Consider the following 72089-nt stretch of genomic DNA (forward strand, 5'->3'; position numbering starts at 1 on the left):
GAGAATAATTGATAGACTATTTCTTCTTTACTTTTATTAGCGGTACTGTGAAAGGTGTCTGTAATATTTAGCTTTCGTGGCTACCAGCGTGGCCGCAAATTTACAAAAATCATTGCTGTGATCAGCTGGTGATGCTTGTAATTGAACAAAAAATACTTTAGGAAGACTGAGGTTCTGTCCTATCCAGTCTTGTGGCATAACCTAAAACTACGAGGACAATTGCAAGCATCGTGCATGAAATGTTTTTGATGTTTTGTGTAATTTACAAAACAGTCATTCTTTTACATGCCGATGCGAAACATAAAATAGTGCATTCCGCCGACCTGGCTCAAGTTCGCGTTTTAAAAGAAAAGAAAAATAGTTACACTTACGAACGCTAAAACGTTTCAGCCATTGGCGATAGTAAAATGCTTTAGGCTTACGTGCGATTTCACTGATTGACTGACTGGATAAAACATTAGTGATGTCTTTAAAACGACGCACATAGCCCTTGCGCTGCTTTTACTAAGCTGAAACTGTGGCAACTTAGTTCACTGGGCAGGCGGTAGAGGTGTATCGAGACTCTTGTTGCACGTGCCGCGGCTGCTTCCAGGCCGAATAATTCAACTGGCTCGAAAGGTAACCTCGTGCCGAGAAGTGAAGTGCTATCACGCGGAGCCATCTGCGGTGGCCTCCGGCAATCGAGCAGTTGAACGGAGACGGAAAGAGTGTGACGCAGCGTGTGGTGAATCGACAATTGACGGTGGTGACCCTAATTCCTGGTTTGATATCGTGCCAGTGCGCCCTGTCGTTGAAGTCATCTTTGTCCTTTTTCCACTCGTTTAAAGCATTGCGAACAAATCAGTGAACTTTCCTTTATTCTGCAGTAACAGTGAGACCCGCCCTTAGGCGCCATGGTATGCACAGTCACTGTTGGGAATAACCAGGCGTGCTCATTTAATGCGCTGAACGCAACACTATGCCTGTCTCGCTACAATATAAACTGCGGCAGCGGGTTTTCTGGGAAATACAGACGGGTGAAAAGAAACAAGAACGTGAAAGAAGGCAGCTATCCTCCTTTGCAGGGATTTCTTGCTCACTTTTTTTCCTTGTCTTTGCTGAGGCCTACAACATCGATAGTGCCCACAGCGGATATTACTCGCCCTGAAAATGACTAGGGCCATCTGCCGCATTCAATCGATTGTGCCGTTGAAGTAAAGAAGCTCTTTTGATCTCAAGAGGCAAACAGTTTCCTTTCATAGAAAACGTTGCGTCAATGTTCATCGTATTGAGAACCTTGAAAGTGGATAAAAACACACCAGTTTTGATTATTGCTCTAGCTTTCCATCAAGGCATAATACGTTATATATAAACTCGGTTATTATAACAATACTCTTCGCATTATCTCAGCGGTCTTCTTTCTTGCAGGCCTATTATGGGCCCTAGCAGGAGGGGCAAAAGTGTGCTAGTAAAAGCTAGAAATTTACACACAGTGCAGTGAAAAGAAAAATAAATAGTAGAAGGACAGTGTCTACTTATTGCAGCATAGCTGAAAAATAGTAAAAGCTTCACCATCTGCAAAAACTGTGAGGAAGCAATATAGAATATTTACGCAACAAAGGAACATTACTAAAGGAACATTACTATAGACGCACAACATTATCAAAGCAATATTGACACAAAAAAGAAGCATTAATAATAGAACATCAATTCTAGATACTTTCGATTGCTTTTATACTATGCACTTATGATATTGGCAGCGAGTTCTATTCGTCCATTATACGCGGAAAAAAATGAGAACTTGAATAGGTTAGTTTTGGTGCTGTGTGAAGTTAGTGATTTATTATGTCGATGCCTTGTAGTTCGTGACGCTAATGCTGTCGTGTAGGGCTCAGTTGAAGTAGCAAGTGGTGATTCTTCAAACAAAACATAAATTTTAATCGGTGAATTTTTCTTTGTAAAACGCAGCCTTTTAGACTGCGTCTTATCAATTACTATTAATCTCATGCTAACACCTTACCCAAGCTGCCCATCACAGTTACCTCCCGGACCATTCTTTTGCAAAACTAAGTCACAATACCCAAATATAGTTTCCGTACAAAATGTGACAGAGTAGCCCGTCTATCCTTCCTCATCTATAAATGTGTTTAAAAAGTTGTTAACGATTTAGAGCGCGGGGTACTCTGCTATGGGAGAGCATGAAGCCGTGCCGTGCACATGCACTGCTCATGCAATAAATGTGACACTGTCGCGTCTGGTGTCTATGAAAACGTAGGATGATTAAGTTCATGCCCACCTGTCTTTAGAACCTGTATCAGCTCATTTTGTTGTCCCTCTTTGATTTCCTTTTCGCAATGTAAATTTATATTCGTTGATGAAATAACAGCTTTTTAACAGATTTTGTGTAGCTTAAATTTCATCTGAATTTTTTATATTTCTTTTTTTCTGCCTTGCAATCAAGCATCACATTAAATGTTATGGCATGTGTTTTTATGCTTCGTGTTTATAATCACGTGTTCGCGAAATTCAATTTTTCACACGTGCATCCGGTGCTTATAAAAGCCAGTGGCATGCATGGTTTAGCCTGCATGCATCTCTCCTAATGTGAGTTGGATATCTTCATCTCATTGATACGCACGTGTATCTAAACTGCTATAATGCTATACGTGTTTTGTTGATGGCCCGATGACAAATTTCACTTCGAGCGCGTGTCTACTACAATATGTTTGGCCCAGACCCATATTGACCTTGTTGTTTTCCATATATATATATATATATATATATATATATATATAAGGGAAAGAAGTGTATTCCTAAGGGCTCGTTTTTCCGTGTTTTTAACACAATAATAATGAGATATAACAGACAGTAATGCCAAGGAATGTACAGGGGAAGTTATTAACATTAATGGAATGTAAATAAGAAGAAAGAAAAGTGGATGAAAAAATTACCAACTGTAAGCAGGAACCGAACCTACGACCTTCGAATTACAGTTGGTAATTACAGTTGGTAATTTTTTCATCCACTTTTCTTTCTTCTTATTTACATTCCATTAATGTTAATAACTTCCCCTGTACATTCCTTGGCATTACTGTCTGTTATATCTATATATATATATATATATATATATATATATATATATATATGGATATATATATATATATATATATATATATATTGTAAGCATATATTGAAGTGGACATAAATTAATTGATTGATTGATATGTAGGGTTTAACGTCCCAAAACCACTATATGATTATGAGAGACGCCGTAGTGGAGGGCTCCGGAAATTTACACCACCTGGGGTTCTTTAATGTGCACCCAAATCTGAGCACACGGGCCTACAACATTTCCGCCTCCATCAGGAAATGCAGCCGCCGCTGCCGGGATTTGAACCCGCGCCCTGCGGGTCAGCAGCCGAGTACCTTAGCCACTAGACCACCGCGGCGGGGCGGACATAAATTAAGATGACGTCCAATATTCATTGGACATCATCTTCTTCATCTGTCAATAACCATAATCAGTCTTCATTCCGTTCCTCTTCATCATCGGCGCCATCTTGCTGTTGCTCGAATAAAGCGTCAGCTTCACCGTGGTATTTCAAGTGGTGGAAGGTGCTTTAAGATCTCTTCGACCTCTCTCCATCCTGACTGTGCAAGGTGTGCGGATTTTGGCTTTGGTGGACAAAGGAGCAACTATTTCAGTTATGCGTGCCGGCTTTTGTTCACGATTGCGGAAAGTGAATACACCCTACCTTTTGGATCATCTATGATTGGGGCCAATGGAGCAATAATTAGACCATCGGCCCAATGTACAGCGGGTGTCTTCATTGATGGTATTCGTCATCACATCACCCTCGTTGTCTTAATTTCATGTGCTCATGAACTAATTTTTGGTTGGGACTTTCTCTCATCAGCATCTGCATTAATTTCTTGCCGTCAACGTGTAGTCGAGATGACCGAGACTGATCACTGCAGCGAACGCGTCGACGAAAAACCATTGAGTTTTTTCACCGCTTCCGATACCATACTGCTCCCGGGTCAGGAGCAACTCATCACCATCACTTCTCCGAATATAGTCAATGGTGACGTCCTTATCACCCCTTCCAGCCACTGTCTAGCTCGCGGCGTTGTAGTCCCCTCCAGCCTGGTGCGGTTCAAAGACAGTGCTGCGATAATCCTTGGCCTGAGCCCTACTCCGGAGCCTGTCCTCCTACACCAAGGTTCTGCAGTGTCGTGTTACGTGGATACCCAACCGGTATCTTTGGTCTCTCTTGACGCCTTAACAGCTCAGCCACAACAGGCCCAGTCTGGTACTTACTCCTCATTTGCTCCCGGCATAAATCCTGACCTTTCTGCTTCTCAAAGTGAGGTGCTGCTGAATTTGCAAACAAAGCACCAGGCCTCCTTCAACGCCAATGCTTCGGCACTAAGACAGACCACATTTGCGCATCGTCGCATCGACACTGAAGGTCAGACTGTTGTACGCCGTCATCCCTACCGAGTCTCCTTGGCCAAGCGCAAAATCATCGAGGAGAACATGACCAATATGCTAAAAAGAAACTTCATTCGACCCTCTACCAGTTCTTGGTCATCAGCCGTTGTGTTGGTACAAAAGAAGGATGGATCGGTACGATTTTGTGTTGATTACCGCGCGCTCAGCAAGATTATCTGATAGGGTGTATATCCGATGCCCCGTATAGATAATGCGCTTGACTCGTCGCAAAGCGCCCAATACTTCTCCACCTTCGGTCCGGGTGTTGGAAAATACCAATGGACGAAGCAGACAAAAAAAAAGACCGCCTTTTCTACGCTGGACGGTCTTTACGAGTTTAACGCAATGTCATTCGGCCTATGTAATGCTCCTGCCACATTTGAAAGGATGATCGACACTGTTCTTCGTGGCCTCAAGTGGAAAACTTGTGTATGCTACCTTGATGATATCGTCGTATTTTCTTCCACTTTGCTAATCATCTGCAAGGCCTAGATTAAGTGCTCACATGCCTCTCTAATGCTGGACTTCAACTAAACACAAAAAAGTGCCATTTCGGCAACACAGCTATAAAAGATCTAGGACATCTCATTAGTAAAGATAGCATCCAGCCCGATCTGGACAAAGTTTCCGCAGTCCTCAACTTTCCGCGACCCTTTCGTTTCAAAAAACTACGCAGTTTCCTTGGACTCGCATCGTACTTTCGCCGCTTCATTCGCAATTTTGCCACTATAGCCGCTCCTCTCCACAAGCTCCTTGCTAGTACCGGTTCCTTCACTTTAAATGATCAATGCGAAGCCTTATTACAAGAACTCAAGCAGGCACTGACATCCCCACCGGTGCTTTGTTATTTCGATGACAAGGCACCTACGATATTACACACTGACGCTAGTGGACAAGGAATAGGCGCCGTACTCCTCCAGCATGACCATGCCTTTCGCGAGAAAGTTGTCGCGTATGCAAGCCGCACTCTGACCTCTGTAGAGAAGAGGTACTCGATAACCGAGCAAGAGTGCTTGGCTGTTGTCTGGTCCATCCAAACTTTTCGTCCATATCTACATGGTCGACATTTTACTGTTGTCACAGTCCATCATGCTCTTTGCTGGTTGTCCACAATCAAAAACTTGTCAGGACGACTTGGCTGCTGAATTCTCCGATTACAATCATATGACTTTGACGTCGTCTACAAGACTGGAAGACAACACCAAGACTCTGACGCTTTGTCACGATGCCCTTTGCCGCAGTCTTCGGCGCACGTCACATCCCCTTGTCAAATTGGCTATAAGGAGGACGCCTCGTGGATATCATCCATTTTTTTCCTACTTTCATCTACCCGTCCGTCAGTACTTACCACTCACCAGCGAGCCAATTCTTATTGCACTGACATCATCGGTCGGCTTACCGGTGCTTCATCTTCCCCAAATGCCAGGCTCCGGAAACAACTACGACTATTCAATTTGGAGGACGATGTGCTATATCAATACATTTTCCACCCGGAAGGCATCCGATGGGTTCCAGTCGTACCACGCGCACTACGCACTGAAGTTCTGCGCGCTTTCCTCGACGACCCGATGTCAGTACTCTTGGGTTACTTCAAAACATGCGAGCGCATCCGCAGTCGATTCTTCTGGCCAGATTTTTCCACGACGGTAGCTAAATATATTGCCTCATGCGCACTTTGCCAACACCGCAAGCGGCCCACTACTGCTCCATTCGGGACCCTACAACCACTTCCTTGTCCATCAGAGCCGTTCTCTGTCGTTGGAATTGACCTCTTTGGGCCCCTCATAACTACATCACACGGTAAGAGATGGATCGCCACCACGGTTGATCACTTGACCCGGTACGCTGAGACGGCCTCGATCACTTCAGGAACTGCTTCAGAAGTGGCAACTTTATCTTGAATGCTATTTACCTACGTCACGGAGCCCCTCGTGTTCTTTTAAGCAACCGGGGCAAGGCATTTCTAGCAAGCACGCTCAGTGAAGTTCTTCAAGCATCAAAAACAGTTGATAAAACAACATCTAGCTGTCGTCCACAAACCGATGGCTTAACGGAAAGATTTAATCGCACGCTGTGTGACATGCTGTCCATGTATATCCGACCGGACCACCTCACTTGGGATGCCATGCTTCGCTTTGTCACGTATGCATATAATACGTCAGTTCAATGAACCACAGGCTATTCTCCATTTTTCCTAGTATACGGACGCCAACCGACATCACCACTCGACGTTTCATTCTTTTCTGGCCCCGTCAACTCTTCACCATTCGATTGCGATCAGGTTCTCTCCCGTGTTGCTCAATGCCGTCGTCTTGCCCGTGTAAACACCGAAGCTAGCCCAGAATATTGCAAACAGAGTTACGATGCCACTCACCGCGTCGTTCTCTACCGCCCTGGCGACGATGTACTTCTGTTGACTCCAGCGCGAACGCGACTTGTGCAAGAAGCTTGAGTTACGCCATATTGGTCCCTAAGAAGTTGTCGAACAGACCTCACCGGTGAACTACCGTTTCACACCTGTTCATGCTCCCACTGAACAATGTTGCCGCGGGACGGAGATTGTGCACGTTTCGCGTCTCAAGCCCTATCGTGTGCGTTCCACAGCGTAATTCGCGACCAGGCTGGCCGCTTCCGTCGACGGGAGAAGTTAGTGTAAGAATTTATTCGACGTCATCTTCCTCATCTGTCAATAACCATAATCATGATGTCTTAGTTCCGTTCCTCTTCATCATCGGCGCCGTCTTGCTGTTGCTTGAATAAAGCGTCAGCTGAACCGTGGTATTTCAATATATATATGGTTGTGTGTGTGTGTGTGTGTGCGTTTGTAGAGTTGAAAGTAATATTCCTGGCTAGCAGTTTGAATATTAAAAAAATCTCGCAGTGAAACAAAAGAACAACCTTTGTTCCACGACACATACACACGTACTGTTAGGAAGGTGAGTTTTTCTCCGTGTCCTACCGCGATGCCAACGTGGTCATCGTTGGTCGAAGCCAGACTTTTCGTCCCAGAGCAGAACAAGGGGCAAACACTTTGTAAAACAAAACTGGTTGCAATGTTTAAGCAGAAAATAGCAGGTATAGCAGGTTGTAGGGACCAAGCCAGCCAGCACGACCAAGTAAACTGGGGCAAATCCCTCAAATATGGTGCCGATACGGCCTTCAATATCATTTTAGTCTCTTCTCCAACACTGATTTCTGGTGCGTCAAGGAGGTGGGGGGAGAGCAATCTTCGCCGGAACTGTGAGTTGCGCGCCTCCATTTCGTGCCTCTCTTTCCATAGAAAGTGGCACCTGCGGAGGAGACTTAGCCAGAACTTTACCTCCGTTTTCGTGGGTAGAAGCGCTCCCGCACGAGGACCATGCCTCTGGCACAACAGTCAATACACCGTCGTGGTTCATCAGAATGGGTCGAGGGGAAGGACCGAAACAGCTATAGTGAAACAGTTCAGGGGAAGTGGCAGAGACATGCGGACGGAGTTGATATTTCTTGAAACCTAACAAAAGGTGGTGCCAGTACAGTACAGTACAAGCAAACAACAAAAAATAACAAATAATAAAAGCTCTGTTTACGGCTCAAAAAAATGAGCATAACAACACAAAAATGAACAAGTGTCAATAGTTAATGATTACTGAGCAAAAAGGGGGATATCCATTCGCTTCGACATAAAAATGAAATGTGGTCATGGACCGCGGATGTCGAATATAACTGCGTGTTTTTTGTTGAACATGTTATTTTATAGAAGAACCTCAAAAGTTGTTTTCGTTCTTGCCCACCCGTGAGGATGAGATTTGGTGTGTCTATTGAAGTCGACTGTTCTCCTCCGAGGCTTCGCAAAGGCTGGCGGCAATCCTAACCGCTCGCCAAGTCAAGGAAGCGGCTTCCCGGTGTACGCTATTATGAACAGAGGGAAGATGCCCCGCCGCGGTGGCCTAGTGGCTATGGAACGCGGCTGCTGACCCACAGGTCACGGGATCAAATCCCGGCTGCGGCGGCTGGATTTTCGATAAAGGCGGAAATGTTGAAGGCCCGTGTGCTCAGATTTGGGTGCACGTTGAAGAACCGGAGCCCTCCACTACGGCGTCTCTTATAATCAAAGGGTGGTTTCGGGACCTTAAACCCCACATATCACTCAATCAGATCTAAGATGGGTAGCAGCATGCGTGAGTACATGAGACATTGTCTCGCACAATATATATATATATATATATATATATATATATATATATATATATATAAACATTGCCGTTAATATATACATGTCTGTATCAAGCATAGTAAGTATACGGTAACCACAACTGATATATAAACGTCATTGATGAAAATGCGTGTGAACAGCTCAAGAAATTCGCTGATGCAAATGATACAATGACGATGCTAAAAGTACACACGTGTAATAAAAAAGGAAAACCAGGAAGGTAGAAGCATTAATATGGAAAGTCAAAAACATTTCACACTTCAATGAACAATAGAACTACACTTATTTTCAATTGGTCGATCAGAGAGACAAAGGTCAATAAAACTGCTCCGCACGGACGTCTGTTTTGACTTTTCCGTGAAAATCGCACCGGACCCAGAAGTCCTTTGTTCCATTGTATATATATATATATATATATATATATATATATATATATCTATATATATATATATATATATATATATATATATATATATATATATATATATATATATATATATATATATATATATCTTGAGCAAATGCTTTCTTCGAGGTGAGCTCGAACTGGCCCACGCTGATGTTGAGACGATATATACAGATGAGGAACTTATACAAATGATGATGAAGCGTCTTTTTTCAAGAAGAAGACGGCTTGGCATGGGAGGGAGTACGAACTTCCCCGTTAGCTTGGGTCCATGGTGTCGCTACGCAACAAACGCCTACTTGCGAAGACGCCCCTGCGGGGACGAGCGCGGCATAGTGTCTTGTTGTTACATGACACGCATATCATGATTTTCATGTTGTTAGGGTCTGCCGCTTGTGTTCGCCATGCATTCATGTCATGCCATACCAGTTTTGCAACATGCCATGTGAATGAAACCACTGCAAAAGCTGCAGGACCAATAAAGGTAAATTATGACGTCCATGACATCTATGTCATGATTTTCCTGTTATGGCTAGTCAAATATGTTGTTCATACAGTCATGTTATGCCATACCAAGTTTGGTGTACCATTATCGAAAGGGCCAGGAGAGCGAAATGGCGTAGGTGGCTGATAGATGGATAGATAGATAATTGGATAGATAGACAGATAGACTGACAGATAGATAGATAGATAGATAGATAGAAGATAGATAGAAGATAGATAGATAGATAGATAGATAGATAGATAGATAGATAGATAGATAGATAGATAGATAGATAGATAGATAGATAGATAGATAGATAGACAGATAGATAGATAGATAGATAGATAGATAGATAGATAGATAGATAGATAGAGACAGATGATAGATAGATATATATATAAATATTGTAGTGGGGAACTCGCAAGGCAATGACTAGTGGGACCATCTCTGAGTGCGAAGCGCGAGCGGGAGCACGGGCTGTAGACGCTGGACTGCCCGAGCATTCGTTTCCGTACCGGCTGTCTGCCTATTACCTGGCGTCGCTATTAAACCCCCTTACAAAGTGGTGGAAGTGTGCTGGGTACGCAAACCTGGAACTTCGAAGCCGGAAGCTGCCCACTGCATCAGCAATGCCTGATCAGACGACCGAGCAAGGCACCACCCAGCAAAGCACGGCCCAATCTCAAGTGGTCATCGTGCCTACCACCCTGCGCCAACGAGATCCGCCCTTCTTCAGCGGCACCGAGGACCAAGATGTGGAGGACTGGTTGCAGTTGTTTGAAAAGGTGAGCACCGCCAACAAGTGGGATGACCCCTCGAAATTGGAGTATGTCCCATTTTATCTCAAAGACGTCGCCAGCCTGTGGTTCACAAACCACCGTACTGAATTTATCACTTGGGCCGGTTTCAAGACCACCCTCGCAGCTGTGTTCGATCGCCCCGCAGTGCGCAAGCTGCGTGCTGAGCAGCGCCTACGCGGACGTGCACAAAGACAGGGCGAAAACTTCACTAGCTATATTGAAGATGTAATCGATTTATGCCGGCGCTTCAACCCTGAGATGACCGAACATGACAAGATCAGGCATATCTTGAAAGGCATAGAAGATGATGCCTATCAAATGTTGCTGGCAAAGGGCCCAAGTACCGTATCCGAACTTGTGACCTTATGCCAGAGCTTGGAAGAGATTCGGAAACAACGTGCAGCAGTTCGGAGGTCGACGACTGCAGACGACTCTCTCGCTGCCCTGGCCGTCGGTGGTGACAGCTCCCTGCTGGAGCAGATAAAAGAATATATACGCGAAGAGGTCGCACGACAGCTTTCGTGTCTCTCGTATCTGCCGACCACCGAAGCACGAACGAACCGCCTAACGCCGACAATCAGACAGGCTATTCAGGAGCAGACCTCCGAGGCGTGGCCATTACCTACGCCTGCCTCTCCACCAACGCCTGTTGCCACGCCACTGACTTATGCGGCCGTCGTGGCAATGCCTCCATCTCGTCAGCCAATGTATACGCCACAACCTGTGCGACCGTCCACCGCGCCGTTTCCAGCTACACAGCAACACGCCGGAAATCCTTGGCGCACTGCTGTAACCGGCCCATATGTTACTTTTGCGGAATTCCAGGTCACGTTGCACGTCTATGTCGTCGGCGCTTCACAGTTAACGCACCAAGATATCCTGACTATTCGTTTCGGCCTCCATACCACGCGCCTCACGTACCACCCGAAGTTCACGAACGCAATGCGCAAATTGCTTCCGGCGCCCGAACATTCGCTTCTAGACGTTCTACTTCCCGCTCGCCTTCATCTTCACCAAGTCGTCGTTCTGTATCGCCTATGCGTCGAAGACCCACCCCCATTGAGACGGAAAACTAACTGCCGCAGCTCCAAATGCACGAGCTGCGTCATCGTCTAATCGTTTAAGTCCTCGCCTGTCTCCCGCCAATCTTATCGATGTAATCGTCGAAGGTGTACGAACACTCGCACTCATCAATACCGGTGCCGCGATATCCGTGATTAGTCAAACACTCTGCCGCTCTCTTCGTAAAGTGACGATGCTTTCTCCCGTGGTTTCCCTTAGTACTGCGAGCGCCCAACAAATTGAGCCCGTCGCGGCATGTACGGCAAAAGTGGTTATTCGAGACGTGTTGTACATCATTGAATTTCACGTGTTGGCTTCATGTTCCCACGATCTCATCCTAGGATGGGATTTTTTATCACGTCATCACACGTCGTGGACTGCGCTCGGGCCGAAGTGGAGCTGTTACCGTTTTGTGATGCGCCTTCTGTTGATGCGGCCGTATCTAGTGTGGCTAACCTTGTCGTCGCGACGGACATAGACCTTCCTCCTTTCAGCGCCCAGTTTGTCCCTGCCCGCTGTGCTTCACTTTCTGACGCTACCGTCCTATTCACGCCATCAGACATCTTCGGTAGCCGCCACCACACATCGCTGCCATTCGCCGTTCTTCAGCTTTGTCAAGACATTACCGGGATATTTATTTCCAATCCCAACTCGAGCCCCCTCAGTTTGTGCCGCAACGAGACGCTCGGCCACATTCAGCTTATCGATGAAGGTACTATCGTGCCTGCCGATTTCTTCGGCACCAAGCCGAATATGGAGCTGAACGCGTTGGTTCCTCACTTTGCCTCGAACAGCGTGTCTACCGATGCATTTCACCGTTCTATTGACAGCCATCTCGCCCCGGCTCAGCGAGAGCAGCTTGTTACCCTGCTGCACGAATTCAAGCGTTCGTTTGACTTTCCCCAAGCGGTGCTAGGAAGAACGAACACCGTTGTGCACACAATTGACACAGGAAAGAGTACTTCTTTGTGCCAGCGCCCTTATCGTGTGTCACCAGCGGAGCGTCGGGTAATTGCACAACAAGTAGACGACATGCTACAGCGTGGAGTCATCAAGCCTTCTTGTAGTCCTTGGTCTTCCCCAGTTGTACTCGTCAAAAAAAAAAGGATGGTTCAATCCGGTTCTGCGTAGACTACAGGCGCCTAAACAACATTACGAGGAAAGATGTTTACCCTCTTCCCCGCATAGACAACGCTCTCGATTGTCTCCAAGGTGCAGAATTCTTTTCCTCGCTTGACCTTCGCTCGGGTTATTGGCAGGTCCCAATGGCTGAGTCTGATCGTCCAAAAACGGCGTTTGTCACACCGGATGGCCTCCATAAATTTACCGTGATGCCATTCGGACTCGGCAATGCGCCTGCCACATTCGAGCGAATGATGGACAGCATTTTACGCGGTCTCAAATGGAACATTTGCTTGTGCTATCTTGATGACGTAGTGGTTTTTTCACCCGATTTCACTTCGCATCTCACTCGTCTGCGTAAGATTCTACAGTGCCTTACAAATGCCAGGCTTCAGCTTAACCTGAAGAAGTGTCACTTCGGGGCTAAACAACTCACCATACTTGGTCATGTCGTCTCGAAAGCCGGCATTCTTCCCGACCCTGACAAGCTTCGTGCTGTTGCCGAATTTCCTAAGCCGACTACTGTTAAAGAACTACGGAGCTTTGTGGGTCTGTGCTCCTATTTTCGTCGCTTTGTCCGGAACTTTGCCTCCATCATCGCTCCACTCACCAAACTCCTTGCTGGCCCTGCAGATCTTTCGAATTGGACAGCAGCCTGTGACGAATCCTTCGCAACCCTGCGCCAACTCCTTACCTCACCACCCGTACTGCGCCATTACGACCCTACTGCGCCAACCGAAGTACACACGGATGCAAGTGGCGTCGGCCTTGGTGCAGTACTCGCGCAACGCAAGCCAGGTTTTACGGAGTATGTGGTCGCCTATGCCAGCCGCGCCCTCACTAAGGCAGAAGCCAACTATTCTGTCACGGAAAAAGAGTGCCTCGCGATTGTGTGGGCGTTAAACAAGTTTCGAACCCTATTTGTACGGCCAAACTTCTGATGTGGTAACTGACCATCACGCACTCTGTTGGCTGGCTTCGCTGAAAGATCCTTCCGGCCGCCTCGGACATTGGACACTACGCCTCCAGAAATTCGACATACGCGTCGTCTACCGATCGGGGCGAAAGCACTCTGATGCAGATGCGCTTTCACGATCACCCGTGAAGTCTGATGATACGGATATATCAGCCCTGGACCTTCCCCTCTCTGCCGTCAGCGTCACAGACATGCCATCCGAACAGCGGAAGAACCCTTGGATCGCCTCACTCTTGAATATGCTGTCTGACGCATCAACTTCCGGTTACCCGCGTGCTCTTCGCCGCCAAGCAGCGCATTTCACCATACGGGATGGCCTGTTATACCGTCGCAACTATCAAGTGGCTGGTCGTAAATGGCTGCTACTCATACCCAGCCATATGCGGTCTGATATCTGCAAATATTTTCATGCTGAACCGCAACACGCACACGCCGGTGCGCTAGAGACGTATGAGCGGATCCGCCAACGTTACTACTGGCGGGGTATGTACACGTTTGTACGCAAACACATTCGCCCATGTTCCCAGTGTCAGCAGCGCAAGACATTCCCTCATTCACCCGGTCCACTGCAGCCTTTGCCATGTCCTGCACGCCCATTTAACCGTGTTGGGATTGACATATACGGCCCGCTACCGTGCTCTGTTGGTGGTAATCGATGGGTGATTGTGGCTGCCGACCATCTGACAAGGTACGCCGAAACGGCAGCGCTACCTTCGGCTGGCGCTCGTGACGTTGCAACCTTCATCTTGCAACGGTTTGTTCTTCGTCATGGTGCACCACGGGAGCTCCTGAGTTACAGAGGACGCGTATTTTTGTCCGAAGTTCTGCAGCAGCTCCTACATTCATGCCGTACAGTACACCGCACATCAACAGCCTACCACCCTCAGACGAACGGCCTAACGGAACGTTTCAACAGAACCCTCAGAGACATGCTCGCTATGTATATTGATTCCGACCACTCCAACTGGGACGTTGTTCTTCCTTTCGTGACGTACGCCTACAATACGGCGATTCAATCAACAACAGGCTTTTCTCCATTTTTTATTTTATATGGTCATGACCCATGCAACACACTCGACACAATTCTGCCATACAATCCTGATGCCTCCGAGTTCAGCCCAGTTTCTGAAATGGCCGAACGTGCCGAAGAGTGTGGTCAACTTGCACGGTCCTTCACAGCCGATAACCAAGCCCTCAAAAAAGATCGCCACGACCATGATCTTGTTCAGAATACCTTCCCCGTCGGTTCTCTCGTGTGGCTCCGACTGCCTTTCCACTCTCCTGGACTGACTCCCAAGTTTGCACCAAAGTATACGGGCCCTTACCGCGTCATACAGCACCCTTCTTCTGTCACCTATGTGTTTGAACCGCTCAAGCCGTCCACGGACAAGCGCCGCCTTGGTCGTGAGACGGTCCACGTCAGTCGCCTCAAGCCCTGTTACGACCCTCCTGTTCTCTCGTCACCTTGAGTCGCCAGGATGGCTCGTCTTCGTCGCCGGGGCATTGTAGTGGGGAATTCGCAAGGCAATGACTAGTGGGATAATCGCTGAGTGCGAAGCGCGAGCGGGAGCACGGGCTGTAGACGTTGGACAGCCCGAGCATTTGTTTCCGTACCGGCTGTCTGCCTATTACCTGGCGTCGCTATTAAACCCCCTTACAATATAGATAGATAGATAGATAGATAGATAGATATATAGATAGATAGATAGATAGATAGATAGATAGATAGATAGATAGATAGATAGATAGATAGATAGATAGATAGATAGATAGATAGATAGATAGACAGACAGACAGACAGACAGACAGATAGATAGATATATAGATAGATAGATAGATAGATAGATAGATAGATAGATAGATAGATAGATAGATAGATAGATAGATAGATAGTTAGATAGATAGATAGATAGATAGATAAATAGATAGATAGACACACAGACAGATAGATAGATAGATGATAGATAGATAGATGATAGATAGATAGATAGATAGATAGATAGATAGATAGATAGATAGATAGATAGATAGATAGATAGATAGATAGATAGATAGATAGATAGATAGATAGATAGATAGATAGATACGCTTAAAGTCGCCGACGTTCGCTAAGAAATGCTTCGCATTCAAAACGGCGTCCCTGTTTGTGTCGTTGAGGTGGACGTAGTTCGGCAGCAGTGCACAAGAAAGGTGAACATCTGACACTCAACTTAGTGCTTTTGCAGATTTCCTTGCTAAGTCTGCCTATCGAGCCTCGTGAAAAGAATGCCGTTTCTTAGAGCGAATAAGCAAGACACGCCGGCCTTGGTCATCGGTTCGGTGTTTCTGCGCAATTGTTTCGGCTCATGAGCCCAAGTTGTCAGCGGACACGGAGGGAGTGACGGCGAACAGTAGTAAATACGGCAGACTCTTAAGGCTCGCTTAGTTCGGCAGCAGTCGTCTCTGCGTGTGCAGAGATGACTGCTGCATCAATCATCTGCGTGTGCAGGTGAGTCTAGTCTAATTTGTTTCTCTGGCATAGGAGTGCCTATCTGCCGAACATAGCGTCTTTGCTATTGTTGTGCATGACATTTTGGAAGTGGCAAATGACCGCTCTGGATGAAAAAGTGCCGATTCTAAAGAGTTGCGTGACTTGATCAAAACTACAAACTCAATTTCCGGATAGAAATGAGAGAACTGAAAGAGAGAGTGTCATCTTGTTCTGATGTGTGCAATGGTGGTAAAGATGTTGCAGAGGATATAAAAAAATTAGGGTAGAAGATAAGCAAACTGCTTACAGAAAGCAGGGAACTAAAGGCAGAGATTGAGCGTCTGTCGAAGAAGTGTAACGACCTTGAGCAGTATCAGCGTTCAAGTGAGCTGTAAATAAAAGGCGTGCCACTTGGTAGTGATGCCTTCAGCATTCTTCAAAAGATAGGGGAAAGCGTTTGCAAGACTTTTACACGTCAATATTTCCCTTTGTGAGTGACTTCGCACGCAAGAACACACAATTCAGAGCAGTGTCGCTCGGTTCGTTAGGCGTGGAAAGAGGCATTAATTTCTGCCGAAATGCAGAAAAAGAAGATTAGAGACTTCGTTGCATGGTCTTAGCCCAGGGGCTGCTATTTTGCTAATTAACACGTAACTCTAAAGAACAAGGCGCTGCTTTCAGCCACCATTTAAAGGACAATGTAAAAAAAATGGCAGCATATCCAAGGAGTGAATGATGGAGAGTGGGGGGAAGCATTCGTCCGTGCATTCGTTCTTGCTTCCGTCCGTCCATGCGTCAGTCTGTGTGACCGTCCATGCGTTCATCCGGCCGGCCGTGAGTGCGTCTGTTCATGCGTCTGTTCGTGTGTCCGCTCTGGGTTCTTCCATGCATCCACCCCATCATCCGTTCATGCGTCCATCCATGCATCTGTCTGTTTGTCCGTTCATCCTTCTATTGAATGCTCCAAGTACCACCATCTCAGATCTTTTCATCATATATTCCCCATATAGAAGCACCGCCATTCAGCGGAGATTTTAAGGACTAAACGAGAGGTGGCACACGCACACTTTCTAACGGCTTGCGCTTCGGGTCTTTTTCCCACCTTTAACCACCTCGAGTTCATGGTATATGTGTTTAGAAAAAGTTTCGGCATCCTTATCTATACGAGCACACACCGAAGGCAACGAGCATCGTCAACTGCAAACCTGTATTGCGATATGGTTTTGATTATAAAACCATTGCTTTAGAAAACACCTGGCGTCTTTCGTTAAGCAGCTGGCGTCTTTTCGTTTTGCTTTAAAAACATCTGGCGTCTTTTCGTTTTGCTTTTAGAAAACATCTGGCGTCTTTCGTTGGTTTTTTTCATCAATCAACGGCTTTTTGAACATTAATCACGGAGGTAAACAATGGCTGCTACTGGGAACGGGAGACAGCAGAAGTCGGCTTTTAGCTAACACTTACACTTCTACTTCTACTAACGTTTCCTACTGGAACATGCCAATGGCTGCTAATGGGGAATGAGAGACAGAAGAATTTGGCTTTTAGTTTACGCAAACGCTGCGATTTTTTTTTATGGTTCAACAACGCACAGGAGAAATCTCTCACTGGCACCTCCTTAAAGGTCAAAGCGTAAGACATGTTACGTACTAAGAGGGACGAACGGGTGCCGCTTTAAGGAGCTTCGCCCCTAAAACAATGGAAGTTTATCTAGACATTTGGTGTCCCCGTAAGAATGAATGTTCTGCTGTGAATAATGCCATGGAATATTCCGAACTGCCAAGAGGACACAAAAAAAATGGCAGCATATCCACGGAGTGAATGATGGATAGTGGAGCGAAGCATCCATTCGTCCATTTGTTCTTGCTTGCGTCCATCCATGCGTGTGTCTGTGTCGCCACCCATGCGTCAATCCGCCCGTCCGTGCGTGCATCTGTTCGTGCGTCCGCACATTCATCTGTGCCTCCGTCCCTGCTTCGTCCATGCGTCCGTCTATGCGTCCATCCGTCCGTGCAGCCATCCGTGCGTTTGTCCGTGCATCTGTCTGTGTATCAGTTTGTCTACCTATTCAACACTCCAAGTACCACCATCTCGCATTATTTTATCATATATTCCTCATATAGAAGCACCGCCATCCAGCGGACATTCCAAAGACTGAACGAGAGGAGGCACACGCACACTTTCTTACTGCTTGCGCTTCTTGTCTACTTCCCACCTTTAACCACCTCGAGTTTTTGGTATATACTAGTTCACTGTATTCATGGCACTGCGGCACAACGCTCGCTAAACATTTTTAAAACCTAGGAGGTTACGCCAAGCGAGTATAACGTAGCAACCCTTTCTTGTCTTCTGTGCGTTGTTGAACAATAAAAAATTCGCAGTGCGTGCGTTAACTAAAAGCCGAATTCTCCTGTCTCTCATTTCATCTTAGCAGTCATTGGCATGTACATTGAGCACTATCTTATATTGTTCAACAACACAGAGAAGAAATCTCTCACCGGCACCACCTTGGAGGTCAAAATGTTATACTTGTTCCACACTACTACAATGGCTACGAGGGATGAACGGGTGCCCCTATGAAGAGCTTCGCCCCTAAAAAATTGGCTGACATTGTTGAGTTTATCTTGCACGTACCAGTTATGTTTTTTGTTGTTCCCTGTGAGCGTTTTCGGTTAAAGTCATGTGTACTAATATGTTCTTGATTTAAAATTGTGTTGCCCACAAAATAACAACTTACTTTCTTCTTTACATGGGAAAGCAAAGAGTATTAGAAATGAAATAGATGACACAAGCGTTTATATAGATACCGTGGCAGTAAACTTTCATGCGCTTGTGTTCACTGAAACACAGTTAACCGATGATGGTAATGTATTAAATTTTTCTGATTATTGGTCTGAGCATCTGTGCCGCGTGGACAGAAAAGTAGGTGGAGTCACAATTCATTTAAAAGAAACATATACCTATGAAAAAACTGGAACGTTCGGTAATCATAGCATAAATGTCTCGCTATAAAGGCTGACAAAATTGTTGCGACTGTCGTTTGTAGGCCACCTCGAGACCACAAAACACGCTTTTAGAATTTTTTGACTCACTTTTATCCTCCCGATTACTTCACAAGACCTCTTATGACAGTGAACGCTGTTATGAGATCTGTACTCGGGTCACGTTCAGTCGTCCGCCGCCGCCGCCGGTGTCCGTAACCACATCGTGGGAAATTAGAAAAAAAACCAAGCACCAAATACACAGTGGGGCTGTAGACCCGGGTCTGCTGAGTGCCAGCCCTGTATTCTACCACTGAGCTACGCTGGTGCTCGTGACTTAATGGCAAAGTTGCCTTAGGAAGGCTTGATGTCGGGAAAGCAATCGGGTTATTATGACCTAATAGTGTTTTAAAACAGCTAAAGAACAACCAGTTGTCACACAATGCAAATAGCGTTACGTGTGGTCTATCCAATGCTCTAATTCATTACTAAAATTTGTTCTTGTTCCCCTATTAACTGTCGTGCATACCCACTTCAGCCACAATTTCTCATCGTTGTCAGCCACTGCATGAACGATTGGCTCGAAATTCCTTGCAAGTGGTTAGCGGATACCACGCTTTTCAGAAGAATGACGAAAAGTAGCATAATGAATGCCGGCCTACTACCGAAAAGTTTATTATTATTGCCCTAGTGGGTATCAAGCAAGTGTGCTTGCAGTTAGTTACCCACTGAGTGTTTTGAAAAGGCTCTGAAAGGCCGCTCTTCTAGCTTTCTCTGTGACTGCTGTGCCTTTCACGCAGGCCTGGCGTTTTTCATCATATTGTATAATAATAAGAATCTTGCTGCAAAGGATCCGGCTGCCGCAGATCTTGAGATGCTGATTTCTGCGTTAGGTTGCGGAATTCATATATGTTACGCTACCAGAGTGACCAGGAATAGTGCAACGTTACTCGACATACACATTACAAATCAGAACACACTTGAGACCATAAGCTGTATTGTGTCAAGAGATCTTAGTGATCACTTTCCAGTGTTTTGTTTCATACCCTTGTTAATGAAACTTCAAAAGCAACATAAGCAAGACTTCATCCAACGCAACATAAACACTGAAAAAAAGTTATTTTTACAGTTCGTCAAAGCAGTAGATTGGAGTCTAATATATAGGATAAAAAATACTGATGAGGCATATAATGAGTTTTATGCATGTATTACGTCGCTAATAAAACACGGCATTTTCTAGAGAAGAAGTGTCTCATTGAAAGAGAAAAATTGCTGGAAACCTTGCATCGACTAGTTGCTTTCTAAAGGTATTCGAATAAAACGTGGCCTTTTTAGAAATTCTTAAGCCCACGACAACTCGAAGTATTCTCAGAGTATAAAAAATACTGCAACGCACTTACATCAAACTTAGAAAAATCTAAACTAGAATATTATGAGCAAAAATTTTAGAACACATTCTATAATCCTAGAACGGTCTTGGAGAAAGAAACCAAGATATGATATTCAGAAATGCAAAAGAGAAATGCGGTGCTACGTGGTGAGAACATAGACAATGCCATAAATCGCCATTTCTTATATGTGGGCGCGTACAGTGGATGTTCTGAAAACGAAGTTGACTCGCCCCTCGAAGAAACTATAGCAATGCAGAATTCAATCTTCATGCTTCTTACTGACAGTGCTGAAATAGCTACCCTAATAAGAATTCTGAAAAACAATGTGGTCCAAGGTATAGACAAAACTGCCACAGCTCAACTGAAGTTATGTGCGCTAGTGTGCGTGGTGCTTGTTTACATGAAAACTTTTGTACTGACAACAAGCGTGTTTCCGACACAGTTAAAAGTTCCAAGGGTAACGACAGCTTATGAAAGAGGTAGCATTATTATTATGTCAAACTATAGGCCTGATTTAGTACTTTTAGCTTATTCAAAGGGTTGATTGATTGATTTGTGGGGTTTAACGTCCCAAAACCACTATATGATTATGAGAGACGCCGTAGTGGAGGGCTCCGGAAATTTCGACCACCTGGGGTTCTTTAACGTGCACCCAAGTCTCAGTACATGGGCCCAAAACATTTCCGCCTCCTTCGGAAATGCAGCCGCCACAGTTATTCAAAGGGTCATTCTGCGCTAACCGTCCCAGCCATTTTGGCGACCACGACAAATGTATCCCCAAAACATTGTGCTGAATTATTGCATTGAAAACAGTGAAGGGATAGAATATTTCAGAAATGAAAAGTTTTTGGTCACGTGGCTGCTTTTTAATCTTGCCGGAAATGTAGTTTGGGTCTTCTTTGTGGAAAAATTTCTTCTAAATGTACCACTCCATTTTTTATGCCAAATTTAGTCTACATGTTAAACATAAGTTCTTGTGTAGGCTGTTTGGAGCTCAATAATATTAGCGCGCATTTTATGGCACATTCGCTTCCATGGATTAAGCCCAAATATACTATGTTTGTATTTTTTTGCAATACTGCACTTTGTATGAAAAGCTGAGTAGTCAGTACTTACTCCAAAGAAGTTATGTTTTGAGGAAAAACTATTTTTAGACCTCTCAAGCAGCTACAATTTACGAGAAAAAACCACACGTTTTGCAAAATTGTCAATTTTGTACATATTGAGACGCTCTTTGCACCATGTGGTGGCCCAAATAAAAATCACCTTTATACTGATATTGAAAGCAATATCCCGAATCATATAATTACATTATTCGTTATAAGGAAGAACATTTTTAACTTCACTTTGACGCCAATGGGAAATTTTGAGGTGGCAGCTGTCGAATGACCAAACTGGAAAATAGGCGCCTTTGAGAGTAACCGAACAGGAGTGTCTCACTGTTGTATGGGCGGTTTGAAAATTTCTCCCATATCTCTACGGCCACCGTTTCACAGTCGTCACTAACCACACCGCATTGTGTTGGCTTTTGTTGCTAAAGAACTTATCGGGCCACCTTGATCACTGGGTGCTTCCTTTGCAGGAGCACGATTTCGATGTCGCCTACAGGCTTGGTAAAAAGCACCAAGATGTCGATGCTCTCTTTGTCTCTTTGCCCTCCTTCCAGCCGTGATAGCCGACTATCGCCACTTTCCACCGCGACTGCTTCACCCACCGCAGATCTCAGTTGGCTAGGATCCGGCAGCTCATATATACCTTCAAGTCGCGTGATTGTGTTGACCCGTACTGCCGCTCTATAGCACACATGGAAGGTACTTCAACTCCTTCCATGCATGCTGCATCATTCAAAGCACGACTGGAGTAAGCGATGACAGGTTAAGGCGCGCTGTTGTCACGCTGCAGTAAAAGGGCACCGAGACGATGACCGCTACCATCAGAGTGGAGAATGGTGCGTGCACCTGGATCGAAGCGGTAGAGCACCGGGTTGGATATCAGGGCTTTCTTGAACGCGAGGAAACCATTTTCACAACCTTTGGATCAGATGAGTGCTGCGTTACTTGTAAGCAGTTGATGGACTGGAGACGCAAGCTTATCAAAGTCACGTATGAAGCGCCGGAAGTTGGATGTCAAGCCGAGAAAACTGCGCAGGTGTTTTTCACGCAATGAACGAGAGAACTCGAACACGGCAGCAAGATTTTCAGGATAGAGTCGAATACTTTCTTTGCTGACTAAGTGCCCTCGAACCTTGATAATATTGCTTGCGAAGGTGCATTTTTTCGTACAGAGCTTCAAAATAGCTTTTGCAAGGCAGGCTAGGACATCTTGGAGACGTTGCAGGTGTTGCGAAAACGTAGAAAAAATTACCATGACATCGTCGAGATAGCCTTAAGAGGTTTTCCACTTCAGGCCACGCAGGAAGCCGTTGATCATGCGTTCGAAGCTAGCGGGTGCGTTACAAAGTCCGAAAGGCATTACATGAAATTAATACGGCCCATATGGGGTGCATAAACCGGTCTTCTTATGTCAGATTTGGACATTGGTATTTACCAATAGCCCAATCGCAAATCAAGGCTAGAAAATACTCGGCACCGTGCAACGAATTTAGTGCGTTGTCGATTCAGAGGAGAGGGTAAAGATCTTTGCCCGTTATTTTGTTCAGTGACATCAACGCAAAAACGCACTGTTCCATCCTTCTTTTCCACAAAAGCAATTGGGGATGACCACGCACTCTAGAAAGGACGCATGATAATCCGTCGGAGCACGTCTGGGATGTTTTTTCGGTTATCTTGCTTTCTGCATGAGACACGTGGTATGGGTGCCGGTAAATAATTCGGCAGGCATAAGTGTGAATGCTATGAGTAGCGGCAGTGGACATACCAAGGGTAGCATATTGAACGTCGAACAAAGCAAGATGTCAGCTGAATACGTTCAGCGATTCTGCACTGTAAGCGGCTGTAAGATCAGGGCTTATCGTCGCCGACAAAGGTGCGGAAGAGTTCAGTGGTGGCGAGCTTGGCTCTGGTAGGTTCTTTTGACTTGGAAGGGCAACAAATGGTACGGGATGCGGGTCGATAGGGCAAGTGACTGTTGATCCACAGGACAAAAATAAGGGTTTGACGGTCTGACGCAAGGCAGTAAAAAAAGCAGACCCTTCGAAAAAGAAACAAGGCTTGGAATGATCAAAAGGATGTGGCCGGAAGGCAGTACAAGCACGTCGCCATCCATATTGTTGATGGAATGAAGGCTAATTACTTCTTATTGGTATGACGAAAGAATATAATCTGAGGTGGTGATGCCGCGAATTCGCCCGTCGTGTTCACACAAAAAAGAGTCAGTGGCATTGAGATGGATGAGGCGATGAAGACAAGATATAGAAGCGCATGCAAAAGACGGGAAATCCCACCCCAAAATTAGCTCGTATGTGCACTCACCGAGAACTGCAACAACAATGTAAGGACAAATACGGCCTATGAAAACACAGACTGTCCACGGGGCGAGTGATAGCGTCTGTCGTGGCCTAGAGATAGGCCCGAGTAAGGTGTGGTAACTTTGCAGAGACGGGAACAAAGGTCAGAGCGAATAATCAAAATTGCAGCGCCGGTATCCACTGGAATTTCGACGCGGACATCTTCTACTAACACTAATAATAAGTTTGATGATCAGTCAGAAGGAATAGCTGGCTGTCCGGTGAACACAGTTTCTCTTCCTTAAATTGCATTGGAGAGTTTTCCGCTTGGTCATTCGGGACATTGAAGGCGGGTCGCAGAGGCGACACGGAACGGTGATGTCAAGAAGGTACTGGTGGCGAGAGTTATGGTAGTTATCAGGAACATTCAGACTGTAGCGAGGAGAGGGTGACCTCTGAAACGAAGACTGGTAGGGCATCCGCTGGTACAAGGGTGGAAGCAAGCCTCCACGTTCTTCTGGAGCATAGCCAAGTTGCTCGTGTTGTTTGTGCTTTCGGAAAATCTGAGATATCTGGCCCCTGTAGCCGCATGAGTAACTAGATCGGGTGAGAAGGACGCAGCATGGTGTATACGACTGTAGATGCATTGGTAGTGACACCGAAGCCACAGGTACATGGGCACCTGGTGTAGTCGCTGGAATTTTTTTTTGTGAATTATGAAAAAAATCCTCAGCCCGCACCATAAACATATAACAGGATAATCAATTAGAAAAGAAAAATGACTACGGCACAATGAAGTGAAATTTTGAGGAAGAAGAATGTGAAGGAGAAGCGGACTCAAACCCCAGTTGAACCGAAAAATAAAAAGCTGCTGGTTTTCTTTACAATGTTGTTCTGAGTGCTAACACGTTTCACCAAGTTATTCGTCAGTGACGAATTCCTGTGATACGCAACCTAATGAGGCTGTCTTGGAGTTCTTGCTTTTTTTGTTTGTTGTGAGAGTAGGAGTAGACCGTTAAATAAACTTCTCTTCCGAAATGAGTGCTCTGTGAAACTAAAATACTTTTGATTACCGCCCCTCCTCCATCCCATTGGTGTTAAGTTTGTTTGAATATTAGTTTTATTACTCTTTCCTTGTAGCAGATGCGGAGTAGTTACGCAGAGTTGGAATTATTCTCGCTGGGACGGTGGTGGCTGCAGAGAGCGCTGAAAAGTTAGTTAAAAATTCTACGTCGGGTCGAAACAACAACCACACACAGAAAGAAACAAATATAGACACCGCAGTTGCTCTTCTTTTTTTCTGTGTGTGGTTGTTCTTTCGACGCGACATAGAATATCTAATCAAGGCATGCACTAACTAGCCAAACAGCGAGTTCTAATTGTGCAATGTTGGTGTATGTGCCTATGAAGCTCCTCAGGAGCTATGTCGTGGACCAGAATACGTAGTCGAGGGCCACAGGAAGACGAATGTACGAGGCATAATAGCAGAGACGAAGAGACTGAAATTCGTGTAATCTCTGACTAATGATGATATCTCCTTGTGTTGGTTTTGCGAGGCAAGGCAGTTAGTTGCGGCGGTACCTATCCGTTTTAATATAGGGGATATTCAGTAAGTTTGCGGAATGGAGGAGTGACCGACCCGGTCTGGATCAAGATCTGCTCTTAAGACCTTGACGAGGTTCCTGCAAGCAACCTGAGGCAGGCTGTGACTATTCGCGGACAGCCTTGCTGCTTAGTACTCAGTGTCACAGTTATTACGTTAGGTTTTCTACCGTTACGTCTCTGGTGAAGTTGGAAAGCTTCGTCAATGCCTTCGATAATGGAAGCTATGTGCTCGGGCATTGCTGCTGCGAGAGACCAGCGCTCTTCCACTGGTTTCAGGATTTGCAGCATACCCCTTTCACACAGAAGCTGGACAGCCAGCGTACCTCTTAGAAGGGTTGCTGCATACGTTCGCAGCACTTTTTCTTAGTCGCGTATACGCGTATAGACCTCTCTAGTAGTACACGCTGTGACAGAAAGTGGTGGCAATATTGGTACGCTTACCGCGATCAAGCGATATAGTTGTGTTGTACCACGCTTGCCCTCAGAGCAGCAGCGTGGATCGCCTGAGCCTAGGTTGGATATTTCATCTCCGCCATCATTATCCAGGGTTAGCAATGCTGGTAGCCGCTGATTTTAACACACCACACAACACATGAAGATATGCTGCATAAAGTGCGCGGGGTACGCCTGTGTATGAATGTTTCGTTGATGCCAATATTACCGTTTTCAATAACATGCCTGTACCTACTCGTCGGCGCGAGCCGAAGCGTATGCCACCGCGATCGCCAGATTTGTCCTGGTGACTTAAAAGCAAGGCAGTATCTTGGCCGTGTGACGTGGACTGTTGGGGCAGCGACTGCCATCTAATTTACCTTAGCCTTTCACCAACCTCTGCTGATCGTGTCCGTCGTCTGTGTCGTCTATATCGCAAAAAAAATAAAGGTACTGTTTTTGGTACTGCTTCACACTGAAAACATTGGAACACGCTGGTATTGACTGGCACTCCTCTGGGAGCACTAGAAAATAGCTAGGTTGCTCTAGTTGGGGCGCTGGCTTGAACGTTGTGACACTGGTGCAGACTGGGAAGCACTGGAAGCGCTGAAATATACACTGAAGTACGCTGGTTCACAATAGAGCACGCTCTGTTTCTACCAGCGCCGCGTCACGTTTATGTAGCGTGTGCAATGATATGTTTGGGTATTGTTAAACATAGAACGCTTGATTCGATGGCACGGATAGATGCTTCCTCAACAAATCCCGAGCATGCCTCACAAATTTGCATGTCACACATCATCGTGATCATCTGCAATATTCCTGCAATCTTTATTGTTTTCAGTTGGAATGAGGAGAAGAATGTGTTACTACGTTGAAGTAGCCAACGCAGAAAATTTCGCTTACGAGCACGCTTTATTTTTAGAATTTACACCATGTCAATATCAGTGTTAATCTTTCGGTTAACACGCAATTTAGCATTATTACGCGTTTTTTGCATGTCCCCCGCGTATTGCTTATACCAAGTTCACATCAGTGGTGTATTGTGGCGACGATTCCGTGTTGGAGTCTTTATAATCCGGGAGCTAGTCGCCATTCTTAACAGAAACAGCAAATCGTTTACGCCAATTTTGACGAGACGTAAATCAGTTCTCTCGAAGCCTCACAGGCTTTACCAGCAGAGGCGGGAAGAACACTTGTCGTTGCGCATCATCACACCTGAAATGCATGTCTGGTAAATTTTGTCCTTTTACTTACTTCAAGTAACAGTTAGAAACGTTCCGAAGCTCAACTGCAGAAAGCGGAAGCATCGCAACACAATTGCTTTGAGAGCGGTCTTATTCCAGTGACCCGTCAACGAGTAAAAGGTCTATCGTGCTTGCCGCATCGGTATACGTGTTACCAGCGCTTCTTTCTTTTAGCACACTCTATTCTAAAGTGTAAATACGACTGTAACGTGTAATTCAAAAATCCGTCAGCCTAAATGAGGTATTTTCTCCCTTGTGTGGCGCGCGCCCAAGGAGCGACGACGATCATTGCGTCGCGCTTTCTGCAACGCAGGATGTCACCGAAAGTTGGCGGGCGCAGTAGCCGATACTTGTCCGACTCGTACGTAAGAACACACAATTTGCAGTAAGTAATTTGGTGCGCCTTAGTGAACTAACACAGTGGCATAAGTTTTCACTGGATTGCATTAGTATTTTCTTGGGCGGCTTTTGAGTTGTATGTCTCAATATAACTGCCAAACAGTACGCTGGCACGCCCGCTGCAGCGCAGGCCACAGGAACAGCGGTCGCTCAATATCGCCCCACCGGGAAAGCAGTTCTGGCAATGGTTGCCCTTCTTACTTCAGGTATGCTTTAGGCTACACTTGAAAAAGTTCCGAAGCCCAAACGAAGAAACTTCAAGCATCGCAACTCTGGTGCTTCGAGAGCGGTCTTATCTAGTTCGTTGTCCCAGCGAGAATTAGGCCTATCGTGCCGGCCGTGTTAGTGTGCACGTTGCCGGCGCTTCTTACTCTAAATACACACATTGCTAAGGTGCTAGAATGACTGTAAATTATAGTTAAGACATCTGTGAACCTAAATCAATCAATTTTCCTCGTGTGCGGTGCCCGCACAACTAACGACGACGATGCGCCGTGCTTTCAGCAACGCGGGCTGTCACCTAAAGCTTCTGGGTGCAGTAAACAGCACTTCTCTGACTCGTATCTAAGAACACGCAATTTTCAGTCGGTATTTTGGTACGCCTAATTGAACTAACACAATATACTTTTCAGCGGATCACAATAGTATTTTTGGGCGGTTTTTTGGTGGCAGGTATCAATATACTGCAAATCTGTGCACTAGCACAACCACTATACACTGCCATAACGTGGTCTGCACGAGAACAGTACCCAATATTCAATAGTGCACGCACATATGCATCACACAAGTCATCATGAAATATCTGTACATGTTCACCAGTAGCAAGAGCGAGCAACGGCTGTCAAGGCAGACAGACAGACAGACAGACAGAAAGACAGACAGACACACAGACAGACACAGAACTTTATTGAAGTCCCGAGGAACACTTCCTCAAGGATGTAGAGCAGCGGGCCGCTTTCACGTCGGAACGGGTAGGCCGAACCTCACCGCCGCGTCGTGGGTCCTCTGGACAGTCCAGAGTTTATGTGCAAGTTCTGAGCTCCTGAGCGCAGAGCTCCATTCTTCTTCGGTCATGTGCCGAGAATCGCGTGATGAGGGGCACTGCCAGAGCTTGTGTTCTAACGTGAATACGGCGCCACAATCTAGGCATGTTGTATTATTGCTTTCAATAAACTGGCAGTGGGAACGAAGACTGGGATACGACTTGGTTTGAAGCATGTGGAGGGTAGATGCCTGAGCCCTACAAAGTTGCTTATGAGGAAGGGGGAAAATCTTTCTGTCGAGCTGATAATATTTGGCCACCTCGTTGAAAGTGAGCAGAACACCCCTAAAGACCATTAGGTTGGAGTCTGAAGGTCCCACAGGCTGCCTAGCAGGGTGAGTAAGCTAGCATGCTCGGGCGTGGGTGATCTCGTTAAGGTTTGCCGTGGAGGCCAGATGTGATCCGAGGTGAGCCGGAAACCAAATTATGGCGTGTTCTGAAATATCCCTATTACGTAAGATGCGAGCTACTTCAGCCGATACCGATCCAGATACAAAGGCTCGCACTGCCACTCGTGAGTCTGTGTAGATGTGCTGCCGGGAGTTGTCAATGATAGCGAGAGCTATGGATACCTGTTCAGCTTTAGCGGGAGTGGTGCTCTTCATAGACGCGGAGTGAATGCCACAACCTGCACGGTCAACTGCAACGACCGAGAAGTTGGCTGTTCAACCGTATTGCGCCGCGTCTACGAAACACAGTGCAAAAAGCGTAACGAGTGGGCCGCCCAATGCTCCAAATCATCACTAAAGGTTGTTCTTGTTCCCGTAATATTTGAGGCGCATTACTACTTCAACCATCATTCTTCATCATCGTCAGCCACTGCATGGACAATTTGCACAAAATTCCTTGCAAGTGTTTAGTGGATACCACAATTCTTAGAAGACGGACGAAAAATAGCATAGGAAGTGCTGGCCTACTTCCCAAAAGATTATTAATAATGCCCTAGTTGGTACCAAGCAAGTGTGCTTGCAGTAGTTACTCAATTAGTGTTTTGAAAAGGCTCTGAAAGGCCACTCTTCTAGCTTTCGCTGTGACTGTGCTGTGCCTACCGCGCAGGCATCGAGTTTTATCTGCCCACGACAATGATCGCGGCTACACGTCAGTCCTGGGTTGACGATCATTGAACAACCCCTGATATTCAGCTTATTCATTGGTGGGCCACACGCCAACAAGCAGAAATTTTGTCGGAGTGAGTACCAACTTGGGTAAAAACTTGCCAGTAACAGGCTGCTCTTATGAGCACACAAATATACACCTGAGCTTGAGCTCAGGTGTATATTTGTGGAACTTGTATGACCTCTATTTCAAGTCAATTTGAGTCGTACTAACTATGAAGCGTGACTCGTATTCTGCGATGGTATTTACGAGGTGCTCAGATGCTTTTCATTCCCGATATGGTAGGCTGCTGGTCAGCTACCATATGGGCTTGCGGCTTCTTAGACAAGTCTGATTGATATGTTTGGTTTAACGTCCCAAAACCACCATATGATTATCAGAGACGCCGTAGTGGAGGGCTCCGGAAATTTTGACCACCTCGGGTTCTTTAACGTGTACCCAAATCTGAGCACACGGGCCTACAACATTTCCGCCTCCATCAAAAATGCAGCCGCCGCAGCCGGGATTCGATCCCACGACCTGCGAATCAGCAGCCGAATACCTTAGCCACTAGACCACCGCGGCGGGGCTCTTACACAACGATAGTTATAGCGCGAGAACAAAACGACGACACAGAGACAAGAAGGACACGAAAGACACGAGCGCTCATGTCTTTCGTGTCCTTCTTGTCTCTGTGTCGTCGTTTTGTTCTCGCGCTATAACTATCGTCATGCCATACCAACTAGACCAAGCTGCCACTTTTCTTACACAAGTCTCGTGTTGAAGTTATGCTCATGGCTCCCATCAATCGACATTCTTGCGAGGTGTTTTATTCGGTGTCTTAATCCCAAACTTTCGCAGTCTGTGGAAGTATTGTGTTTTTGAACAAATCTGTGCAGCTAGAGAAGCTGGAAACAGTGGTCTTTGTTTTGTTCTATTTGTGCTTCTATTTTGGGTTGCACATGAAACGAATATCCACTTTCTCAACTTTTCCACAACTCCACCTCTTCCAGGTAGACGAAGAGAGTGCTTAAGAGTACGAACGACAGAGGGGGATAGAAGAGACGAGAACCCTCCTGTAGTTTGCACTGTTAAGCATTTTTTTACGTCTACCATGCAGTACCAACCAGCACAATCAAGCTGTTAGTTAAACCTCTTTGAACTTCTGCTTTCCTTGGCTCTGTGAAGTGATCAAGCGTACCGGAAGCAACATCTCTGCTTGGACACTTCTCCTTCTTCTCGTCAAGTGTTTGCTCAGTTGGGCTCTCATCACCGAGCGATCTTTGCCCTCACAGAGCACGCAACTCTCTGAAAAAAGTTTCATGGTTAACATAGACACTAAACCTCGCTTCTCGTTTTTAGAATTATTTTGGCCGCTTAGGGTTTGTTCTTTGTGGTCAACTGTCATCAGCGATGCTTTTTCCTGGATTCTGACTTCAAAGCTCCACAAACCTAGGAGAATTGACGATGCATCTAGTTGGCCTCTATAGCACTGCCTGTGTTTTTCAGAGACAAGGTGCACTGAGTATAATGGAGTTCAATGTCTTGTGGAAAATTCTCTAATATTTCAGTTATCAGCAAGACTTCATACTCTCTCTCTTCGGCACTAAGGTGCGATGGAACCTCAAGTGAGGTTCACTTCTTCATACGGCCTTTGAAGCCCTTTAAAATCTTCGCATGAGCTGATTTTACGTAGGTTGAAAAGCCAGCACATGTTATCGTTCACGATCAGTGATTCATGGCCAATTTTTGTTTTAGAAGATGTATAGCTTAGCTATAACTTTCGCTGGTTGTAGCTACGCCGCTAATCACACCTTTCACTTTACCGGACGAGTGGCACCAGATTTATTTTAGTTTGTCTACGTCAACGAGGTGTACATTTTAGTGCAGAGATTGTTCGAATGGATCCCAAAACTACGGTGATTTATGGGGTAACCATGAAATTTTGTATATCAAGCTACGGAAGCTTGATCTGTGCACGGGCTGAAGAAGAGTCATCATGAGATGTGTGCCAATAGCTAAAACTTGAGGTGCCGATAAAATACGTTCGGCGCGAGACTTCGCCAGAATGATAGAATCTTGGTATTACCCGACGCTTTGAATGTCATCCTCAAGGTTACACTCAGCAGCATGCTCTTCTTTTTGGTGGTCAATGTTAGCAGAGTTTTTTATCTTACGCAGGGTAGGATGATCGCTTAGCTCACCGGTCAGCGTCTGTTCCGTCTGCATAAGGGTTGTCATGTCGTTGATCTTGCTTGTGACCGCCACTGTAATCGTGGTGCGTTTCCGTCATAGCTTCTCCATTTGATCATGTTCGGAATCAAAGGTCTCTTAATAACGTGGCTTGTTTCCTTGTCGCCAGCGTCCCGCAGTTGATAGCGTCAATCAGTTGTCCTCTTCAGGAAGTTCGCTTCATTGTTAGAGGTCTTCAACTGTTTGTTTCACCCTTGTCACGGCACCATCACGAAGCGGAGATGAATTAGAGAACATCTAGTTTATTAAATGCTCGGCCAAAAACTAAAGTACACTGCAGTGCAGGCCCCTCAATTCGAACACAGAGACAGAACTTTATTGACCCCTAGTTTGAAAACTAAAAAAAATTGAAATGCGGGCGCGTGCTCGAAAAGACGATCTGGTCTTCCTCTTCACCGCTTTTTGAAAATAATATTTAACAGCTGCCGGCCAAAGATGTTGCGCGAGGTAATTTCCTTCAAGACAATTGTTTGTTACATATGGAAGATCATGCAGCTAATTGCAGGTGATACAATGCTTGTACGAATCGCCACAACGTGGTGCCGTCAGAAGCGCATGCTTCACATGGGAAAATTTTTATCAACAGGCCCCAAGTTCTCCTTATTAATGGCCAATTGTTAATAACTAAATGATTGACTGTGGGATTCCGCACACTCTATAATATACCGTTTATGGTCCTACCTATTTCTAAATGATGTGCACAATACAATTACCTTATCTGACTGCTTTCTGTACGCTGATGACACGACCATTTATTCACTACATGATTCAGCCACCGCACTTCAAGTCATACTTGCTACAAACCTTAAAAACTTTCACTCACGGTGAAACCAACTTAAAATTATTGTTGATAAAACAAATTTTCTTATTTTTTTATTCCCACAAACGATGATTGATTGCTCCATAATTGTCTGATTGATATGCAGGGTTTAACTTCCCAAAACCACCATGTGGTTATGAGAGACCCCGTAGTGGAGGGCTCCGGAAATTTCGACCACCTAGAGTTCTTCAACGTGAACCCAAATCTGAGCACACGGGCCTTCAACATTGCCGCCTCCATCGTAAATGCAGCTGCCTCAGCCGAGATTCGATCCCACGACCTGCGGGTCAGGATCCGAGTACCTTAGTCACTAGACCACCATGGCGAGCTCCATAATTGTCTGACTGACAAGTTATTATCGGCGTGCGATAATAGTAAATTTCTGGGTATTACTTTAGACAACGACGATAAATACGATATTCATGTCAACTCACTCACCAAAAAGGTATCACTTTGTGTCCGCCGTACCAGCGATACACAAGCCTGCTTTCAACTTGATGCTTTTTTGCTCGCTTTATATGGCTTATAATAGCAGCCATTTAAGATACTGCTTATCATCATATGGTAACCCGTATGCCATTTATTTAAAAACGCTTCAATGCCTTCAAAACTAGGTGATAAAATTAATTACTTATAGCCCAATGCGTTCCCAGTCTCTATTCTTTTATCAACAGCTTCACAATCTACCTATCGCGAACAACTTTCTTGAGGTATTTCGGGTTCGGCGAAGAACCACACCTTTACCATTTAGCCCCCGGTTCTGTGGCCTTGGAAAATCGCAAGCGCGCTTTCCTCAACAGCCATGAAACGGGGCACACCGTTGTTAAGTACGGAGGGGCGGTGAAGGCAACGTAAATCCTTGCAGTGCGAACAAGTCGCTGAGGGGCTGATGGCCTGTGGAAAGTCGTTCCAGCCAGGTCATTCTTTTTCCAAGACGGGAAGCAAGGCGCTATAATGTTCAGCATGGCAATCGAGGAAAATTGGTTTTGGTCACGACGACCTTCCTCAAAGAAATAGCAGCGTCGCAGCGGTACCTTTGATGCGATGGCCCGAGAGTGAAACCGATCACACCAGTGGTCGTGTACGCTTAAGGAAGGCCCGTGGTGAAATTGTGGTGAATCAGCTCCCCTGTCTATAAACGTTGGCGTGGGTGGGTGTGGGCGGCGATGTCGCAAATGGTTCATTTAGTCCAAAGGGGAACCTAGGATGAGCCCCACGACACCAACATCGTCATTTTTGTCATAAGGGTTCACAATTGTGAACATACCTCTCCAGTGTAACCGCCAAAATGACACTTTCAGTACATGACCACGAACGTGAGAAGACAGTATTCATCACAATCGATGGACTTCACCAATTTAAAGACATGCCGTTTGGGTTGTGGGGCTGTGTAATGGTCCTGCAACTTTTGAACGCATGATAGACTCTCTCCTACGCGGCTCTTAATGGACAATCTGCCTCTGCTATCTGGGCGATGTCATCGCGTTCGCGCCCACGTTTTAGAACCACCGCCCACGTCTGTCAGCCCTTCTTGACGTAATTTTTTGTGCTGACCTCCAGTGTATTTCACCTTTGTGCACTTTTAGGTACCGTCACATTATTCTACTTGGCTACCTTGTCGACACCACTGGAGCCCAACCTTACTCCGACAAAATCCACGCTGTTCGTGAGTTCCTGATTCCCTGTTCTACAAAAGAGGTTCGCAGCTTCCTGGGGCTGTGTTGATATTTCCGCTGCTTTGTCGCCAACTTCGCGGATCTCCTCATAAAGGACGTGGCTTTTTCCGGGGGTGTAGACCAAGGAGAGCTTTTCACATCAGTAGTTTGTGCTCTCAAATCATTACCAGTGCTGGCCCACTTTGACCCCTCCTCCCAAACACAACTTGGCACTGATAGAAGCAGCCATGGGATTGGGGCAATACTGGCTCATGTACAGAGTTGGTCAAAGCGAGTGATAGCATATGCCGGCCGCCTTCTGTCGCAGTCTCAAAGAAATTATTCTATTACCGAGGGGTAATGTTTTGCTCTGGTCTGGACTGTCACTAAATTTCGTCCGTATCTTTATGGACGCCCATTCACAGTCATCACAAATCATCACGCTCTGTGCAGCAAGAGTACGCGTTCGGCTTCAAGAGTGCATTTTCGTGGTGGTGTAAAAATCTGGAAAATTGCAAAACGGTGTTGACTATTTATCCCGCCACTCGGTTTAACCACCCGACTCCACTGAACTGGAATTTGATGCTTGTATTTCTGCCACCGCGGACTTTCATCACGTGATGGAAGAACAACGGTGACATCCATCCGTACTCCTCCTGCATGACCATCTTCATGCCGGCAATGCCAACACATCGCTCAGCATGTTGTTGCAGCAGGACAACGTTCTGTATCATCGTGATTTACACCCCGAAGGCACAGAACGTTTGCTCGTCGTCCCACATTTGCTCTCAAACGTCTTTCAAGAGCTTCACGACGAACGAATTTCAGGACACTTAGGCGTGACCCGAACCTACGACCGTGTTCGGCGACGGTTTTTCTGGAAAGGCTTGTATCACTCTGTTCACCACTACGTAGCAAACTGCGACCTCTGCCAACGTCAGAAGAAACCTACGACTACCCCAGCCGGTCACCTCCAGGCTGTTGAAAATTAACTGCAACGGAGCCACTAGAACGTGCGACACCGAGAGGAAACACAAGAGAGCCGAGGAAAAAGAGCTCGTAAGGGACGGCAATAGAGATATTTCGCCATGACTGCAGATGAAAATCGCGATTTCTCTTACGGTTTTGGAGCCAGTCGTTTTGTAACCTTTGGTGCTGGGAAACCCGGGACTGCTTCGCGAGAGACGCCTTCACGTCTCGGCCATGACGAACTCGGACAAGCGGCGGAGGAAGCTTGCTGCGCTCAGGGCTTGCGTCATGCGAGCCCCAACCCAGATTGCGGATCTTCTGCAGCCAACGGATCCTGACTTTTCGGAAGTTCACATGCACCTTGACTTGCTCAAGGACAAGAAGCTTGCATTGCCGAGACTAGACGATGCAATTCTTCCGCTAACAGGTGAAGATGATGTTGACTGTGAAGTCGAAGTGGCGCAGGATTACAGCGACAAAAACTGCTACGCCATCGCGCACGTGAAGTACTGGTTGCAAGGTCGTCAGCAAGCTACCACGACGCATTCCGAATGTTGCGGATCAGGATCGAGCAACGCAGACTTCCAAAGTTCCGTCAGTGCTCCGGACCAACGTCACAGATCGGTTGTACTGCTTAGGCTACAGATACCTACCTCTGACGGCAGCCAGCGAGACTGGCAGGCCTTTGTGATGATTACGACCCCACGATCAACCAGAACCTAGAACTACCACGCATCGAAAAATTCAAGTATTGCTTACATACTTGACTGGCAGCGCTAAACAGTCAATCGAAGCAATCAAGTTAGCCGAGCAGAATTAAGACCTCGCGAATAAAACGCTCATGGATTGATTCGAACGGTGAGATCTCATCAAAGAGTACGTGGATTATCTTTCGGCGTTGACTCCTGTGAAGAGCTCATCAAAAGTTGAGAAACTTCGCACTGTTCAGATTAATGTGCTGTTCCGAGTGAGCGCTTTAGAAGGCCTCGGCATGTCCCTGGATCAAACATCAAGGTGCTGTATCGGGTCAAGATGGACTGTTTTCCGGACGATCTGGTTATCATGTACCGTCATAGGGTGAAAGGGGATGAACGCGCCTGTAGTAGTACGGATACTTTCGAGGACTGCTACGCTTGACCCGGCAATTTGTCTGGGCAGACGCCATTGTGCGTAAGTCACTCTGCTAGAATGCTTTCAACTCCATCGGCACCAAGTCTGCAAGACGCCGTCCTGTAGATGTTCCAGGTAGTCGTCAGGTCACAACGAAAGCTACGCGAGAAAACCCTTTTGTTGAACGGATTCGAACAGCGTGGGATGGCGCCATTATGGAAGTTCTCATGAAGTCAACCTCTCGACTCGGCTGTCACCACCGACGCGAAATTGTCACAAAAGCCCCGTCAGTCCGGAAGCGTGCAAAGACGTTGAAGAAGCCGTTGTCAGGGATTGAGCGTTTGGACTGCCATGCTCGAGAGAGTTCTGGAATCCTGTAGTAGAAAGCAGCCATAGACCGCTGCTGACGTTCATGTCAGCAGCCATCTTCCCAGAGGAGATCCACTTTCCCTCTCCGGACTCTACCTCTTTGCCCTGCGGTGTCTTCAAGACGTGGGCCGAGTGCGTCCCTGTGTGGTGCGCACGTGCTACATTTGGACCTTTTCGCCCAGCCAAGTGGTGCAATATCTGCACCCTTTCTGGTGGGTGGACCACTGAGACTACGTCACCTGATTTGTGGCAAGAATGGTCACCGTCTTTTTCGAACCTCCGTGTAAAAAGACGGCAGGCTATAAAAGTTGAGGACATTTTTTAAAACAATCGCTGAATCATGGGCTGAATCTTGAGATGAATCTCTGCACAGTTCCATCTTTCAACTGTCATGTAAGTAAACCTTCGCTTTTTCTCTCAAAACGCGTCCTCTCACTGGCGAAGGTGGGCTATGCGGACGACGGCGGGGAGCTTGCTACCCTAAGGATACCCGCCGTACCTGCCGTCAGCCTTCAAGCCCTTTACAGGACAGACTGCGGCGAGTAAAGAACCTGTTGACATTTCTTCGCATCCAAGTAGAAATGCCAAAATAAGATCACCCGCAGCCACGTCGCCGGTTTTACGAAGGTGAAGACAGAATGAAGACAGAAAGCCCAGATGGCACGGCGGAATTCATTCCATCGGCTGCAGCTCTTGCGAGTTCCACTGCATTGATCAAATAAGTCTGCTCACTTTGCTAGAGCCAAGAGCATAGCATTATGTCCTGCACTGCCAATCTATCAGCGGACGAAAAGCGAGTGAGGCTACGGAATAATAACTGATGTTTCCACTGCGGTACTCGCCACCGCATTGCAAGGGCGCGCAAAAAGCCATCAGTCGGACTTGTGGCTCCTGCTGTCGTCGCCACTTGACAATTCTGTGCGACCTGTCCAGATTCGTCTTCCAGGACCCAGTGCCAGCTACGGAATTTACCATTGGGAAGACCGCCTTCCCCAAACTTTCAAACCATTACAACCACCCAAAGCATGCACATCGAATGCACGGCTGTACTAATGCAGATGGGGCGCACATGGGCAAAGTCTAAAAACCGACGCCTCCTCGTCCAGGTTCTGTTTGACAGTGGTAGCCAGCGTAGCTGTATTCGCGCAGACGCGGCCAGAACTCTTCAGTGTTCTGTCATTGGAAGGGACCCTATTGCAAAAACCAGCGCCACTGGGTACCAGCGTCTAGCGCCATGCCTGATTATGGGCCCAGTTTGGCTCTGGTACCAGCGCCTCTCAGCGCAGGAACTGGGACGCTGGAGCGGCAGTGTCCCAGTACTCTGCGCAAAATGGCATCACAGGGTTAAAACGGTGGCGCCCATTCGCCCTAAATAATTAAATATATAAGTGAAATAGCGCGCATTCACATCGGTAATAATAAAAATGAAAATTTTAAAGAAAATAAAAAGCCTCCTGACAGAATTTGAACTCACCACTTCCTGATTTCCAACAGAGCACGCTACCCACTACACCACACCGGAACATGCGCGAGGGGTCATAAAACGAATATTTGTCCGAAGCACGCGCCGTTCAATTTCATATTTACAGGTCGGACAGTCAAGACTAACAGGATATTCCTTTCCAAATAACGATTGCGTCTTCATTCGACATTGACGAACAGCTTCTGGGCACCGAATGACGTTTGGATATTAGCTAGACCGCAAAGTTTTTGAAGCATCCACATCTTAACTCCGAAAAATCTCAAATTGACTGGAGGAGCAGCCACAGATTGTCAGCTGTTGCTGCCGATAGTTTTCTCCTTTCATATTCGGCTCTCGCACTTGCTGCTGGTCAATATGTACAGATGATTTAAATGTTTTGTTCGGTAGGTATCCGCGCACACGAGTGAATGTTGAGTTGTTGTTTTTTTCGTGCAATCGACGATGTAGCAGTATACACATCCAGCGTGCCAGATTACATATTTGCAGTTATAACGATACCTGCAACTAAGAAACCGCCAAATAAATGACTAATGAAACCGACTGAAAAGTATGCCAGTATGTGAGTTCGCTAGCGCGTATTAAATTACCAACTCAAAATTGCGTGTTCTTAAATACAAGTCAGAGAAGTACCGGTTCCTGCACTCAGAAGGAAGCTTTCGGTGACAGCTTACGTTGCTGAAAGCACAACACATCGATCGTCGCCGCTCCTTGTGCGAACATTGACACAAAACAAAATAGTTGATTTATGTTCATGGATGGCTAAACTATACTTTATAGTTATTCTTACACTTAAAGTTGTGCGTAAACGAAGCAAGAAGCACCGGTAACATTTATACCAACGCGGCCGGCAGGACAGGTATTGCTCGCTGGGCCCGGCACTGGATAAGACCACCCTCGACGCGGTGAGTTGGGATGGTTGAAGATTCTGAATTTGAGATTCGGAACATTTCTAACTGTTACCTGAAGTGTGTAGAAGGATAAGCATGGTCAGACATGCATTTATGCGGTGTGGCATAATCGAACGACAGCTTTTTTTCTCGCCTCTACCGGGAAACCTTGCGAAGCGATCGAGAGAGCTCATCTACGTTTCGTCAACTTTGTGGCAAAAACAATTTCCTGTTTCTGTTAGGAGGGGCGTGCAGCTCCAGGCTTACAAGCACTGCAACTTGGAATCGTTACAGCAGTACATGGATGATCCGAATATGACCGGTATACGTGGGGGCATATGCGAAAAACGTACATTATAATTTCTGCGATACGTACATGCACCACAAAAAATACGTATGCTCGGTATCTGTTACGGTAGAACCTCACCGTGCCGTCGAATCAAGCGTTTTATATTCAACGACACCGAAACATACCAAGGCACACGCTACAATAACGTGCACCCTGCGCTGGTAGAAACAGTACGTGCTCCAGTATTCACCAGCACTTGCCAGTGAAAATTCCAGCACTTCCAGCGCTTCGCAGTGCGCTTCAGCATCACAGCGCTTGAGCAAGTGCCCTTATCAGTGTGACACAGCTTTTTTCCAGTGCGCCCAGTGAAGTGCCAGTGATTACAAGCGTGTACCAGTGCCTCCAGCATGTACCAGTGCCAAAAAACGTACTAGCATCACTCTGTTTTAGGAGCGAAGCTCCTTAAGGCGTGGGCTGTGCGTCCCCTGTATGTAGCCACCTCTCGTTCAGTTATAAGTATTACGCTAGCCACCGCCCGATCTAAAGGGTACAGCCATATCCATCCGTCCATCCGTCCATCCGTCCGTCCATCCATCCATCCATCCATCCATCCATCCGTCCGTCCGTCCATTCATCCGTCCGTCCGTCCGTCCGTCCGTCCATCCGTCCGTCCGTCCGTCCATCCGTCCGTCCGTCCGTCCGTCCGTCCGTCCGTCCGTCCGTCCGTCCGTCCGTCCGTCCGTCCATCCATCCGTTCATCCGTCCGTCTGTCCGTCCGTCCGTCCGTCCGTCCAAAAGATGCAAGATGTTATAAACTAGACGGCGGTACGTGTAGTTGATTATGAAAGATGCGAGGTGTTATAAAATAGGAATGATGCCACATATGGCGCGTGTCATCGTTCGATATAGTGCGGCGACGTACGCTAGGGGGAGCGTTGCAATAAAATCGAGTGGGCAAAATGTACGGAGAATTCATGGCTTACCAGGTTTACCTCCGGAGCTTCGCCCACTCATCATCATTCACTTCGTGGATATGGCGGCATTTTTTTTGCAATAGGGGAGAAACTTGGCAGCAGGGACGGCATACGGCAGGGACGCTTATTGCTGTTGTTTTTTCCCAGGTGTTCGAGGTGTACCGTGGCCGACTATCAACATTGATAGCGGAGCGTGCTGCATCCAGCGCCTTGTAAGAGTGCTCCACTGACCGACCGGCTACGTTTTTGCACCCGGCACCATACCACGTGACATCAACCACCCCTGGCCCTTCAAAAAGACAGCGGCAACGCCTCCCTCGATCACTTGGCAGCAGGGACAGCATACGACGGGGACGCTCATTGCTGTTGTTTTCCCAGGTTAGGCATTTGCCCTCGTGTTTTTTATAGTTCATTCGCTATCCTAGCGCTGTCTTTGTTGCCTATTTTCAAAGTTCTTACTTGTTTTGCCCACTGTGGAATCTGTAAACAGGCCTTTATTCATGGGTACTGAGTTCGCGCACTTCAAACGCGACATTCGGAAAGAAATCAGAGAGTTAAACAAAAGCCTTGACTACATGAACAAAGACTACGAAAATATAAAACAAGAGTGCGCTGGAATTGGGAAGGAAAACGCTGCTCTCAGGGCGTCCCTAGACGCAATGCGATGTGACATAGACCGTTTGAGAAAGTTTGTGCGCGAAAATTCTACGCGCCTAACTGCTCATATCAATACCATCGAAACAAAAATATAAAATATAAAGGAATCCTACGTGCCCTTAACGAGAACCTTGGGCAATTGCTTGCCAAAGTTGGTGACGCCTTGGGGGAGCCAATAAGTGAACAGGACATAGAAATATGCCATCGTTTGCCAGCAAGGAGTGCCGCCTCGCAAAGTGACACGACACCAGACACAGGTGTTGCAAAGCACAACGAGGTACGCCCTCGTGCAAGCGCTGTTACCAATCGGGGTAGCAGAGCAGGTAGTGACGCCCCCCTGAACGAAAACATCGCGGTTGTTTTCAATCGCCGAGCTAAGAGGGATGTCGTGGTTAAGAAACCACGGAGAACTAGATTGACAGCTGAGGAACTGGGATTCACAACTAAACGGTCTGTTTTCGTAAATGAGCACCTTTGTCCCCAACCGAAAAAATTGCTGTGCATGACGATTGCTCGGAAACGGGAATGGAACTGGCGCTTCGCGTGGGCAAGTGGTGGCGAAATATTTGCGCGTGAAACGAAAACATCTCGTGCAGTTCAAATCACATATGAAGCCGACTGCATGAGATGCGCGCGGCCGCTTCAAGCAGCCGCGGGGCATCTAGCATGCCGTAGGCTTCTCTGACTAGCGCTTTTGTTTTTGCGGCACGACCTTTTTTCTTATTCTTTTTTTTCCTTTTGTGAAGATGGCGATATTACCACGTGATATCTATATACCTACCACTAGTGGATACTGCAGTATCATGCACTTAAATGCTCAATCAGCTCGCAACAAGCACGATAATATAACTACGTTTCTCGACGAACTCTCATTTAAATTCGACATCATCATGATTTATGAAACTTGGTACACGTGCAAGGACGACGTACTACGCTTGCCAACGTATAAATCGTTCTTTCTAAACAGGCCCTCTCGTCGAGGGGGAGGTGTGTTGCAACTAATTGCTGACCATTTAGTTTGCAGCCTTCCCTCAGACTTTTCAGCGATTACACCAGACTATGAAGCCTTATCGCTGGCATGTCACAAGTATGTATATGTGGTAGTTTATCATCCACCTGACAGAAAAACCCAAGCGGTTTTTCAATTTCTTGAAAATTTGCTTACGTATGCGTGCTCTAACAAGTTGCACATTATCATAGGGGGCGACTGCAACATTAACCTTCTACAGCAAACTGACACATCTGGTAACTTCGAAGTATTACTTCATTCTTTTGCGTGTGCTAATATTATTACTGAACCTACACGTGTCACTTCAGATACTGAAAGCCTTATCGACTAACTTATTACAAATGACATAAGTGATTCAACCGTATCTGGAACTGTTATTGCCGATATTAGTGATCACTACCCTATATACATGTTTTAAAATCGCGACGAGTATCTTAATCGTGCAAAAGTATCAACTCCAGAATCATACAAAACACAGGAAATTAGTAACAAAACATTAGACACTTTTAGGCGTGAAATTGCCCAGACTAGTTGGGATCCTGTCTTTAAATCAGTTAACGCTAATGAGGCGTATGAAGCATTCATGTGCCTGTTAACAAATGCTTGCCATAAGTGCTTTAAATATAAAACGGTCAAAACCCCCAAGAAATGTAGGAAACAATTAACGACGCGAGAACATCAGGAAATGATCAAGAAGAAAAATCTACTGAACGCGAAATTTGTGAAAACAAGACACCATAACGATCTTTCGGAATTCAAGCGGTATAGAAATTTCGTACCGAAGCACCTGAGAAAAATTAAGGATGCATACTATGAAGCTTTCTTCAAGAGGGTTAGCACTCGTGGCGACGTGCTTTGGCGAGAAATAAATAAGTTTCTAAATATAATTTGCTCTACAGACAACACACTTGAATTAAACATTGATAACAATATAGTAAAAGATGAAGAACTTGCTAATATTATTAACGTGTACTTCACAACGCTGGTGTCCTCCGATTTATCGAACCCTTCTCGTGCCTGTAATAGCGATTACAGGGACTTTCTAAGTGTGCCAAACATGAGCACTGCATATTTTTTAAACACAAGTCCTGAAGACGTATTTTCTGTATTTATGTCACTAAACAACACTACTGCTCGGGACATAGACGACCTACAAATTAAGCCTATTAAAGCAGCACTTGATCTTTTGTTACCTGTTCTTACCCATCTGTTTAATACCTGCTTATCGACGGAAGTTGCGAGAGTTAGTGTCTTATACAAATCTGGTGACCGAAATATCTTTTCTAAATAATTTCCGATCTCCATACTTCCTTTTGTATCTAATGGGCTAGAGAAAATCATCTATCAACATGTCATGTCTATTTGTGAAAAGTACTCAATAATATCACCGCATCTATTCGGCTTCCGACGGGGCATGTCCACGGAACTGGCTCTCCTCACACAAAAAGAACTCATACTTAACTCATTTGAAAAAAAAACTGTTAACTCTGGGTGTTTTTATTGACTATTCCAAAGCGTTCAATAGAATTGACCACGAAATACTCTATGCAAAATTGCTTCATTATGGTTTTCACGGAACCCCCCTTGACTTTCTGAAATCCTATTTATCACAAAGAAAGCAATCTGTAGTTATAAATGACAGCTAATCCTCCCTACTAACCATAACGTCAGGTGTACCTCAGGGTAGCATATTGGGGCCCCTGCTGTTTAATATTTATATGGACGACATAACAAGTGTCAGCAAATATGTGGACTTTATAATTTATGCAGAATACACTAGTATAGTTATTCATGGTAATGATTTACGTTAGCTTGCAGACACAGCCAACAACAGTCTTAACTACATATTCATATGGAGTACTGCAAATTTTTTAATGCTAAACACAAAATAATTCAAAGTTGTGGTATTCGCACCGGTTCAGAAGGCTGTCTGTCGTGGTTTGGATACACACCTAAGGCCCGAAAAAATTGAGGTTGTTGAAGAAGTTTCATCATTAGAAGTAATTTGTAATGAAAATCCTAATTGGTACAAACACGTTAATAAAGTAACTAGAAATAAAGCTAGGACGTGTCGTACACTCTCTAAATTTCGACAGATGCTTCCAGCGAACATTAAACATTCACTCAATAATACGTTGTTTTCATTTCACATAAACTATTGTAGTCTAGTGTGGGCAGATACATCTAAAACAAATCGGAAGAAATTATATTTACTGCATAAAAAAGTGATTCGTCATATTGCAAATGTACCATACGACGCACATACAAGTGATTTATTCAGAGAATATAACATTTTACCGATCGATCACGCACACAGCTTCAACCTTATTATGAAATACAAACAAAGCTTGCTATCAAACAACGCTTGTTTTCTTAAACTGTGTAACCTCAGAAAAACTACACAATCCAATTATTCCATTCGGAAAGGCCTTCCTGGTTCGTTCCTTATTCGCGAACTAATCATGGTTTGAGAAGATTTGAACACTGTATTCCTACTTGTTTTAACATGTTTGAAAAGAAAAACATCGACATCTTTATTATACATAAAAGCAACTTAAGAAGCTTCTCATCCAGAATGGTGGTGTGTAGTTTATTAATTGCCGGCTAAAATACTATATGTAAAGAAACACCCTATATTGGTGCTCGTGTGTATTATGGCATTCTATGATGTTTTCTTTCTTTCTTATTTTTGTTGCTTTTTTTACGAGTAAACCATGCAACATTTCACTCGTCAGTTTTTCCCTTGTACACCAAAACCTATGCTTTTCGCACATCCAGTGTTGTAAACGTCGTATAATCATTTTGTAATACTTTGTTAGCCATTTAAAAACGTGTGCAATTTTTCATGATTGACCGTACGCTGTTTTCTTGTTTTACTTGTTGTTTTTCTGTCTTTGTGGTTTGCTTATTTTATGTAAACCTGAAACTGATGTAATTTTAACGCCTTCTCTTTTTATTTCCTTATTTCTTGAACTTTTGAAAGTCGACGTCAAATTGTTTTTTCATGTTTGTGCTCTGTGGATTTGTAATGCCAAGTGAAAAGGGGTAGGAGCCTCGCTAAGCTGCTAACATAGCAAGCAGCTTTTTGCTCTTGTCATTGCGTTTTCTTTCTGCAAGTCTGTGGAGAAAACTCTCAATAAAACTGAAACTGAAACTGAAAACATTGAATAATGACATTCGGAAGCTACAAAGCTGAGAAGCGGCTATGCACCGACCGTGTCTCCGTGCGGCTGCGCAACTGATTTCAGGCTGCTGAAGTGTAGTTAGAAGCCTTGATGATTCCAGAGATCTGCTCCGTAACGAGTCGACCGCTAGAGCAACATAGCTTGCAGGCGCTTCTCAAAAAGGAGTACCATGTGACTGACGCATGTCAATGGAATCCGTGGCAAGAAGGCGACATCACCGTGCTGATAGGATCTGAAGCCTATTGAAAGGTGACCACAGGCAAGATAGACCCCATCAACGAGACGCGAACAGCCATCGAAACAACGTTTGAATGGGTGGTGGATACGCCTGTGTCTTGTAGAGAAGACTTGCTGCTCAATATGAACAGTGGACGGGTACTGGATGTCCGACGATAATGTCTGTTCCACCATGAGCAATACCTGATAACTTTCGCCTTGCATCGTTTTCTAACACTCAATTGTCGCACTCAATTGTGGTCGAAATTTCCGGAGCTTTTCACTACGGCGTCTCTCATATTGATATGGTAGTTTTAGGACGTCAAACTCCACATATCAATCAATCAGCTCAAATAAAAGGGCTCATTGTTGTCAGTAAGAATATATACCATGAAATACTGACGGACAAGTCGGACGGCTAAGAACTTCAACTATTCCATTCATAATTTTCATCTTCATACATACTGGCATGTAGCGCTGATTGATTGATATGTGGGGTTTAACGTCCCAGAACCAACATATCATTATGCGAGACGCCGTAGTGGAGCGCTCCGGAAATTCCGACCACTTCGGGTTCTTTAACGTGCACCCAAGTATGAGTACACGGGCCTACAACATTTCCGCCTCCATCGAAAATTTTCGCAGGTGCCTGTCCTAGAGTACACGGGGCTGGCATTTATGTACGAGGGCACTCCCCACCTGAAACGTGCTTCACACGACACTTGATCAGCAAGGGCCGACTTGCTCCTTTGAAAATGGTATCGCTTCCTCGCCTAAAGCTCCGGCACACATCATTTCGGTGCGGCGTATGCGCTACGTGCGAGGAGTTTCTTTTCTCCAACACACCACTTTTACCATTTGGATGAACTCGCTTGTGGCGCTAAACTGGATAAAAAGTTTGGTGACCAAGTTGCAACCATTTGTAGCACATCGTGTCACCGAAATGCAGCAGCATACCAGACCTTCCAAATGATTTCACTGTATAGCAGCAAAGAAAATCCCGCCGATGTCATCTCTCGTGGACTGTCCCTCTCGGATATTACCAAATTATTCAAGTGAAGGCATAGCCCAACCTGGCTGTCTGACAAAACGAGGTCTTACGAAAGTATTGACGTCCACATTTATAACAAAAAAACACTGCTCACAGAACCGCAGCAAACCAATAAATGATGAAGGATTTTCTGCAGAAATTACATTCATTTCTTCATCCGCCATTATTGTTTGCCGAGCGTGATGCCCCTGGAAAACTACAGCTCTTTACAAAGAAGACTGAGAGTAACTGCGCAAATTCAGTGTTTCAGCCTCCGCGCAAGACGCTTCTCATCAGCGTCTGGTCTTCTGGCTGCAGAAGAATTATTTAAAGCTGAGCATTATTGGTTGCATATAATGCAGGAAGACTGGTTGATGTGTGGAGTTTAACGTCCCAAAACCGCCATATGAATATGCGAGACGCCGTAGTGGAGGGCTCCTAAAATTTCGACCACCTGGGGTTCTTTAACGTGCACCCAAATCTGAGCACATGGGCCTACAACATTTCCACCTCAATTGGAAATGAATGCAGGAAGACTCGTTCCCAATCGAGGTCCATCGCTGCAGAAAGCTCGGTCCTTACCTTCAACATCCCCTGCACTTTGTTTATGCCCGTTTATAGATGAGGATGCCCGCTTCGCGTTGGTGGACGACTGCAAGAGCTGCACGCTGAACAGGACATTTGTCACCCCATCTTTCTTTCAAGCAACTATAAGCTCACCAGCTTGCTTGTTTCGGCAGCATATATCTACACGATCAACGGTGGTGCTGAAGGAACCCGCACTGAGCTTCGAGAGCGTTTCTGGTTATTGAAAGGGCGTCAAACAGTGCAGAGGAATATTTTTCATTGTAGAGTGTGTAAACGTTGGCAAACTACAGTGGAGGCAGTACTGATGGCCCAACTTCCTCGCGAAAGAATTACGGAAACCAACCCCTTCATGTTCGTCGGGCTTGATTACTGCGGGCCGCTCTACGCGAAGCCAGCAAGCTGCTCAAGAAGGACTTACATACTTTTGTTTTCGTCCGCCGTCTCCATGCCATTCATCTTGAGCAAGCATCAGACATGACCACTGCCTCAGCATTGCTCGCCTTTCATCGTTTCGTCGCACGCTGCGGTGTACGTTCAATAGTGTACACTCACAATGCCTAGACGTTTCGGAGTTGTGCTAGACAATTTGCATCTGAGCTAACTGCTCTTCGCAAGTACGGGACGGGGCACATAATACAATGGAAGTTAATCGCATAACGCATTCCATTTTGGGGTGATGGTGCGAGCGCCTCATTCGTGTGACGAAACCCGCGCTCAAGAAATCACTCGGACGCTGTAGTCTTAACGTGGAAGGCATCACAGCTTAGGGGTGAGAGGTTGCAGCTGCGATTAACAGGAGACCGCTCACCGTTCTTGAAAGTCAGCCTAACAGTCTACAGCCATTAACTTCCTCGCATTCCTGGCTCGGTAAACGCAACACATAATTGCCACAACAGTTCTGCCCATCAGAGCTTCACGTATACGTTGATCTGCGACGAAAGGCTCGTCCTCGCCAGCGTCGAAAAGCGGAACTTTCGAAGAGATAAAAACGAATGTACCTGCTATTGCTGTGATCCGCACACAATCGCTCGACATGCCCAACAACAAAGCTCTGAGTCGGTAATGCAGTGCTCTTGCACTACATTACGCCCCACCGCAGTGGTATAGTGTCTAAGGTACTCGGCTGCTGACCAGCAGGTCGCGGGATCGATCCCGGTTGCGGCAGCTGCATTTTCGATGGAGGCGAAAATGCTGAGGCCCGTGTGCTTGGATTTGGGCGCGCGTTAAAGATCCCCAGGTGGTCGAAATTCCCGGAGCCCTCCACTATGGCGTCTGTCATAACCATATGGTTGTTTTGGGACGTTAAACCCCACATATCAATTGCACTACACCACGTCAAGGGACGTCAAGGAACTTGGGCAGAGTGTTCGAGTTATAGCCAGAAAAAAATAAGATAGTGCGCGCTTGCTCCATTCATCTCGCCTACGGTTCAGTTGTGAATCGCCCTGTATAAAAGATTTGCTTGCTCGAAGCTTCCAACACACCTTGCTCCTCCCCGAATGTTGTTTAAAAAAGTTTGCAGCATATTCACGGAGTGAATGATGGAGAGTGGGGCGAAGCATTCGTCCGTCCATGCGTCCGTCTGTGTGACCGTCCATGCGTCTGTTCGTGCGCCCGTCCCAGCGTTCGTTCATGCATCCGCCCCTGCGTCCGTTCATGCATCCATCCAAGCATCTGTCTGTGTGTCCGTTCGTCCATCTATTCAACACTCCAAGTCCCACCATCTCGCATCTTTTTATCATATGTTCCCCATATAGAAGCACCGCCATTCAGTGGACATTCCAAGGACTAAACGAGAGGTGGCACATGCACACTTTCTTACGGCTTGCGCTTCGGGTTTACTTCCCACCTTCAACCACCTTGAGTTCATGGTATACACTAGTTCACTGTATTCATGGCCCTGCGGCCCAATGCTCGATAAACCTTTCTAAAACCAAGGAGGTTACGCCCAGCGAGTATAACGTAGCAACCTTTTTCTGTCAGATAGTGCTCAATGTACATGCCAGTGGCTGCTAATGTGAAATGAGAGACAGGAGGATTCAGCTTTTTTTTTCTTACGGCTTGCGCTTATATCTGCTTTCCCCTTTTAACCACCTCGAATTCATTCATGGTATATACTAGTTCATTGTATTCATGGTCATGCGGCTCAACGCTCGCTAAACCTTTCTAAAACTAAGGAGGTTACACCCAGCGAGTATAATGTAGCAACCCTTTCTTGTTCGATAGTGCTCAATGTACATGCCAATGGCTGCTAATGGAGATTGCAGCGTGCGCGTTGACTAAAAGCCGAATGCTCTTGTCTTTCTTTCCCCATTAGCAGCCATTGGCATGTATATTGAGCTCTATTTTTATTGTTAAACAACGCACAGAAGAAATCTCTCACCGGCACCCCCTTGGAGGTCAAATGTTATACCTTGCAGGTCAAAGCGTAAGACAGGTGACATACTACGACGGGACGCGGGACAAACGGGTGCCGCTATAAGGAGCTTCGCCTCTAAAATGAACCGGAATGGATCAAATAGAACATGTGACACCGCGAGTAAAGAAGAGAAAGCCGAGCACACAGACCTCGTGAGGCACGGCAGAACAGATTGTTCGCCATGACTGCTTAATAAAGTCGCGTTTGCTTTTATGGTTTAGGAGCCGATTTCTCATAACGCAACCAATTGAAGTCCTAGCTGAGCCTTTTCATCGAGTGGGATTGAACTTGCTTGGTCCCTTTCCAACAACCAGAAATAGATTGCAGTAGCTACAAATTATGCCACTAAGCTCGCAATAACACGAGCGCTACCAACCAGTTGCGCGACCATTGAAGCCGATTTTCTACAACACAACATCATTCTGCATCGTGGTCGCTGCTTCCTTTCTCAGGTGGTCGACGACCGACTGCGATCTTGTGCTGCACGCCATAATTGTACAGTGACAGGCATGCTTTTTATGTACGTTTCCGACGACCGCACCGACAAGGACATTGCCCTCCTGTTCGTCACCTTTGCCTATAATTCATCGCACCACGAGACTGCTGGCTACTGCCCTTTTATCTTCTCTTTGGGCAAAATTCTTTGTTACTGTTTGATAATCTGCCTGCCTTTGACCTAACATTGACGACTTCATCCGCTCAAGAAGCCATCACTCGAGCTCTCATCACACACAAGGTAGCCCACACTGGTCTCTCACTGTCCCAGGCTACATAGAAGACCATGTGGTAGTCGACACAGGGACTCTGATTTTCCTCCGGGCTCCCTCGTTCTGCTGTTGCTCCCATCTCATTCCATTGGCCTCAGCGAGAAGCTTCTATCGCAATACGTCGGGCCCTACCAAGTAGTGCACCAGAGGACACCTGTCACATTTGAGATTTCTCCGACAACCAAATCATTGAACTCATTGACTACTGCACTCAGAGCCGACATAGTACACGTCTCTCACCTGAAAACCTGCAATAGTGACAAACCTTTTTAGTCACAGGTGGCTCCGAGACTCCGAGACGGTGATTTCCAGGCCGGGGTATTGTCACGGATGAGGAAACACCTCTCCAGTGTAGCCGCTGAAATGGCACTTAATGAAAAAGATGATGATTTAAGTGTTGTGGGACTGATACTGGCTTGCCCTGTTGGCTGGCATTGTCTGCGCCCTGTGCACTGTGATCCCGCACTCCAACAGAAACACGACCCTTAAATAAATACTCCTTGTGAAAATATCTTGGGATTCGGCAGTGCGGTTTGGTGCCCTTTCCCTTATTTATAGATCTGTGGAAGCGCGACTGCTGAAAATCATCCTTTGCGGGCTGCTTCGTGGGCTTTTGGATGCAGTGCTGTTCGATGGGTGCTGTTCGAGCAATGATTTTCATTGTAGAGCTTTTCGGACACACCTTTTTCAAGATTTACCTCTTTCCTATGTTATCCATGTAAATAAAGCTATGTAAATGTCTCGAGAAAAATGCGCCTGCCTCTCTGCAAGATAATCTGAAAGGGCCCGGTGGCGACGGCCATCCAACCACGAAGAGCCTCGCTGGATGCGAGCCGTTAGAAATGGTGGAAGCGATGGGATGCCGTCAGACCCCTGTTATAAAACCTGGATGTCAGCGCTTGGATCAGACGGATCCTCTGAAGGTGAATGGCGGCCAGCCGATATGGAACTGCCTACACATGGCGGGTACGAGTTAATCGGACTGAAAGGCAACGCTGAAGCTCGCTAGCCGGATGCCCTAAAGCCGGAGGATGGTTCCTCACGGCACTGCTGAGAGCTCCGGTAGAGACGCCTGAAATCATGACAGCATATGGTGAGTGCATGGCTTTTCTTCGCTAGGTTATCGCCAGGCTTTGTGAAGCAGTGATTTTGGTACTGTTAAGACGAGAAAGAAAAAGTGCGTTCGGCAATAATTCTGCCTTGAACAGCTCTGGTTTTCTCCTAAACACTAAGAATTCCTAACTTTCTCTGAACAAGGGCAACGGAAGACGTCGCCCCCCTGGGAGGGGGACCATCCATCCAACAAGACCGCGGGCCCCAGCCGTTTGCTTAATGATGTACCGAAGGTGGGTGACCGCGTTGGCGTATCTGCTCCTTGTGAAGATTCCACTGTCAGCTCTTCACTGGAAGAGATGGAATCGGAAGCCGACTTCAAGACATTCCACACCCGCCGTTGAAAAGAAAGCTTTGCACAACGTCATCAACAGTGGAGCCACAACCGGCGCTAGACAAAGGCAAGCGGTGTTTCACCATCTCGTATGTACCCGTCTCTACATCAGATAACCTGAACTCACCCAACAGGCAGTCATTGACCGAATATTTTGAGCGTGTTACACCTGTTCAAGTGAATGAAATTCGCATAAATATTAGGAAAAACATATTGTCAGTTGATGTGACGAACAAGACCATTCTTGACCGACTGAAAGCCGTTACGCAGCTCGAAAGTATCTTAGTTCGCGCGTTCCTCGCTCATTGGAAAGGAACAACGACTAGCGTGATAAATGACGTTGACGCAGATATCATGGACACTGACCTCCAAAATCTTGTGAAGTCCACAGTCAGAATCGTGACGATACGCCGCTTCGGGCAGTCTCGCTGCACCAAGCTAATATTTGATTCTGAGACTCTGCCTCTTAGCGGGAAGGTTGGATACGTGATACATCCCGTGCGCTCTTACGTGCCACAGCCTTTACAGTGTCAAAAGTGCTGCAAGTTGGGACACGTCAGCGCAGTGTGCAGAAGTGATACAACTTGCCAGTGGTGCGGCGGATCTCATAAGGTGGAAAACTGCGATACTGCTGGTTCAATGAAATGTCCAAACTGCTCTGGTGCACATGAAGAGACATGGAAGGAGTGCTCAAAGATGAAAGAAGAAATTCGCGATGTGCGAAAGATTGTCAGAGACAACTCGACACACTGAGAGGCTGTCACGTCCATCCGCCGACACAGATGTCGTTCCAAACGTAGGTACCAGCGAAACCATAGTACACATAGTACTCACGCATCACCATCAGCAGCAAGTGAACATATGCGTGCGCATTATCAGGCCGCTACAGGCATGTTGTAAGCACCACATCCCAGGGATGCAGAAAGTGGACCAACGCCCGCGTTGCACGCTGATGCTTCAGATACTGTGTTGTATTCACTACCATCCTAAGCAATAAAAAAGACCACATCATGGGCGGCAACTTCAAAGCAGGTGGGAAATGATAGGCAAGACACTGAGAAGATCCAAACTACGCTGAAGCATCTACTAAAATGTATTCGTGCTATTCACAACAAGCTACAGACGCCGCATGCGAAAACTGCAGTTCAGATTATCAACGTGCTGAAACCGCTACTTTTGGCCCTTCCATAGACAATATGGCAAGTTTCTTCGATGAACGTGTGCGCACCGCCGCGATAATGTACTGGAACACAAGAGGTTTGCGAAGACGATTGTCTGACTTTCGACAACAGGTGTTTAAATACAAATTTCCGTTCGTTGTTTTATGTGATCTGAATATGATGTTGTCGTTTCGGATTTCCGGATTCGTCACTTTGTCGTCACGTGATGATCAAAATGCGAGCAAAGTAATTATATGCGTACGTCGAGATTTACCCTACGTGAGACATGCCATGGCTCCTTGCTTCTGAAGACTATATTTGTCTATCTCTCGAGCACTAGAGACGTTCATTATCATCAGTAAAAGATGAATATATCCCTCCCAGAAGCCACGTGGACTGTTCTTATCTCTTGTCTGTGCTTAAAGCTTGCCCTGGACTACGTGAATCAGTTGGTTATTTTATTTCACATCATCCCATGTGGGGTTCTGCCTCAAGGAACATCCGCGGTAGGGATATTGCCGATTTTTCGCTAAGTCAGGGCCTGATGTCCATCAACGAAGGCTCACTTACCTCCGTGGCACATCGTACAGCAGGCCCTGGACGTGTCTGGACGTATCTTTTGTGAGCAGAAGTCTTTCGCCTACCACCTGTTGGTTCGTAGATGTTAAAACACAAGGAAGTGACTTTCTCCCTACATATAAAGAGCTAAAAAGATTCCGTCGTTCAGCTAACCTGCCTGTGAAAAGCGCAGACTGGCCTAAATTCCAAGCTTCTGTAAACGCTCAGTGCAGGAACATTCAATATATATATATGCTATAGAAAGCCTCAATGCATCAGCCTTAAGAACGCATACAAAACTTGTGAATGTATCAACAAGAAGATCACAACTTGCCACACAGTATGAATACCTTCGTGCAATCTGTTGCCGGGCAGAGAGAAAATACAGGAGGATGAAATCCCCATCTGACCTATCTACGGCCCACCAAGCACAACTACATGTGTTGCGACACCTTGATTAGCTCCACAGGCATCAGTGGAGTGTATTTTGTAGTTCTCTTGATTCTACAAAACCCCTATCTCGAATATGGCAGCTTGTCCGGAGTCTTCAGACGCCCACGCAATAGTTGTTCGCTTTCCAAGCTTTGGCTCTAAGACATGGTTTACCTGAAGTAAAGGTTGCAGAAGACTACTGCCACTTACTCGTACGTATGTCCTCCTCCACGATGTTGCATTCATGTTCAGCCTCACTGCCACCTTGCGACGATCACGTCGACTTACCATTCACAATGCACGAACTCGACGCTGTGATTTCCGCGTCCCGAAGCTCGTCCGCACCAGGGCCTGAGGGAATTACTTATTCGGCTCTATATCACCTTAGCTAGGAAGCACGGCAAGCTCTCCTGTCGTCCTACAACTCTACGTGGGAAACGGCGACAGTCCCAGAGAGTTGAAAGTACAGCCGCATAGTGACCTGACTGAAACCGGGCAAGCGTTTGCACGAGTTGTCTTCCTATAGACCCATTTTCCTAGCCAGTTGCATTGGTAAAGTGACGGAACGCATGGTGCTGACAAGATTGTAACGGCTACTAGAGAATAATTTAGGCTTACCAGATTTTATAAATAACATCCGTAGGGGTTGATCATCTATAGACGGTGTTGTGGACCTAGTTCCTTCTGATGAAAAGGAAAGACATCTTCGGAGATTGGTGGGGGCATTCTTTTTGATATAATTGGCGCGTACGATAGCGTCCATCATAAGGCTATTCTTGATACACTTGAAGACATCAGCATAGGTGGCCGACTCCACGCATGGATAGTGAGCTATCTTAAAGGACGTACAATTTTTATGTCGACACCTGACGGCGACACGGCCAGGCACATCGTAAGCCATGGAGTATCGCAAGGCGCCACCCTGAGCCCCGTGCTTTTTAACATAGCCCTCGTGGGCCTTGAAGCTGAGCTTCCCGATGTGTTCAGACTCAGTGCGTATGTGGACGACATATGCATATGGGCATCAGGCGCAACGCGAACACAACTACGAGCAATGCTACAACAATGCACGTCAGCAACATCCAAGTACTTGCGTCGTCAGGACCTGTAGCATCGCCTCGCCACGGTGGTCTAGTGGCTAAGCTACGCGGCTGCTGACCCGCAGGTCACAGGATCAAACCCCGGCTGTGGCGGCTGCATTTCCGATGGAGGCGGAAATGTTGTATGCCCGTTTACTCTGATTTGGGTGCACGTTAAAGAACCCCAGGTGGTCGAAATTTCCGGAACCCTCCTTTACAGCGTCTCTCATAATCATATGGTGGTTTTGGGACGTTAAACCCCACAAATCAATCAATCAAGGACCTGGAAGATTGAATAGCAAAATGTGCTGCACTGGCATTTACGACAAAATCAATGGCGCGGTACGCGATCTTCGTGGACAGAGCAGTGATTCCCGCAGTCAAGCACCGCTGGTATTTAGGGGTCGTCACTGATCGCGACCTGTCCTGGTCAAAGCATGTGGCTGCGCTGCGGAACGAACTAATCAGTTTTGTGTGTGTTCTTCGTGTTATAGCAGGACTTGAGAAAGGGCCCTTCAGAGAAAAGTCTACTGCAGTTGTACGAGGCACTGTTTATGGGCTATATACGATACAGCTCACCTGTAATTTTCGGCATGCGTCCAACGTGCCTTCGCACTTTAGAGAGCCTTCAGGCATGAGCACTGAGAACATGCCTAGGCCTGCCATTGTGCACGTCAACCTCTGGCACTATAGAGGAGTCCCGCACCTACCCTATAGAAATATACACGTCCTGTGAACCTCTTCAAGTGCACCTTCGTCTGCTAACTCAACATGCACAGCGCCCGTTGTCTTCGCTACAAGCGGACCGACCACGCTGTACCTATTCACGATGCCTTGATACGCATACACACATGATCCCTTCAGGCTTTGCAACTGCCGTAGTTGCCGGAGTGCCTTCATTGACCTTGAATGAACCACTGGTGTGCCTTCGCATACGGGAAATTTTGCATAGGTCACATGTTTCTTATATTGACCTCAAGCAACTCCCCTTGGTACACTTGCATGACCCATATAGCGACTCTGTGCACATCTACACCGATGGATCCGTAACTTCATCCGCCTCAGCTACAGCCTTCGTGATCCCTCAACTCGGTATTTCGCGACAGTACAAGTTAGATCAATGGTCATCTTCCACAGCTGCGTAACTTGTTGCTATAGAGGAAGCCACAAAATTTCTAAACAACCAAGCACCGCGTAAATAGTCGATTCTGTCTGATGCAAAATCAGCGCTTCAAGCCATTCATTCTTGCTCAACAAGAGGCCAATTTTATGCGTTAGTGTTAGGAATCGTCTAAGCATTTGACCTAACGCACAGGAGTGGCCAAGATTAAACTCCATTGAACTACGGTACACTGCGGCGTGGTTGGCAACAAAATAGCTGATAGCGAAGCGAGAGCGGCAGTATACAACGCTCCTATGTACGTCAAAGTACCGTATTGGCGAAGTGACGTCAACCGATTGTTGAGATCGCTCATGCGGGGAATGCGCTGCCACTTACTGGTCGCTACCAGATCATCCGAACAAGCGTCTGTGAGAAACAGACCCCGATATGACTTTCCGACTTCCAGCTAAAATCAGCCGAAGACATGCTAATATACTGCACCGAATTTGCCTGGGTGTTGCCTTCACTCGTCACTGCACCAAACAAACCGGCCATGCGCACAGCCCAAACTGTGAGCGCCGCCAAGTGCGCGAAACTTTTGCTCACATATTTTGTGACTGCCCATTATACGTAGCACAAAGAAAAATGCTAACTTCAACGTTGGCAAGCATCGGACGAACGCCATTGAGTGAAAACCACATATCATCAGCAATGAACGAACGAACAGTGTAGAACACTGCTACAAAGGCTATTTAAAACTTCATCAAAAGCATTGCACTAGATACTAGACTGTAGGGTACTATGCAAAGTGGCTACTGTACATCCGCACCACCTTTTCTTGTCCTACGCATCATCCTTCATCCCTATTTCCTTCCTCCTTTTTTATCCCCTGCGTATAGTAGCAGGCTAGAGTGAACTAGCTCAGGTCGACCTCTCTGCCTTCTAATAAATTCTCACTGACAAAAAATTGGTACAGTTGACGGAAGTCGGTGGGTACGTCAAAGTATGAAGACACTAAAGAAGCCGGAAATGTTACAAATGTCCCGAGAGTTGGGTCTTCAAATATCCGAGGAGAAAAGAAAGCCAGAAGCCATTGACGTGATCGAGGCAATTAGGGCAGACAATGATCAACTCGAAGAATGTTTCGAGTACATCGAGCTTAAAAAAGAGAAATAGAAGCGCAAGCTGGAAAGAGATGAAATACTGCGCAGGGAAGATATGGAACCTGAGCGCAGGCTTGAGTTTCTCCGTACCCAGAACTGAAACACTGGTGGAGTTTGTGTTTTACCACAGCTGAGCCAAAGCAAATCAGTAGTCATAAATCTCATGAGAATGACAAGAGATACCCTGTTAGACTTGTGTTGGAATCTCGACTTGAATCTCAGAATGGAATCAAGTGCTGTGGGTTTCATGGTGGTGGAAACGTAGGTAATGCTAAATGAGCGTTACAGGAGAACTGACACTTGCAGCTCTATAGACGATGCTGATGAGCGTCAGATCCGTACAAAAAGGCTCCAGAGTTAGCACCAAGGAGCGTGCCAAATGAAGAAAGCGTCCTAAACACTAAAGCGCAACAAAGCTCGTGATCAGCATGGTGCCTTTCATGAAGCTCTTCAAACAGCGTGGTGAATTCGCAAGAAAAGCGCCGTTGTATTCATTGACTGGCTTGAATCGCACGCGTGTAAGTGACTGAAGAGGAAAAAAAAGAAAAAAATTAGCAGAACCAAACTACTTGGCAATCGACCTTATGCGAAGCATGCAGAGAGAATTTGACGACGTTGCAATTTTTCATTGAGCGAAGCGTCATGAAATGGCGCTAAATATATGTACAGTGTTAATTTTCATGAATTCGAACACGGGAACGCGTGGCCTGCGCACTCCAGCGGCTGCTAGCAGCGCATTCAAGCGGAAGCGAGAGAGAGAGGGAGAATAAAACATACATTTGTGACCAAGGAAAGAGTGTCGGTGAGTGGGCTCCTTAGTCCGGGATCCCATTGGCACGGGCCCCTGTCCTCGCTCGTCACACGAGGGCCTCTTGGGTCTTTGGCTCCGAGCTGGACAGAGCTGCCTCCCACCCTACAGTGTTGTGCTGTGCTTTAAGTTGTAAAGATGGATTGTGTGGGCATTCCCATACCATGTGGTACAGGGTGGCTGTTTTAGTGACGCAGAACCTGTACTGTGGTCCGTATGTGTCGGGATTTATCTTGGACAGTATATATGGATTGGAGTAAGACAAAGTCTGCAGGCGACGTCACGCTACCTGAGATTCTTTACTGAGCTTTGGCCCCGGGGACGGAAGTTTCCGTCTTTCAAGTCTTTGATGTTCTAGAATATCTGTGTATGTTAGGAACGGGTCCATACGAATAGCCGAGGGTGGGTGAGATATGCCGGGGTCGGAGGTCTCGAAGAGTAATTCTGGGCCGAGGGTTGAGCGATCTCAATGCCTCTAACTCCGCAGTGGCCGGGTATCTATGTCAGCTGCTTCCATTCGCCCTCTGACCATGAGGACAAAAGTTGTGTAAGAAGTCGATGCGCAATGGGGTCAATTTAGCCTCCACGAAAGTTTCGGTAGGCTGCTTTTGAATCTGTTGGAACGAAAGTGGACCTTGGGTTTCGTAGGGTGAGGATGATTCCTTCTTCTTCCATACGAGTTGATCTGTGTCCTGGGCTGATATACAATCAACCTGTTTCCCACAATGAATGACGTTTGCTGTATATTTGTCGTTCACTGGTCCAGCTGCATCGACAAAGAAGGCGCCCTCAGTATCTTAGCAGTTGTCGTGTACTTCTGTCCGTGCCTGACGTCGATGTTCGTGCAACTGAGGATGCATGTTGCGTGCAATTGGTTAGACGATGAAGTCGTGCCTCTATTTATGTGGGATACGTTGTTTTCCCCTTCACTCAATGGTGGCTTGGAAACCAAGTTCTGATAGTCTTTTCCCTCCTGTTTTAGTGATGGCGAGGCGCATTATTTTATTCATGGGGTGTGCATGGAATAGCTCTGATACGATATTGTGGAGCCCCATTCGAAGAAGACGTTCCGTGAGGGTCCACGGGGGAAGGTTCAGAGCCTTCTTGAGAGCCAAACGTATGACTCTGTCTATTTTGTGCTCGTCTGCTTTCAAGACCCTCAGTTAAGGAAAGCTATAGGTTATGCGGCTGAAAGCAAATGCCTGAATGAGTCTCATTATGTCGTGTTCTTTCATCCCTCATCGTCGGTTAGCCATCCGACTGAAAATGCGAGAGATTTGTAGGCAGGACGTTTTTAGTTTATGTAGTGCAAATGAGGAGTTACCCCAATTATTGAAGTGGGCCCCCAGAATTCGGATGGTTTCAACCTCTTTAAGTGAATTCCATTGAGTTGTAAGTTGAGGGATGTATTGTCAGATGCCTTATTTCTATATACTAGGGTTTCTGATTTAATGGGGGAGCACTCCGGACCACTCTTGCGTCCTATCTTTTCTACGATGAAGGCGGCCTGTTGGAACGCTTCTTCTATCTGACCCAGGTTACCAGACCATCCCCAGATTGTGACGTCCTCAGCATATATGGCGTGGGGTACTTGCGCAATTTCATTTACGGCCTCCGGGAAGCGCATGAGGACGATATTGAAGAGGAGCGGAGAAAGGACCGCCCGTTACGCTTACCCGTTAAAATCGACCGTGTGTGTTCTCGTCATTTCCGGGTGGATACTACGGGTCAATCGCTTGTAGCCCATACCTGCATACTAGCGGACTATACCTGCTCGTGGGTATGTGCCACTGTCTGGTGGGAAGTGGTCGACGTCGTACGCGACGGAATTGTGACAATATTCATGTTTTCACCAGCTCGTCCTATTCATGAAACAATCTTAATCTCCCACGCTAATTTTCGTTCCAACTAGGTTAAGGAGGTGACCACGAGAGCACCAAAACGTAAGTAACTAGATAGATAGATAGATAGATAGATAGATAGATAGATAGATAGATAGATAGATAGATAGATAGATAGATAGATAGATACGCTCAAAGTCGTTGAAATTCGCTAAAAATGCGTCGCATTTAAAAGCGCAATCTACGCGGCAGGCGTCGAACGATGAACTGATAGGGAATCATAAGAACTGGTGTGCTGCCCTGCCGCGGCGGTCTAGCGGCTAAGGTACTCGGCTGCTGACCCGCAGGTCGCTGGGATCGAATGCCCTCTACGGCGTCGCTTTTAGTCGCATCGTGATTTCGGCCCGTTAAACTGTTCTTATCAAGAACAGGGGTGCGATGCATGATGACACGAGCTTCTTGGGCAGACGAGTTGGCTCCGAGATCGCTCAGTGGAGGCCATAGCGTGAAGATAGTCCAGATCGCGTGATAGCAGCGTTGATTAAAATAGCAACAGAAACACGTGCGGCGTCGGAAATGGACTTAGGACTTTTGCGACGGTTATCAAAGAAACACCGCGTGAAAACACGCCAGCGCTGCACTCAGTAAACACTTTAACAGTGCAGCGGCGTCAGCGTGATTGTCGCGGTAACTTTTTGCCAACACAACAAGCACATCTCAAAGGCATGTTTGTGGGCGCATGTCCTTGTTGGGACCGGTACTTTTGTTCCACCTGCAGCATAAAAATCTCCACACTCAAGGCAGCAAGGGTGCACATGCAGCACTCTCGTGCTCCTCGTTTCACTTCTATCAAATATTGGAGAAATATATGAGAATAGAGGGTCACGAGAGGAGCTCGCATCATGGCGGCAACGCGGTTGTGTTTGGATACGTCTTGATAGCGGTGAATATGAATGTAAAACATTGTAGCCGCGTGGTGATATCTCTTTTACTTCTGCGTGCGTGTGTGAATAGTCTGCGCTATAAAGCTCATATAATATTCGTGCCACTCGACGTGAGTACTGCTCCTCGGCACAGGCAAACGTGGTGAGCGTACCCAACCTTCACCGTGGGCGTCTCTCAAACTGATTGACGCGTGAACTTGTATACAAACTCGTTGATTTTCGGAGCGCCCGAGTTCAACTTGTGACTGTGATGGTGCTTGTGTGACTGTCGAGCCTTTGATACAGTGAACGCTAAGCGACAGCTTCTTTGCATATAAAATAATTTGTGGAGCTTACACAACTTGTGCATGACTGGAGACATAGAAGAGCTTGTGATAACATCGCTTCTTGCAGCTTTTTAGGTTCGTAGTCTACTCATGAGCGTGCTCGGTTTCTAAGTGAAGACTGCATGAGCTCTGTCTTAATTTCGATTGCACTAGCTGGCTGAGCCTTAACAACTATTGCAATGAGCTGTGTTGTCTTCATAGATAAGGCTTTACTTAAAAGACGATTATCTCGGGCGTACTTAGAATCGCCTTCATCAGTAAGGAGCTATCAAACATAATAATATTAGCAAACTGCTAATTGCTGTCATATAAGTAGGTGCAAATTAGCATGGTTTTATTTAGCGTACTGATGATTAACGTCGTGGCATTTAGCATACTTTAGCTAGATCATCACCTAGCGTGCTTTAATTAGCCCGGTTCTAGCTCTACATGGCTTCATCAGCACGGTCTTCTAAACATCTGGCGTAATTACTTCGGTCCTACCATAACATAGCGTAATTAGCTTGATCGTAGCATGTCCTGGCCTAACTAGCGAAATACATCGTCCAGCCAAATAGCTAATTACCAGATGCACGTGTTCGAGTGCTAGCGGCTGATGACAACAAAGATGACGCGCAGCGGCCGAGCAGCGCGCTAGAGTGTACAGTCTGACCATGATGATTAACACGTGTCATCGGGTTTAGCTGCGATCGTGATATTGTAAAACGCTTGGAAAGTATTGATCTCAGATTCCACCGGGCTGAATATTTTAAAACAGACTTAGTGCAGGCATTGACAGCTTCAAAATAAATTTAGACACCACGTGCCTCTAAAATTATCATCAGAAAGATTTTTCACTTTTTATTGCATCTGTGCACTTCTGCACTTTGTGGAACACAAACAAGTGAAAGAAGATGCCTCTGGCTTGAAAATACCGCCCAAATTAGCCTACTGTTCTTGACGCGATTGCTGGTTTCATCGTAACTAATAAAACGCAGTGCGCTGAAGCATGAATGACTTTTTCGTACTGTTGGCGCGTTCAAAAAGGGGTGTTGCCAAAGCTCGGGAATAACCGAGTTTTGCGAAACTCTGTCGATCCTGCATAGCGCCCCTGTTCTGTGCGCACGTGACAGCGTGAAGCATATCGATGAAGATGAACGTCAGAATGGAACGAATGGCTCCCAAGTGCACACAAAGAAGCATGCACAAAGGAAAAAGCGTTCGATAGGCAACAGTGAGGAAAAGTTCGCGATAAGCACGACGCGTTTGAGTAAGGGCTTCCAATGGCGGAGGGAAATTGCGAAAGCAGTGCCGCCATAGAGAAACATACATAAAAAGCGGACTTTCCTGTAGAGCCCTGTGGCCCAGCTACCGCGCTGCTTTCAGCGCCACGAGTGGTTGGTCAGACCCGCTAATATCTCCATTATAAATAAAATAACAAAATTTTCTACTTTCTGACGATGGGATTTGAACCCGCACCCTAATGCTCCGAAAGTGAGTGTCTTTTTCACTAGGCTACACGCACATGCTTCCGCCACGGGAATACTTGTACAGCACATTTAAACCACATGAATGTACCTCTATGCAAAACGAATGCAGAGAGATAACACTTTCTAGACATACTTTATTGTTTTCTGTTGTAAAGCATTAAAGTTCCTCAGCGGGACATGATGTAGAGCAGATAAGGCAAAATTGCACAAATTAACAAAATTTCAAATTCACAAAATCCATGCATTTGTTTGTGTGTCCGTTCGTCCATCTATTCGACACTCCAAGTGCCACCATCTCGCATCTCTTCATAGTATTCCCCATACACAAGAACCGCCATCCAGCGGACAATACTAGGACTAAACTTGAGGTGGCACACGCACACTTTCTTACGGCTTGCGCTTTGGGTCTACTTCCCACCTTTAACCACATCGAGTTCATGGTATATACTAGTTCACTGTATTCACGGCACTGTGGCCCAACGCTCGCTAAACCTTTCTGAAACCAAGAAGGTTACGCCCAGCGAGTATAACATAACAACCTTTTCCTGTCAGATGACGCTCAATGTACATGCTAATAACTGCTAATAGGAAATGAGAGACAGGAGAATTTGGCTTTTACTTTCTTACGGCTTGTGCTTCGTATCTACTTCTCACCTTTAACCGTGCACCTCGACTTCATTCATGGTATTCACTAGTTCATTGTATTCATGGCACTGCGGCTCAACGCTGAACTATTTAAAACTAAGCAGGTTACACCCAGCGAGTATAACGTAGCAACCCTTTCTTGTCAGATAGTGCTCAATGTACATGCCAATGGTTGCTAATGGGGATCGCAGCGTCGGCTTTGACTAACGCCGATTGCTTCTGCCTGTCATTCCCCATTAGCAGCCATTGGCTTGCATATTGAGCACAATTCTTATTGTTCAACAACGCACAAAAGAAATCTCTCACTGGCACCACCTTGTAGGGCAAAATGTTATACTTGTTACATTCTACAACAGCTACGAGGGACGAACGGGTGCCGCTATAAAAAGCTTCGCCCCTAAAGATTGCTAGGCAATCATCAGGACAGTGTGCGTGAAAGAGCTAACGAGGATGCCGGTGCTGATGAGCATCAGAGGTGGGCGAAAGGCTCCGTAGACGTCACCAAGAAGCGTGCAAAACGGAGAAAACATTTTAAGGACAGGCAGGTGAAAATAACTACGAGGTATGAACGAGTGCCGCTATAAGGAGCTTCGCCCCTAAAAATTGCTAGTCAATCATGAGGACAGTGTGCCTGAAAGAGCTGACGAGGATGCCGGTGCTGATGAGCATCAGAAGTGGGCGAAAGGCTCCATAGACGTCACCAAGAAGCGTACAAAACGGAGAAAACATCTTAAGGACTGGCAGGTGAAAATAACAACGAGGGACGAACGGGTGCCGCTATAAGGAGCTTCGCCCCTAAAAATTTCTAGGCAATCATCAGGACAGTGTGCCTGAAAGAGCTAACGAGCATGCCGGTGCTGATGAGCATCAGAGGTGCGTGCAAAACGAAGAAAACATTCCAAGGACAAGCAGGTGAAAATAACTTTTCAGGATTCAGTTGAAATGGTGGAGCAAAAATGCAAAAAAGTTGAGTTTTGTATGCGTCCGAGTGGCCGGAGAGCAAACAAAAAGGAAGCGCATTGCTTGCGTAAGCAGTAAGAGGGTAGGAGACCCTTCAGTTGTTCTCGCGGTGCATTGAACGGGTGCGCAACCTAAACTTAGGAGATTTTTGCGAACCGACAGGGAGAGACGATGGCAAGTCTGCTTCGAGGAACGTCGCGGGGTTCGGTAGCAAAGTCATTTACCTTCATGCGTCTTGTACACCCCGCATGTTGAGAGAGGCCTTCCCGGCACGACCATCGCACGTTGTACTCAAAGTTGTTTAGAACAGCTGTTAGCTTCTCAGAAATTGTTCACTTGTGACTGTGGAAAAGAACTTTGTTGCTCTACACTATTAGCCAAATCCTGGCTAGACTACACGCCTGCAGGCAGGAAATCAAGTGAACTTATCGCCGCTTCTACGCGGCTCCGTAGCCGCGTCACAGAGAAACGGGCGCGATTTGAGGTGGCCTTCAGAATAGCTGAGATTTTCGGTCAAATTTCTCCTGGCATGATACGGCCTGCGGTTAGGCGTAACATTTCGCTAGGCGGCTCGGCCCTGATGAGGGGGCGAAGAAAAAAAGCATTATTTTACGCTTTTCAGAGCGGTTACTCGCCGATAAGGCGGCGGAGAGTATGACTACACGTAATTAGAAAAACCTTTAGTATCCCAATCACCTACATCTGTGAGATTAATATGCAAAGCACACACAGCCCTAGAATCGAGCTTGGGACCACATGCACATGAAGCAGATGTCTTACCCATTGCACCACAGCGCCACCGCGTAAAGGCAAGTCTTTTTGCAGAATATATCTAACAAGTGGCTCTTTGTAAACTATTGGTGGAACCTTGAACTCTTTTTGTGCCATATCCATGCATTTGATCAGCGAATAGTTGGTAGGGCTTCATGAACTCGAAACAACCACGGTGAGTGCTTTCGGCTCCAACTTCGGTTCATGGTGCACCGTTCCGCAAGAACGACTAACGCGTATTTCTGCGTCGTTTTAGTGCTTCCCCGTGAACCACGCGTATTATGTTCACCGAAATTCGCGGACGAGGCTGTGTTCGGCTGTCAAAACCTGCGTATGTTTCACGCACGTACGTGTGCTGTGAGAAATCTCGCTGATTTGTGTCGGGAGGTACACGCGTGTCAGTGACAGCAGCCTGTTCTCAGCTGTTTGAAGATAATGCGCTTTCGCACGTAAACGTTGCATGGGTATTTTAGCGTGCCTACTCTAACATTTCCATATCGCACGCGTGAACAGCCGTGAGCTGCACGCCGGGGCCACAGCGCCTTTTTAGCATTTCGACGATTACTTATTTCTGCAATTGCAATTTATGCGCAATATTTCGTTATATAGAGTGGTTTTTACTCATATTCAGTCTTTAACTGATCCTATTTATGGGGAGTGGCTACTCTTACCCTTATTCAGCATCACACCGCTGTTCAAGCGATTGCCGAAACGCGCGCAAATCTCAAGTACGACGTACCTAAATTAGCGACAAACAGGTCAGTCTACCTCCAAATATATAATGCTTCTGCACATCTCTTTTGCGAACGTTCACTGCAGTTGGGGTCAAGAAATGGTGCAGAACGAACCTCAAAATCTTTATTGTTACTGCATGCAGTTGCTCTTACGAAAATGGGAATTTTTATAGCTGGTACATTATCTCCCCAGCAGTACACTAGTTGCCTTGTCGTGCTTCACGGTTACAAATCAATGCTGGAATATAAGAATTATACTTAATATTCGAAAGAGTGAGCAAATGTCGACGGCATACGCCCTCCTGCTGACTTCTGCATCTGACTTCCGACTTCTGTACTTGATGTTCGCCATCAAATTACGGAACCACTAATCAAACATCGACCAATCGATTTTCAATTTTTATCTTTACCTGTCTCACTGCCTTCGGTTTGTTTCTTTTTTTCTATGCTTTCCTAAAATCATCAGTTTAACTAGTTTCGTAGAACATGAGCATCAACAAATATATATATATATATATATATACATATATATATATGTGTGTGTGTTGATGCTCATGTTGTGGGCCAGTGTTTCAGTAAGCTGTCACGCATGCACTAGTACTGTTTTATTTAGTGAATCACACAATGTCCTACCTCGACAACTGATAAACGGAAAGTTTTTTGTAATCTTTTATTGAAATCAAAAGAGTAACTATGGCTGTCAAAGCCTGCGCAGCGCCTCCAGAATACCATTCGCCAATTTTGTTGCGCAGAACATCAAATAAACGTTTTGTTCACTCTCTACAGATGCAAGAGTATCGTCTTGCGACGAAATTGGCAGTGTAACATGCATATTCGCGCCATTTTTTTTTCCACGCTCGCGCTGGCTGAGTGGTTCTGCGTAAGTTGATGCCGGCTCCTGGCGCCAGGCTAGCGCAACAGAGACGGCGGCTTCTTTTTTCTTTTTTTTCTTTCTTGCATTTGCTCTTACTGGCTGTATGCGTTACTTCCACACCGGGCGGCTGTTACGGGTATTTTTTTTTTGCTGGACTCCCTATAGACAGGATTTTAGTCAGTACGCAGGAGTGCACCGCCAATATGCCGTTCGTTATCGGGCACCTGACTTGGAGTGTACTTTAGTGAAGTTTAAATAACTAGTTTTAACTTTCTTTTCATGAGCGCTTCATCGTTTGGTAGCCTGTATGCGTTGTATATATATTGATCGGAAGGATAGTGACACGCATTAGAGCGAGTTGCCAAACTTAGGAGATGAGCTCCTTCAAAATAAGGTGATGGCAGCTGACGGGTAAGAGTGTATGGCGTTTCCCCAGCGTCTCATGCGCAGACGCAAAGAAATAGCAGGTCAGTGTCCTACCAGTTGAATAGCGTAAAAGTAAGAGTAAAGACAGGGGCCTGGGAGGAAAATGATTAGGCCAGGCTATGCTTTGTGTGACCTTTGGGAAGAGCAATGTTAAAATTGTTTTTGTTTGATTACTGTTATGTTCACATGTGTTCTGTATGGTAGCTACTAAAGTAAGATTATCGTAGGACGCACTGATTTGTTGGTTAGAATTCTGATCGAAAAGTGTAGAGCCAGTTAATGGCAGATACGTCAATTAGATAGACGCTCGTGGTGGAACTAGCAGGTGTCATTACGGGTGTAGGTTGTGAACATCGTTCCTGGTGTTGGGGCAGCTTATCAGTTTGCCTTTCCTGCCCACGGGAACAGTTTTATCTCTAGCAGCGTAATGATATAGGGCCAATAGGGTCAAGCGCAAACTTCTCCTTATTATCAATGACCTAGTTGTCCTGATGTAGCGAGCCTCATGTAGATTCTTGTTTTCATCAGCCAGCTGACGCATTGGATTTATCTTTAGACCTTTTTTTTAGGAACACTAATTGTGTCAGTTATACAGCATTTACTTGTTTTATAATGTGGCTGATTTTGGCGTTGCGATGGGGGGGGCCACAGAATTAGCACTAAGATATGAAGAAAGGCTATCACGAGTAGAGCTAAAGCTGGTGCTTTTAAGTAAAGGAATGCCGTGCTCTTTCTAGTTTGTGGTTGGTTTTTCGGCGCAGTTTTTACCGTTTCTCATGTTGCCGTGCGCAGGAAGGATGACGGAGGAGTTCACCTTGTTCCTGCGAGCAGCGCCCTCTAAGGTCCTGCAGTTTTGTGATCATGGGATCTATTGATTGATTGATTTGTGTTGTTTAACGTCCCAAAACCACCTTATGATTATGAGAGACGCCATAGTGGAGGGCTCCGAAAATTTCGACCACCTGAGGTTCTCTAAGGTGCACCCAAATGTGAGCACACGGGCCTACAACATTTGCGTCTCCATCGGAAATGCACCCGCCGCAGCCGGGATTCGATCCCGTGGCCTGCGGGTAAGCAGCCCTAGACCTTAGACCTGAGACCTTAGCCACTAGACCACCACGGCGGGGCGATCATGGCATCTGGTGTTCAAGCCCAGAGTAGTGGAAGACAAGGCAAAAGACTGCGATACAGATCCCTCTACACCGTACCTGCTGAACACTACACCTCGGGATCTTCCTTCCTCAGTAAAGAATCTGTTAGTTACGGCGCTTGGGCCGAGAAGGGGAGTGGAATTTTGGGTAGTGCTGGCCTGTTTTGCGGGCAGTAAAGCGCCATGCAGTGAGGCGTCGTAATCGATGACAATGAGTTTTGATTACGACGACTTTCTTCGAAACAACAGCTGCGTCGTGGTGGTACCATTGATGCGTTGGTGCGAGCGTGAGACCGATCCCTCCAGTGGCCGTGTGCTCTCAAAAAAATTCGTGGTGAAAATGTGGTGGCTCACCCCTCATGGCGAATTCCATTGAGAGAACAGGAGTATAGAGGAAGGACACTGAGGAGGGGGGGGGCAGAGTACTGAGAGCAGGGCCACTCAACCTGCCCCTAAAATGCGACACGCTCCTGGAGGGCAGGTGCGAATGTGACGAGTAGGGAGACCATGCTACTGAAACACTCTAAACCCCGGCATATTCTCTGCGGGGCAGCAGCAAACTACGCGTTAGCTTGGTCAGCCACTTATTATTATTTCTCCCAATAGCTAGTATGCTCGTGCAATGCTTCATTCGGCGAATGTCCACCTCTCATCGTAGCCATCCGTACAAAAGAGTGGTGTAAAACTACACAAGGTTGCTACAATTGCCGCCGTGCCCGCCGGCTGAAGAAACATGCAGAGGCTGTGACGTTCAAGGACCAGGTGACTCGTCGTACTGCACATACTGCGCTTTTCAGGCTCGAGCACTGCAAACTGCTCCTGGCTGCTCTAGGTGCAGGAAATGCACTCTCACTAGGCCAGTAGATGGCATCGCTCCTGCACCTGTTCAACCCCTGAAACACGCCGGCTGTGAAGAAAGCACTTTAGGTGTGTTTTTGAGGGCTTCAGCTCTCCCAATGGAATTCTACATCAGTCCAAAAACCTTGCCATGCGCGGGAGCGCACGGCCGCGTCGAAAGTGGTGTATGTCTCGGGATGAGACAGTGCCATTTGGTGCCCTTTCCTTGATCCACGGATCTGGAGAAACGAGACTGTTTAAAATCAGTCCTCACTGGCTGCTTCATATGCTTCTCAATGCTGTGCTGTTTGACGGGTGCTGTTAAAGTGGTGGTTTTTGATGTAGAGCGTTTGCACATCAGTTAGTCAAGGTGTAACTCACTTCTACGTTATTTATGTAAATAAACCTCTGTAAACATCTTCCGAAGAATGCTTCTGCCTCACTGCAAGATGGACTAAAAGGGTCCGGTGGCGGCGGCGAGCTACCCACGACAAGACCCGCCGTACCCAAGCCGTAGCAACTGGTGGCAGTGGGGGGATGCTTCAGACCCCTAACCTAGCAACTGAAGGCAGTAGTGGGATGCCGTCGAACCACAGTCATAAGAGCGTGCCCGTGGTTGTTTTGTGTGCTTTTGCGGTGCAAGGAGGAAATTCCAGTGGATCCTGAAGGACAGTCAGCCGCCAGTGAACCTCTTAAGCTGCACGGACCTTCTTTTTTCTCTATCAATAAGTAGGTTTGTTTTGTTTTAATCAACCGGCCTCGTTTCACTCTTTAGTGCTTCCCGACTTGACCCATCGAATAGTAGGGACGTTCTATTCTTGCTGTCGAAACATGGAACTCGCTCGCTGTTGAAATGGTATTGTGAATTCGACGTGAATGAACGAGTCCACGCTCTGAACACCTCGGCAACGACGGACGTGAATCTAGTCCGGTGAGTGAATGATTTGACGAATTTGACCAATGGTACAACGTCTCGTGAATTTATACGCACTCAAATCAGACGACTCATGAACGATTTTGAGATTACACCAGAACCTTTCAATAAAAATTAAGTGGCGATCCTTCTTACAAGATTTTTCAGTTAGCAAAATTAACTTAACGTGAAGAGCAACGTCATCAAACCGCTGTTATCTCTTACACGGATAATGAATTCCGACAGATTTCAGTTCAGTTCAGTATTTGTTTTTTCAAAGTACATAGTTCACAGTTAAAATTTGCAGACGAGGGTCCCGACAAAGGGCGACTGCAATGGGGCCCTCGGTTAACAATAACAATAAGTTTAATTGTAACAGCATGTAGTATTACACAAGGTAAGTGGAAATGAACAGTGGAAGTAGGAAAAGGCTACAAGAAATGAATTAAAGAACAAAAACACGGTCAAAACACTACAAGTACCTAATAAACAGTTAAACAAGTGGATTGGGGAAACAAAAAAACTCAGCCTAAAATTTCTAATTATTTACTTTACATTATGAAATATAATTGTTGTCACCCTAGTTGTGTAAAATGAAGCTTTTAGGTTCATGTTTGATTGCATGTAATGAGGGCAATGATTTTACTGAGTACGGTAAATAATTGCAAAATTTAGTCACCACGAAGGAGGAAGTCACTTTGCCATAGTTGGTGTTACATTTTGGTGAAAGGAAGTTATGATTATGAGCGAAGCTACTGCTAGTTATGTTAGTGAGCAATCTAGAATCGTCTAAATTAAAAACAAGCTGTTTGTTCAGTTGTTTAAACACCATTATTATAAAATGAAAACGAAAAAAGCCAGACACAGTAAGAATGCGGTTAGCCTGAAGGAATGGTATAGCATGGAATAAAATAACTGCTGGTAATATTGCAAATGGCCTGATTAGGAGTGTACTGTGTGGATGAAAGATGAGTGTTATAGGTGTTGACCCACGAAGTAATGACATAGGTGATGTGATTACATATGAAGGCAAAGTATCCAGGCAAAAAGGCTTCAAGTGAAAAAAAAATAAACGAGATTTGATGAGTAATCTTGTGCCAAATGCTGCTTTCTGTTTAACATGCAGTATGTGATTATGGAAATTGAAGTAAGGGTCTAATTTAATTTTATGTCCACAAAACACACACAATCAGATGCAGGAGTGAAGTGATGGTCAAAAGACACCTGTTCTACAACAGGAAGCATTTTGGAGAGGTTTTAAAACCATGAACTGAGTTTTAGGAAGATAAATATTTAAGCTGTATGTTCATGCGACACCATTTAACAACATTGGTCAGTTCGTTATTAAGCTTATTGATGAAAATAGTTATTCATTTATGTGACAAGAAAACAGTCGTATCGTCCGCGTAAAGAATAAGGTAAGAATCATTAGGGCAGTTAGTCAAATCAATAATATAGATACAAACAGTAAGGAACCAAAAATAGAACCATGAGGTAGCCATTCATTTATTATTTTAACGCTAGAATTGACGCCCGCTGTGCACACCAATTTTTCGCAATCAAGTACGTAGTTTTTTATGAATGGTAAGGATGGACCTGTGTGACCTGAAGATAATCATCAGCCTGTTTACGCCCACTGCAGGACGAAGGCCTCTCTCATGATCTTCCAGTAGACTGTAACCTGTGCTTGCTGCTGTCATTTTACACCTGCAAACTTCCTAATCTCCTCTGCCCACCTAACTTTCTGTCCCCCTAACCCGCTTGTCTTTTCTGGGAATCCAGTCAGTTATCCTTTATGACCAGTGGTTATCCTGTCTGCACGCTACATGCACAGCCTATGTCTGCTTATTCTTGATTTCCACTACAATATTCTTAACAACCCAGTTTCTTCCCTAATCCACTATGCTCTCTTCCTGTCTCTTAAGGTTACACCTATCATTACCCTTTCCATCGCTCACTGCATCGTCCTCAACTTAAGCTGAACCTTCTTTGTAAGCATCCAGTTTGCTGCTCCGTACGCTAGTACCGGCCAGATGCAGCTGTTATATACCTTCCTTTTGAGGTATATCGGTAATCTACCTGTCATAATTTTAGAGTGCTTGCCGTATGTGTTTCTGCTCATATTCTTCTAGTTGCTTCAATCTCATGGTTTGGCTCCGCGGTTATTACCTGTCCTAAGTAGACGA

The sequence above is a fragment of the Rhipicephalus microplus genome, chromosome 4, assembly GCF_043290135.1.
Source record: "Rhipicephalus microplus isolate Deutch F79 chromosome 4, USDA_Rmic, whole genome shotgun sequence".
NCBI lineage: Eukaryota > Metazoa > Arthropoda > Arachnida > Ixodida > Ixodidae > Rhipicephalus > Rhipicephalus microplus.